This window comes from Mastigoproctus giganteus, chromosome 7 (assembly GCF_048544385.1).
Source record: "Mastigoproctus giganteus isolate SK-2022 chromosome 7, ASM4854438v1, whole genome shotgun sequence".
NCBI lineage: Eukaryota > Metazoa > Arthropoda > Arachnida > Uropygi > Thelyphonidae > Mastigoproctus > Mastigoproctus giganteus.
Genome location: NC_143581.1, coordinates 31,914,029 through 31,964,877, shown reverse-complemented (window position 1 = coordinate 31,964,877; position 50,849 = coordinate 31,914,029). Strand labels below are relative to the sequence as shown.

General features: G+C 37.2%; 1 protein-coding gene across 1 annotated transcript; it reads right to left on the bottom strand.

Moving 5' to 3' along the window:
- Positions 1-16,735: 16,735 nt before the first annotated feature.
- LOC150082794 (uncharacterized) lies at positions 16,736-46,518 on the bottom strand. Its single transcript, XM_090377603.1, has 5 exons — positions 45,640-46,518; positions 34,465-34,657; positions 20,662-20,790; positions 20,412-20,497; positions 16,736-16,990 (listed from the first exon to the last, which is right to left on the bottom strand). The coding sequence occupies exons 1-4, from the start codon at positions 46,371-46,373 to the stop codon at positions 20,462-20,464; spliced, it is 1,092 nt and encodes a 363-aa protein (XP_090233729.1). The 5' UTR covers positions 46,374-46,518; the 3' UTR covers positions 16,736-16,990; positions 20,412-20,461.
- Positions 46,519-50,849: the final 4,331 nt, after the last annotated feature.

Here is a 50,849-nt window from a genome sequence, read left to right as displayed (position 1 = left end):
GTCTGTAAACTGCGTGTGTACTGTGGTCGATTTTGTGTTTGATGGATGAAAACCATGCTATCCTCGCCTGAGACCGGCTAACTCAGCCACGTTGTGAAAAACGCCCATACAAATTCCTCATCGAACTCAGGTCTTTTCCACCCGGTGTGGGGAGGACGGTGATCCTACCAACTGTGCTATCCGCGAAGGCATGGAGTCAGAAAAAATGTTGAAAAGTGACAAGCAATATTGGGGCATTCAGAAACGTTTCCAATTCCTGCAGTAATGTGGGCAAAGGATCGTGCTTAAGAACTCCCCTTTCTAGTTCTTCCCACAAATGCTCAATTTGAATTAAAATCTGTGGATTATGCTATCAAGGCATAAACTTCAAATCGCTTTTGTGCAACCCCCCTTCCCACATTTGAAATTGTGGATTTCACGCATTGTCATCTTGAAAGTACCTCTGTAATAAGCAACACTTTCTGGTGAACCTAATCCGCAACAATGTTCAGATACGTTCTGGCATTCATGGACTCGCCAATGTGGCCACAGGTATTCCATCAAAACATGCACCATAGCATGATATCTTCTCCAGTAACCTGTACTGTGTGCACAAAACAGAATACTTCCAGTGATTCGTGTGTTTACCTCCATACGTATCCTCTTCCATTGGTGATGAAAAGCGCAAATTGCCACTCATCTGACCACATTACTTGCTTCCAATCATCCTTTACATCTCTGGCACGAATACTCTATACTCAGGTTGGTGCCCGAGATCAGTGTCTTCCGTGAGGGTCTCCTACTCCCATAGTGCATTCTTTGTGTGGTTCTTCCCCAGGCACCATGAAGGTATGGATGCCTTGTGATGTTCCCTCATTAAATACAAAGGTTAATTCTTCGATCGTTTGGCAACGATTACACTTGATAATTCGCTCTACACGTCGAGCACTGATTCCATCACATTACATTTTCGACTGCAGAGTGACATTAATCTTTGGAAACTTGACAAGTGCAGCCTTACTTTCTGCCGTATCATCTGTTAATGCTCACCATCAATCACTCCTCTTTGGAAGTCCGTCGTATCCTGCCCGTTCATCAATGCGTAAAGGGCATCAGTTGGGTCACAGCTTTGTAGTGCTTTCTTCACACATTACGTACTCTTTTATTTACATATTTTTGCAAACGTTGTGTCACATACAACCGAGATCTCCATGGTCGTCACTAAAATGAACAAGAAATGTACACTGAGTGGACAGAAATCATGGGATACTTACCTAGTAACGGGTAGGCCCACCTTTTGCCCGGATAAGACAGTCACAAGGAGAGACACTGAGTCCACTAGTTCACGAAAGCGTTCCACAAGTATTTCCATCGATGCTTGCTGCACCGCTGTTCATAATTCCGTCGCATTCCTCGGTGAAGGATTCAAAGCTCGAACACACCTTTCCACAGCATCCCAAAGATGCTCCACAGGGTTTATGTCCGGTGAAAGGAGAGGCCATTCCATGGTGGTAAAATCTGCGGAATGCTCTTCGAACCATATTCTTGTCACCACGTCTCTGTGGGGATGCACATTGTCCTGCTGTAAGGGTCCTTTGCCCTGTGGGTGCACGATGACGATGAAGGGATGCAGATGGTCTGCAAGGATGGACACTCAACCTGCACTGTTCAGAGATGCGTCTAGACGTACCAGAGGTCACAATGTGTGCCAGTTGAACACGGCCCAGACCATTATTCACCATCCACTTGCCTGAACAGTTCCTTGTTGACATTACAGGTGCATAATTTCTTGCGGTTTCAGTCAGATGCGCACCCTCCAGTCCGCTCGAAATAACTGGAAACGGGACCCATCGGACCAGGAGATCCGTCTCCAATTATCCAAGGTCAAGTGCTGATGTTCTTACGCCCAGTTGAGGTGTAATCGTGTGTCGTGGTGTTAGCAATGGGACTCTGGTGGGTCGGCGGCTCCCATAACCTATTGTGGCTAATGATCGCCTGTGGTCTTGGTGGAGACATTTCTGGCACCTCTCTCGCTGAAGTCGGTGGTGATTTGTGCCACTTTCACTTTCCGGTTAATTGAAACAATGCGAGACAGACGTCGACGGTCACATTCATCCACCACCTTTCTCCGCCTACAGCGCTGTCCACGATGAGATGTTATTCTGGAAATGACGTATTCGCGATACACTCTTGATACTGTCCAACGGGGATAGTGCAATTTCTGTACCAACCGCGCGATAGAGTGACCCGGGCACCCACTATCATCCCTCTTTCAAAGTCGGTTAACTCATAACGTTTATTTATACTAACATCGAATTACCGTGTACGTGAATGCACTGTACCTGTGTACCTGCCAACGCTAGGGACGGTTTCGTCCACTAGCGAGAGGGATGAGAGCGTCGCGTTGCCCAGGAACCAGGTTTCCCACGAATTCTGTCCTTGCAGTGTACATTAGAAATGTCTAAGTGATGGAATGAAAATTTATTTCAAAATTCTACAACAGCAGTGTTTACAGTTCTTCGTCCTTGATCATTTCAGTGGCCTAGAAATTAGAGGTCATCATATTCTTGCTAGAAAGTTGTTTTTTATCATTTTTCTTTATCAGTCTTACTGATAAAGATCGTACCATGCTGTTTAGTCTAACAAAGTGGCGTAATAAAGAAAAGTGTCGATAGTTTTAATGGGCCCTTCATCCACTTCCTTTCTGACCACAGCTGTGTCGGAGTATACTTCCTTTCCTCCTCCCCTCAAGTGAAGGTAATTTTATTGTCCTGTTTTTAGTATGCAACCAAAACAGGGAATGGCATTTTCTCTAAATGCACGTGTTGATGGCTACTTTACCTAATTTTTTTTTTTCAGTATTTAAGGTGGAAAAATTCAATGTGTGTGTGTGTATGTGCGCGCGCGCGCGCTAAGTGCCAAGGCCATGCATGAGCGTATCGTGTCTGTAATTGGTGTGTCTGTTTGACAGTTTGCTGGATGAAAAACCCAATTACCAGGGGAATAAGAAAATCAGTCAAACCAATCCACTCCCGAAACCGACTAACTCGATCAAAAGGTAAAGAAAGATAGTAAAAATTCATTCCATCTCGAGAGAAAATTTTATGGGCTTTTTATCACGACTGCAGTAAACTCGAAGGGCATCGTGGAGTGAAAAGATAATTATATTGAAGGATCGTTTTAGGAGACGCTTCAATAGGCGCAGGAAAGATATCTTCTTTCCGAACTGATAATAAAATGATAAGCTTCTATATGGGCGTAAAGGCCACATAAACCCTAAATGGTGAATAATAAAAAAAAAAAAATAATACATTAATAATAATTAATGTATTAATTATTATTGAATAACACTTCTTTTCGAATGACAACATTATACGTTACTGAATTACGCGTATAAAAGTGAGACTGTTTTTACAAATTTGTACTCCAGTGCAGTACCCAAATAAACTACTGTGACATATTTCTGAATTATGCTATGAAATTCCTTCCTCGGGAGAGAAGGAGATACTCATTAATCGAAGAACACCCTCCCTACAACCCCATTACGTTTCTATACTTGAAACGCATAAACTTATATAGCCATCTCTGAAACCATAATATAAAAGGTTCAGTCATTAAATCATGAACAGGTACGATATGGACCAGGAGGCCCTTGTGTCAAAAACCCTCAAATCACAACAACAACAACGACAACCCCACTAGACAGGAGCTTTACATATACAAAAAGGTTGTTTTGCATATGGCGTGATACAAAGGGTATTATTAATTTTGGATTGCTGTGATCAAATCAGATTGTCTTGGCGGAATGATACTATCAACAGCTAGATTGCTAAATTATACTTTATCTGAAAAGTGACCCGTGTATTGAGTAATCCAAAGGTACAATGTTCCCGCAGGATATCGCCCAACCATTTCTCGCAAAAATAGCTTAGGAAACAGTATGATCTGCTCTAACCAGTAGTGGATTTAGCAATTTCTAGAATATTTTTGGAGATCTATTTGGTTAAAATATACAGGATTACACTGTGTACACATCATGCTCAAGAGAAATTTAAATTGTTCGCTAAGTTACACATTTATTGCGTTTAACTGGGCGCCATTTCACCTTCTTTAAAATAGGAGACAAACTAATAGATCGTGGCCAAGAGTGTTAGTTCTTTGATACACCGAACAAAATACAAGTGAGCAATTTCAATTTCTATTCGTTTTTCATGTAGTAACCCTCGTTCAGTTCCGCGTGATGAGTGATAACAATATTTAGTAAGGAACTAGATAAACTGATTTCGATCATGTAATACACAAAAAAATGGACTCTTGAACCCCGAAGGTCGAACAGCATCAAACCAAGACGCAACAAAAGAAGTAAATAATATGGTATCTGAGCATCCATCAGCTGTCTACTATCTCAGATGTTTAAAATTGCATACTATGATCTCTCTCTCTCTCTCTCTCAAGTGCCAATAAGACAAGAGAATTTTTCTAGGGGCTCTCTAAAAGCTTTTAACACAAACAGTCTCGATCTCTCAAACACCAAAACCAAGACCTTTTCACATTGTTTATACAGTATTTCCCCAAGAATTTCACTCTTGGAGCTCTTGGGCCAATACGGTTCTCTTCCACCTTAGTAATTCCTTCCTACTTCTAATCTGCCATTAAAGGACCGTGCGTGTGTTAACGCATAAAGTCGACACTGCTTAACTTACAATCCCCTCGTAGTGTACGAAAACACAATACATCATGACACTTACTGACAGCTGAATAAACATAAATGAACGAAATCTCGCCTGAATAGCTGTCTTGGATTATCCTTAAACATTCGTGAACCAATTTATAGCGTGTGGGCGTGAGTGGTGTGAGATAACACCTGCACTTTGCGCATTCTCTGCAATTCAGTTTCTTAAAATGAAACAGCGCACTGCGCAATTTTTTAACCATTGTACAAACTGTTACTTGCAGTCAACGGGTCACAAGTTCTGTAAGTATTTTCAGCCTTATTTATTTATTTATTATTTTTTTTTTTTCATTTTTACAATGGATTTACGCGCGTGCGTGTATATATATATATATATATATATATATATATACGTGGTATATTTTTTTAGGACATGGAGGGTTGTCTATTTATGAACAAGGTTCATGATCCTTAAACAAATCATAATTATATACAATGCAAGTATACTGATATGTTAGTGTTGCTCTGATTTTTGATGACTGAATATTAAATTGGAATTTGCGAATTATTTCTGCTGCTACTAATATCACTGTTTTACGATTACTCTTCTGTAGTTGGATTAGTTGGACCAGGGTGTACTCAAAGTCCTTCAGGTTCCCGAAATTCTCCTGCAGAATTTCGTGAAATCTGATGTTCCTTGTTTTCTCTTGTATGGGCTTCTTCTTTCGCGCCTTGAAATTCTTAACCTTTTTCCATTTTGGTTTCACTTCTGTGAAACCAAAATGGAAAAGGATTAGGAACCCTCCCACAATATTACCGTAGAATAACTTGTTATAGATCTATTTTCTATGCAAGTTCCACTTCAGTGAGTTAGTAGTTTAGAATTTTTCCAAAGAAACTAAAGTCATGAAGAATCAGCACATTGTGCATGTAAATATATAGTGTACTGACGAGTAGTGGTATAATTGTATGGGGTATAGTGCACATTGGGGCTTCCTAAATCCAAATGAAGCAATGTTTGGATGCCACAGGTTATTGGGAAATGTTTCTGGCGCATCCCTTCAAGGCTGCCGTGTATCCATCTGGAAAGGGTACTTCCACAAATGGTAATGCACCATGTCAAAAGGTCAGTATTGTAGAGAACTGGTTATGGGGAGTTAGGTTAGGTGTTAGGTTTAGGCGTCAAAACGACTAAGGCTACGAGGTCAGTATTGCGTGTATCCTTCGGTCAGTTTGCTGATTGTTGGAAGAAAAAGTCCAGGTTCTGGGGACAAATAATAATGCAACCCGCTCACGACTAACTCAGCCATGTTGTGAAAAATGCCATAAAATTTCTGGCGTCATCGACGGGATTTAAACTCATGTGTTTTCCACCAGGTAGGGGAAGACGCTGATTATACTCACTGTGCTACCCTCCAGGGCCTGGTTCCAGGAATATGAAATTTCCAATGCTGTGGGAAGCAGTTCAGTTGTGGGAGGTCAGCGTATACCAATATCCTTATGGCTCGATTTGAGTCCATTCCATAACGCATTTAGATTGTTTTTAGGACCAAATGGAGGTGGTCTACTCGTTGTTAGTTACGTGCACCTAATAAAATGGTCATTCAGTGTATTTTTTATCATTTAGATTCCTTTGCTAGCAGCTTATTATTCATGCAATGTCAGGTAGCCAATGTTCCAGTTTTTCCTCCTTTGATTAGCATAGAGCTGTTCGAGAGATTCAAATACAAACGTGCCAGCAGTTCTGAGTTGTAATACCTATTTTATGCAGTTATTTCCCACCCCTTTTCCGAAGGAATAAACATTACAGAATCAGTTTTGTAATGTTTATTCCTTCCCAATGTTTATGAGAAAAATACGTCATTTCTTTAAACTTATAAAAACATGTTTTTGGCATAACGATCAATGTCAGATATGGAAATATATTTTATCATGTGATTACGTAATGTTTATAGCTTTTCTTCGGGATGTATTTTGAATGAACTGAAATATAAACATATAAGCCAATATTGCAAATATCAGTATCGCGTAATCCTAAAAATTACAATGAAAAAATAAATTCTTATTTATTCCCTAATCCTTCAAGGTGCGGCTAAAAAGAAACTAGAAATATTTTTTAAATCATATTTTGGTTTAAATACAACAGTTTCAATGTTTATCCCCTTCAAAGTACTCTTCATCTGCGCCTATGCAGCGCTGTGTTCTTCTGAATGTCTGATAATTCCTTAAATCGTTTTCCATTGAGGTGCTTTTCAATATTAGGGAGCAGAAAAAAATGTCGCACGGCGCCAGATCTGGCGAATAACAACATTGGAGCATCTGCTCCAATGTTGTGATCATATCATTCGTCAAAATATGTCTTTCACTGCGATAGAAGAATGACACGGCGCATTGTAATGATGCAAAAACCATTTGTCCGGCCATAAATTGGGCCGTGTCTTTCGAATTTTTTCACGGTTTTTCCTAAAATCTCAATGTAGAGTGTCTGATTACCAGTTTGATTTGACGAGACAAATTCGTGATAAACAACAACACGATAATCGAAGAAAACAACAAGCATGGTCTTGATCTGCGATCGAGACATGCTTGCTTTCTTTAAACGTAGAGAAGAGGGAGTTTGCCACTGCATGTTTTGACGCTTGGTTTATGGATCATACTGAAAGACCCAAGATTCATCTCCCGTTATCACTGATCCGAAAAAGTCTTGAGTTTCACGAATTTTTTTTCCTAATTTGCACTGCGAACTTCCATACGTTTCTGCTTCTGAATCTGAACCATTTGCGCGCACACCTATCTCATGCTCAACAGCTATGTCAAAATTCTCGTCTGTCGTTGAGGTTGATGGTCTTCTTGTCGCTGTGGACATCTTCCCGTCTCTCTCTCTGAACCGTTTGTGCCATTCGTACACACGTGGCTGTCTCATAGTTTCATATGGCATATGAATATGACCCCAGAAAGCAAGCTTATATAGCATCAGCCAAAATAAAAAAAACATCCCATTTCACCCATCCATTCGCTTCAAAAGTTTGTCCAGTTCTTCCTTGAATTTATTTAAACTATCAACTACTTCCACAACGACAGATGGAAGTTTATTCCAGCAGTCAACTACCTACTGGCTAACGGCAAATTTCCGCACATCTATTCTACAAATGTCGTTCCTTAATTATTTGAATTTATGCCCCCTCATGTTCGTAATCTGAGCAAGAGGAAAAATCTCATCAGCATTGAGCCTACTCAAACCATACACCTCAATCAGATTACCTCGCAGGTGCCTCGTCTCCAGACGCTGCAATTTATAGAACTGATGCCTTTCTAGGTAAGAGCATCCTGTTGCTTCCTTCACAAATCTGGTTGCTCTTCTCTGCACCCGTTGAAGCAGATCTCCAACCTTCCGAATGTGAGGCCTCCAGCCCTGTATACAGTACTCAAGATGCAGCCTAACAATGGCCTTATACAAAGGGATAATCACCTCCTCATCCATGAAAGTTTCTGCATATCATTGACACACGGACGAGAACCAGTGTATTCAGCCTAGTATGATAGTTGGCTATATCATTGACGAAACACCATGAGCTGTTCTGGCAGCATGTTCACGCTCTTCAGAAAATTTCATGTCTGACTGCACAATTACCACCAGATCTTTTTAATTCTCCACCATCCTGAGTGTAGTACCACACTTGGTACATTTCTCTGGGGTTACTTCTATCCATATGCAATACTTTGCATTTGTCAATGCTAAACTTCAGTTGCCACTTCTCAGGCCATTTGCCCAATTTTTCAAAATGGAAAGAGATGCCATTCCCTTTCAGGCATTACGCTGAATATTGATCAAACTAGCCGTGCTGTGTCTACATTATAGCTAGTTTTGTCAAGAGAAGAAAGTTTCTTCAATGACAAGGACTTGGACCCTCGTATACAGCTGCAGATTTCATCCTTAGAGTTCGATTCACCAGAAAAAAGTTTTTGTTGTGTTCTTTTAGGGATGGATTTGAAATTTCTCTCTAGAATGTTTCTGGAGGTGTTTCTACTTTCTGTGGTTCGACTTGCATTACTCTAGAAATATAAACATATAATCACAAGGCCAAACATAGTCTAAACATGGACTATGTTTGGCCTGCCAAACATAGTCTAAACATGGACTATGTTTGGCCTGCCAAACATAGTCCATGCTTGGTAGGTCAAACGATCTTTTCATCGAAGTTTAGATATGAATTATAGCGGTTCTAGGAAATAATCTCTGCTTCAAAATAATTTCTTTCGTTTTTCAGAGAGAAGGTGCCTTGCCGGTAGCACAGATATTATCATCGTATTCCCAACATCGAGTAGAAAAAAAGGCCTAGTTCGAATCCCGTCAATCCCGACACGAGGAACTTTTATGTTTTTTTTTTTTTTCTCACGCCCTAGCTGAGATAGTTTGGTCTCAGGCAAAGACAGCAAGGTTTTTTCTCCCGTAAACTCTGGTTTTAATTCCAGAAAACTAAGAAAACCGACCAGACAACGTACACAAATTTATGTACTTCTCTGGTTTTAGGTTGTTCTCAGGCAACCGTAATATGACATTTTCTTTTTTTTTATTTTTGTGAGAGAGAAGAAGAGGGGGAGGGTATTAATGAACGCAGATTCCGCCGCAGTTCCACAATAAACATAAACAAGTTGTCTGAAAGGCATTTTACACAAAAGAAAACTTGTTTCTTTAATTTTGCTTACGTTTATATTTTTTATTCAATAAGAAACTAAAAATTCCAAAACGTGGTCCAAAGATATGGCGTAAGCGTAAATAATCCACTAAAAGTGGAACCACTAAATTGCTACTTTGCAAAATATTTGTTTATTATTACGAACTATTACGTAAAGAGAAAAAACAAACGTTTTAAAACTTGCTTACAGAAGCCATCATCAGTGCAACGTTGTACTTAAGATAAGCATAGTAGTAAATATGAAATATATTTTTGCAACACAATTTTAATGTTCCACATAGTAGAGAAAGTGATTTAGCCTAACTCACCGCAACAAGCTTCCACGAGCTAGTTACCATCCCAGGCACGAGGAGTAGGGCCAGGGATTTAATATCTAGTAAAGGTGACATCGTGCCCATCTACCCAGCATACAAATCAGAAAACATTATATGCAGGGTAAAATGAAAAAAAGAAGAAGAGAAAGTACCAGTATAAAGCGAGACAGGAAAGAAAACATAGTAAAGAGAAGAAGAAAAAGAAACGGAAAACAAAGTTCCATTCCATTTCACCCGGACGCAACTTAAGCATCTGCGCTCCTTCTCCTGTTCCTGAGAGCCTGCAGCATCTTCCCGGCGTCCCTGCACTCTTCTTGGACAGACGCTGAACGTGTTTAAAGTAATATGTCGGACCTAATCTATCTTAACTACTGTAATTAATTATTGACTTGATCTCTGTATATTTTATTTTACCCAATATTGATATTGTATTCACTTTTATAATTCTGTTACCCTCCTAGCATTTGATTGCTGTCAAGGGCTAGATGTAACTTTTCTTTACCTGATTAAATAATAATAATTAATCCAATTTTCAGAAGAGATTATCACAATCTGTCTTGCCCATAACAAACTGCAGAGCTTTCAGAAATTACGCTACCATTAAACCCGGAATCCCCTCAAAACAGCAGCTCCTCTGAGGGATACGACATGCGTATTTTCAAATTTCAATAAAATGAGACCAATAGAAATCTGTCACTTAGCGTTTCTTTCCACGTCTGTTCACGTGTAAAATTACTCAACTTTCAGTGGATCGATTTTCATGAAATTTGATATCTGGCTTTTTTTACAGCGATATTTTGAGCCTTTCCAAATTTTACAAAAAGTGGACCAAGAGAAATCCGCAATTATTATTATTTTTTTCTTCATACATATCACATAGGCTATCAATATTTTATATTCGTATTGCCGGGTGCTGATTATAGGAATGAATTCACAATATGGCGGATGCGCAGAAACGAAGTGTTCTCGGTTCAAGCATAAAAGTCGTTGCTTTTTGCTTTCTTTTTTTGTTAAAAATCATAAATTATTGCTATTTGAACTAGTTCCCGTGTTCTAGTTTCACCTGCCGACGTGAATTTATCGATCCCATTAATTCTGTTTGGTCCTTTAAGGGCCTTAAACACTTTTGTCCGGCCACCTCTGAGGTGTTTAGTCTCCATCCAGGCTGTTCAGTCTACATCTTCCAATACCTTCCATTGGATCCTCTCGAGTTCTCTGTCCCTTTTAGGTGAGGCTTCCAGACCGAATACAATATTCCAATGAAGTCTCACCGTTTTATAAAAATTGAAATAACAATATCCTTCTCCCTGCTGGTAAAGTTCCTATTGATCATTAAAAATACGCACTGAGCCTTCTTGGCTGCCTGCTGAAGTATGTGTAATGCCTAAGGTTAAATTTTTTTTTAATTACGCATTTTGTTTTAAATTATTTCAAAGGAACCTCTAGTAAAATGACATCGAGATCACTTAGAGTGTTTTTGTTGATCATTTGCATTTAATGTTTCTTTGGAAATTAAGTGGATCTATCACGATGCTTGCTGATATGCAAACAAAACACAAGACTTCATTAAGATGAACCACGACTGTCCATGAAAATTATTTCGGCAGTCCATAATTTGTTATTTTGGCTATTTATGAATGAATAGAAAGATGCATACTGTTATGTACTCAACGTCATGCGCACAATCCAATTCTCATTCAGTTGCTAATGTAGTGGTTTAAAATTTCGGTATTTAGTTCGATGCAGACAAAAAAAGTCTTTATTGGTTACTTGGTGTATCGATTATTCTGCATCACTGACATTCCAGAAGACTCTAACAAAGATTTGGATAACAGATAATTGGTATTCCCTAATTCGCTAAAACAAATCTGGCCACTTTAAGTCACACGTTAAGACACTACAGCGATGACATTGGGTAGCAATAAGATAACCGTTTTCATGTAAATATCGTGCATCTTTATGCACCATATAACCTTATCATGATATCAACGGTCAATATATTTCTCTCTCTCTCTCTCTCTCTCTCTCTCTGTAAGTTCAGCTTCTTGTTTTGAGCTGACGTTGGAGAGATTAACTCATCCAACTATGTATGTGATGACAGATTTATCGCACGGAACGCATTCGATAAAGCGCACGTATAAAAACAAACGTATCATTGCAAATTCAGCAACTCATGATCGTATACCTTTGTCTCATACCCATAAAATACGAAACACGTGCGAATGAAGGACCAGTTCATTCAAGGAGGATATCTTGAGAATTATACTGCATCTTCAAAGCTTAGTTTTGATTTATTTCAACCGTTTTCTTCCAGTCATAAGGTAAGAAATATTTACATTAACTGTTCTAACCTGTTCGTTGTGTAAAAAATTGTGAATATTTCAAGTTCGATTAAATTGTTGTGAATAATGTATCTTTTAAAAGTTTCATGAAATGAAACTTTTAAAAGTGGCTTGAACATTGAGATTACTTTGCATTAGCAACACCTACCCAATACCTCGTGGGCCATCTTTTGCCGGTAATACAGCTCTGGTACACGTCTTGGGATGAACTCCACAAGGCGTTGCAGGGCGTCCTGTGATGGTGCTGCCCATGGGTTGCACGTGTCCAGTAATGCCTGCATATTGCCGGGTGGATGGTCATAGCATCGAATTTCCTTTACCGGTAGGTGCACAATTTTTATTTTATTTTCTTATTTTTTTTATTTTTAATAATAAAAAGATACGCAGCAGGTAACCATTAACAGCGTATCTGAGAGCAGAACAATGAACAGAGTCGATAACAATAATAAGAAACCCAACAGGAAGATAAACCATTGACGTAGATTCAAACATTAAAATCTTATGTACAAAAGAAGTATGTAATAAATTATTACCGGTAAAACAAATTATAAATAAATTAATTAGAGAATAGAAAAATAATAATAAACTACAATAATTAGATGAGAGCTAGTCACTTTGCAGTTCAACAGAAGAGGCAAACTTGTGGATGGAGTTCATCAGTGATTGGGAGTTGTCAAAAAAAGTCAATCAGAGTGTCATTTGCTGATTCTGCTCAGTGAACTGAACTTCATAAAGTCAGTGGTAGCAGAGTCAAGGCGAAGCAGTGCAGGATTCCTGACTCGTCTACAAGGAGCATTGAAGTTGATTTTACTAAGGATATCAGATGCTTCATAAGTTCCAGTGATTACTTTAGCTAGAAGGGAGATGCCAGCAAGAACTCTTCTATTGCACAGAGGCCTCAGAAAAGTAATCACACAGAGATTCATATTACACTGAGTGATAAAATAGAGGATTACGGTACGTAAGCTAACGGATAAAATTTTTTTGGACTGCTTCAATTTTATTAATTAAAGTCTTTGTGTGAGAATTCCAGATGGGTGAACTGAATTCAAGGATTGGCAGAACAACAGATTTATTAAGGATAACAACATATCTGTTTTTGAACTTGAAGGCGTTCTGTTTGATAAATCCTAGTGTTTTGAATGCTTCTATGGTGATTTTAAGGATGGGCATCAAATTTAGTATGTCATCGGTACCTTTAGTATAGTCATTTTTCATGCTTTTTAATTTTGATTTTAAATCTTCATGTGTGACATCTTTAACAGGTGTGAAGTCAGGAAATTAGGCAGGTCTCAATATATCATTTGTTTGGATTCTGGAAAAATGTTTGGCAAACTCTTGAGTAATACTGAATTCGTCTGGGGAATCCATCTAGGGAGGTCTGGGGAATTCATCTACTGAGGTCTGGAGAACCCATCTAGCAGACGTTGTTGATGGATGATGTTCTCGTATATTCAGTTTCTAGTTCTGTAAAGGCACTCTTGAAATGAAATACTTCTTCTATTTAAAATTCCGTACAGTATATGCTGTTCTATAGACTGATTTATAATATTTAAAAATTTTTAAACGTGCGTGACTTAAATCTCTTTGGCAGACGTTGGTATATTTATTAATTCTATCAAATTTAAACTGAAAGAAATATCTTTAATGAATGAATGGATATATAATTGTTAACGAAAATAAATTGTTGGAAAGTTATTTTTATCAATTTACTTCAGATATCTTTTCATTGTGTTTGGACAGTGAACGTGGCAACATAAACCAGGTGGATAGAACTTAATGTGATAGGCAATAGGTGGCAGCAACCTGCAGAGAGAGAGAGTCACAACAGCTCATTCAAAACAGCGCTACAGTTGCAAGAGTGGTCCTTCGTGGAGTTTCAATCGATGATTCGCTTTTTGTTAATCGAAATTTATTGGGAAGTTGCCGTGTACGGCGCAAATGTCATGGCATTTCAGGAATCGCACATCGGGAGGACCGCCAGCAAGAAATGCGGAGACGAATGCACAGTATGCTAATGCGGTTATTCGTGTTGATCGTCTGGTAAATGTAAATCTGTGAAAACTCTCGATGGAGCTGGTAATCTCATACAGCGTAATCTAGTGTGGATAATTATAACAGCCATGACGTGCTTCTATAATGGAAGGTGTCAGTACGGTGACTGCCAAAGTGCTTGACGGAGGAGAACAAACTAGATAGACAGACTTTAAAAATCGGAATAAAATAAATTTATTGAAATTTATAGATTTAATAAATTTATTAAATTTATTTAATAAATTTATTTCTGTTCAATAAATTTATTAAAATAAATTTATTGAACAGTGAGTTCCCGAAACATAGCCATAAACTTTTTAAGTCTTTGGCATTGAGGTGATTCAGTCCTTTAAATTGTATCATTGCGTGGTAGATTAAGTAATGATAAATTACTTAATCTACCACGTGATATAATAGTGTAGTATTTATGAATTTATTAACATAAAAGAAACATGGTTAAGACGAGAAAGACCTAGTCACGTGCTTGGCCTCCACTGGTTGCTCATGGCAATAGTCGCTACATGTGTAATGTTGGAGGGACTAAAATCTCGAAATGGAATGCTGTGTGCTATGTTAATTCTGGATAGTTGACTGTAGTGACCTTGAGTTGAGTGCTGTTGTCCAGGCAATCTTTATGAAACAATTTTTAAGTATGCTCCAACTGAACAAATAGGTGCTAAAATGAAATAAATCTAGCTATTACAAAAGCTCTTAAGAATCATTATCCAAACCGAAGGTTAATAGTGGTTGTTTAAGTTGCACTTCTTTCTGCCCCACACATACAGAATCAAAGACTTTATAGTTTCATTTTGAATGTCCTGGATTTGCTTCAAGATCTGCGGAGAAGGCCTATATTTTTACTTGCCTACAATAATAGGCAAGTAAAAATATTGTTAACGTTCTCTACGACATGAAACTAATGCCGCTAGTGTTTTCATGTTTTTGTCACACATCGGAGCGGATTTATGGTCAGATTCATGAGGCCCTGGGTACCCCGTCAAAAAGAGCCACCAGGAAATGGTTCGGAGGGCCCTCCCGCAAGATGCTAAAGGATACTCGATTTGTCAGGCAAGCTAATCCCCTCATCGCCAATTACCATAAACATCAAGATTGGCGATATGGGGACAGCAATGGTTACATGTTATATCAACCGACAGCGGATACATCCCATTATTCTGTAGGAAATCAGGTCAGAGTACCCAGCTCTGAGGTATGATTTCATGTGCCTCCACTGTCACTGGCCCTCTGTCATCCACTAAACTTTTAATGTTTCTCTCCCCCTTTACACGTTTCAATCTTTCGTGACTAACGATTGGTTTGTGTTATCTTGTTTTCTATTCCATGTATTGTATAGACAACGAAAGAGCTTAAGACTGTTTCAGATAGGGAGAGTTATCTACTATCTTGACACCAACAATCATCCTTCTTTCACTGTAAAACACGACGTTTTCTACGCGTAGTATAATCACAAGCTCACAATTATAATTACCAACGGAGTCTTTAATTATGCTGAGAACGGTTCATCCTCCACCACTGTGAGGTGAGGATAGCTTTCGTATTTCACCCTGAGTGTACGTTTATAGCCTATAAAAGAGCTGGTAATGTTTCATCTTGCTCAATTTTTTCTTTACATCACATTCAAAATTCAATGGAGCAATTGCTCCAGGGCCTCGGGGTCGTTGGCGAACTCCGCAACAGTACAATTACTGTTGGTATAGGGCGTCTCGTGGCCTCATTTTTTGGGCTTCTAAAGATATGTGTACCAGGACCCCAAACTACTTGCTAAGGCAAATCATTGACTAAATATGACTGTTAAATTATTATTATAAGTACTTAAATCGCAACTTTGGGTTTGTACTACTTTTCTCTTAGTGCAATATTTATTCTAAGTAAACAATAAAAATTAAAAAGGCACCAAATATACATTGACTCTTACCCTATTTCATTGAGTTACTTATGTAACGTCTGTTACACCAATAAACGGATATTTTAATACCCATAAGAAGATGATTGATTGCAAGACACAGTTCGGCATCCAGACCATTCTTTGAACTCAGCTCGGGTCCACTTTCCAAAAGCACTAAATTATATTTTTAAACTTGATGTCAAGTGAGTTACCAGCCGACATTTCAGTAATGTTCTGCTTTAAGCAATTTTTGAGTTAATGTTTCGTTTTTATGAAACATTAAACCAGGAAAACGACCATTCATTCGGTTTCTCTTCACATAAAGTAAGATCAAAGATTGCCGTGAATCTTATTTGTTTTTACTCGTATTCCTCTGTGCTATGAGACTCATTCTTGTAATGGATTACTTTGTTGACACGTGTAAAAGGCTAATAAGATGGTAATAACTATTACCATCTTATTTCATGATTACATTTTTGCTTTTCGGTCTGAGGGTCATCGTAAAAGTCTCCTTTGTAAGCTTAATTGCGTAAGACGGTGATCAAAAGATTTTGTCACTGTCTTACAGAACTGAGTTTTAAAAATCAAAGGATTGGATCAGTCGTACATAAACTGAGTTTTGAAAATTAAATCAAAGGATTTGATCACTCACTGTCGTACATAATTGAGTTTTGAAAATCAAAGGATTATTTTTTATTTGAATTCCGTTATTGCGAGTATTTAAATGTGGTGAAAGTATTCTAAGACACATCAAACTTTAATAAATCATTTTCAAAAATGACCTCACAACAAATTTTAGCACAAAGGCCTTTAATGACAGCAACAGATGTTATGATTACAATTTTTTCAAGGAAAGAAAAAAAAACACAAACTAATTTTCACACATCACACTTGGGCAGTGTAACATCGAATATATTGTGACCTGTGAGTGGCAGAGTAGATACGGCAGTGACGTTAACATTTGGTGCTGCTGCAGTTTCTTTACTTGCGAGCCGACGTGGAGAAAAGCCAACTCAGGGTGAGGATATATCGCAGATGTTATCAACCTAAAATAAAACCGCAACAGGAGATGATGTTAGTCGTGCTATCTTTATCTTTAGCTAACCGGAAGCCACAAAATTTCCGCTTTTACAATATAAACAAAGTATGTTAGATTACTGCACGAAAAGTAACTTTTCAAGGAACAGATTAATAGCAAATGGCTTTTAGTTTCAGTATAAATACTTCTTGCACAAAAATAGCATTAGCTTTTTCGGAATATATACAACACTCATCTCACGCAGTTTAGAAGTTGGACTTTATTTAGCGTTAAAATACTAATGTGGACAACCGAAACAGGAAATTAATAGCAATACACTGCTTGACAAAATTAACAGAATACGTAGAAAACGTGGTGTAACTTGTGATGAAGAGGGCCAACATTTGGTATGGTGGTGTACCATAGAATAACAATGAAATGAGGGGACAGCAAGGAACTTCGGACAGGTATAAGGGACATTTATAGGGGTTGTATAAGAATTGCCAAAAAGGTCACATTACAGAAGTCGATACAAGATGCTCGAAAATATGATCACATGACATCAGTACTGCGTATGATCTCCTCCAACGGCTAAACAGGCCTGACATCTGTGAACCATGCTCAATAAAAGGGTATCTATGATATTCTGTGGTAAAAAATCCCATTCTTCCACCAGCGCAGACCTTAGCTGGCTAAGTGACCGAGGAGTTGGTTGTCGGCGTGCAATGAGACGCCCAAAGGCGTCCCACTCATGTTCGATCGGATTTAAGTGTGGTGATCGTGCTGGCCACAGCAGTCGCTGGATATCTTCAGTTTCTAGATATTCCTCCACCACTTGAGCTCTATGTGCAGTGGCGTTGTCGTGCATGAAAAGAAAAGCTGGACAACCGCACCCCTAAAAAGTCGCACATAGGGTTCGAGGATCTGTTCTCGGCACCTTGAGCAGCACGGTATCCCTGTCAAAAACATGAAGTGGAGGGGATGTGGTCGTTGATCATTAGATCACCCAAGAACACTGCCTCCACCTAAATGTCCCTTTTCTGATGTTGGAGGGATAGTACCGCATTCCTCGTTGTTCCCAGATGAAATAACGTCTAGAATATAAAACTGGAGGTTAAAAAGGATTCATCGGAAAACAGAACTACACCACGTTTTCTACGTGTTCTGTTAATTTTGTCGAAAAGTGTTGTTTATAGCTTCTAATGCAATTTTTGTGTAATAAGTAACTTTTCATGTTAATTTATTTAAAAGTAACTTTTTTTTATTTAGAATTTTCGGTCAAGGTGAACACTAACAATCAAAAATGAAAACAATTTAAAACATGTCTAAAGTAATTTTATGAAAATTAACATTTGATATGTGCAAAGTTATCTCGATACTAATAACTTTGCACATTTAAACAACGGAAAGCAGGCGTTTAATATAACTTCAGAGAGAAGCGTGTTTTATTACACGAGGATTGTTGTTTCAGTCACATGGACGCATTATATCCATCCATCCATGTTTTTAACACGGATGAATTTAATTCAATAGCTTAACGAAGTTACGTATACGTCTTCCCTTCTTTATGCTTCGTAATTTTAACATTTTAATATTTTTAAATTTAATTTTAAGTTGTTTTTTTTTTTTTTTTTGTATTGGAAAGCTTTCTTTCTCATGAAAAGTCTAGAATCACGGTGTACCATGAACGAAGAGCTAGTTCCGTTTCACTTTTTAGTTCTATCAAATTTCATAAAGTTGAAGGGATTAAATTGAAACCAAAACTAGGTCGGCGTATTCAATTCAAAATCAACGATGAATATCGAAAATCTATTTAGCAGTTTAAACCAAACGCTTTCCACTAAATCTTTATCAGCTACCTTATGGCCATCCATAAATCACCCGCTCCACGTTCAATCGTTATTGACAAACCAGAGAAAATTCCTAGGCGTGTCGAATTTTCTAGGCAATGACGGAATTTCTGATTCTGCACATGTAGATAAATACATATCAACATCTTCAATGTTTCAATACATTGTACAAAAGATAAATTTTACTTAGGAGAATTTTACTGCAGTCAGTACGTGCAATGTACTGACTGCAGCTGGTATGCTGTTGGATCTACACTTCCGCATTATTCTAGAATATTTTAGAAAGTGGGAGTATTGTTTCAATATTACAGAAGATGATTGTATATTGTAGATGATTCTAGAGTGTTTTTCAATACGGAGTACAAACTACCATTGGACGATTCAAGAAGACTGGCAGTTTAACGGACAAACCACGTACACGACGATTGCGAGTAACAAAAGAAGCACAAGACCCTAACAGTGATTTATAAACGCAATCAACGACTTGCTGCACCTGAAATCAGAGCTGAGTTCAACTGGAACAGAAAAGCTCTCGTGTCTACATCCACTGTAAAACTTCGTCTTAAACAAACAGGACTTCGTGGTTGTGTAGTGGTCCGAAAATCCTTATTGAAACCGTAAAAATCGAAAAAAAAAACCGGTCGGCTTGGGCTAAGAGCAATCAACATTAGATATCTGAAGAGTGGAAAAAAGTACTGTGGACCGAAATCCACATTGGATCCAAGAGTAGAGTTTATGTGAGACGATCAGCTGAAGGAAAAATGGTGCCCCTCTGTTCAGTGCCTAAGGACAAGCACGGTGGTAGTTCCATCATGATCTGAGATTGCTTCTGTTTTTCTAGAACGGTTAAAGGAATTTTAAGAAAAGAAGGCTATAAAAACATTCTTGACATAATGCAATATCCTGTGCACTTCGATTTTGTAGAAGAAATTTTATATTACAACAAGACAATGACCGAAAGCGCAGCTCTAAGCTGTCCATGACCTTTCTAGCAACCAAACAACAGGAGGGGATATTGCAAATTACAGTGTGGCCATTCCGATCGCCTGACTTAAAAACCAATAGAGCTGTTATGGGATCACCTAGAGTCCTAGACTGTCAAGTCCGCCCATCTTCACAAAAAATATATGGGAAACCTTGAAGATCGCTTGGAATGATGTTAGACAAGACACTATCATAAAATTAATCGCCAGAATGACACGTCTGTGTAAGGCAGTAATAAATTCTCGCGGAGGATATTTTTATGAAAAATCAGTATAGTTGTTATTATTAATTATTTCAATATTTTTGCTGTAAATTTTCCAATGCTTAATTAAAAAATCTTAAAATACATTGTAGTGTGTTTTTTATATGTATTAAACCTTGCATTGTTATAGCTAATTTCGAAAAAAAAAAATTAACGAAAACTGTTGTCGTATGCTGTGGTTCCAAATTTTTAGGCGGAAGTGTTAATTATAGGCATATCATTTTCTTTTTGATGGATTAGTCACTAGAAAAATCCTGTAGAAAAGAAAAACAATCAAAAATATAACGCTTTTTCCAGTTAGAGAATTATTCTCCCGTAAATAAAATATTATCAATTGCTCATTTGCTACTTACCTAAATGATATTTTGTGAAATTTGGAAGCTCTGATATTTCGGTAGCGGATTTAGAGCATCCTAATAGGTGTTCTTGCTCGCATAGTCTATATCAGAAACAAAAAGAAAAGAAAATTTTGATTTATTCGTTATAAATTCTTTATGTAATAACAATTACATTATCATTTTTTATACCCAATCGTAATGCTATGATTCCGAATATCTTAACTTACTTCTGAGACGTATTAAAAGAACAAAAGATCTTGCTCACCTGCTCAAATCCGCTCTGCACGTCACTCAACTCGGTCTTCAAATTCTTATACCGGCGGCGCGACGTGTCAAGCTGCCCCGAGGCGTCGAATAAATTCCGTTGTACCTCCTCATACTGGGACCGTAGATCCTATAAGGAAAAGAACAAAGTAATGAAATACAGTACAGTACTTCCATTTTAGATAACAAAGCAAGCATAACCATTCTCTCCTCTACAGACCATTTTAAGACAATATCCATGTACTGAATGAGGTTTGTTTTAATTATTTTAGAATTATGAGTGCATTGTGCTGTATGCAAGATTATGGACCTGATTTTTATACGGAGATTTTCAAATATTGATATAAATTTTTAGAATGCTTCAAATAAGAATTGAGAATTTATTTTCTCATTAGATTATTAAGAGATAGGAAGAAGCTGGGGTGACAGCGTCAGGTGTACAGTTAACCATCAGCTTTATCTGATGTAAGGACGACAAGGATTTATCTGTAAGGACAAGACTAGTGTAAACCATAAAGTTACCGCTAAATGAAAATGTGAAACAGGACGAGATTTATAAAGGCTTAAACCGCCTTATGACGATGAATGATGCAAAGCTTTCAATGAAAAAAAAACCTTCATCTGAGATCGATTAACTGCAGCCGTGATCGAAAATACTTTTAAGAATTCCTCCAGTCACCTACTGATGGGATTTGAACCCATACCTCTGCAAACAAGTGAGAAGTGGTGAAACTAGTATAACCAGGGGATTTCCTAGGGTATGTGGCACCCGGGTGCCAATTGAAATTTGGCGCTCCCCTTTAAAATTTTCTTCATATGTGTATGTAAGTTTCCGGTTTTCAGGCACCCCTTGAATGTTGGCGGCCGGGTGCAGTGCACTCCTTTCACCCCCGAGACGGGTGGCCCTGACTATAATATCACGAAGGAACTACTTGATATCAATTACTAAGCTTAGTGTTAGTACTGGGTTGGAGTATATAATTTACGCTAAAGAAACTAAATACTATGAATAGATACGAAGGGAGGCGAACCGTGCGCATTCTGATAGTGAGAGGTCGAATGAATAATTGTACATATTTGTATATTTGTATGTAGCGTTTCTCTATTCTCTGTTACATGACACTATGCCCTCGTGAGTAGCACAGTTAGTAGAATCGTCGTCCACACGCTGAGTGGAAAACACCTGAGTTTGAGTCCCGTCGATGAAGTGAGGAATTTTCATTTTTTTACGACATGGCTGAGTTAGTCAGGCGAGGGTAACATGGATTTTCGACCAGCAAACAGAAAACTGACCACAGAACACACGCAATTTGCAGACGGTATATACGGAGCAATATGGCCTTAGTCGCTGATGCTCTTAAAACCCTATTTGATGACATGGCACCATATATATTTGTTAACATAAGGTCACTAAACCAAAATGCCGCTCCTATTTGAAGTGTGGATATACACATAAGCACGCGCAGTTATGAGATTTTTGAATGTCAAAAAGACTAAGACAACAAATATTTATCAGTACGGTCGGTGCGACAGTCACGTCTCAGAAACTAGTATCTCTTTGGTGCGATCAGTTTCAAAATAAGGCAGAACACCCTACACTCCTGTCTGTACAGTCTTAGCGTTATAGATGGGATGTGCTTGTCCTATACTACACGGTCTCAACCTGGTCCCTTCTGATTTTCAGTTGTTCAAGCCTCTGAAAACCATCTGGTAAAAAAACTGAAAACTGATTCGGTGATGACGACGGTGAAGTTAAAACGGGACGTTGAAACTTTATTGAATGGGAATGCCTCTAAATTTTACGAAATAGATAATGGCATGGCCGATCCGTGGGGACAAGAGATGCAGCGGGTGCAATGCATCCGAAGCCCGGACTGAGAGGGCCTACTGAACCCGTGGCAAGGAGAACTTGTCTTGGGTTGACTGTGATGGGTGACTAGCGAAAAGCAATAAAGGAATGTGTATTAATTTGCTTATCGTTTTGATATAAACCTTTTTATATAAACATATGTTACCTTACTTATTTACCTACAAACTTCAAATTCGGCTCGATGTCTAATGCAGCCACTCTGCAAATACTTGTTCAAATTAACACATTTAAGATATGGTGCGTGATATTTAAATAAATGACTTAATGTAAATAAGTCCATTTTAGAATAGGCTGTACGCAAATCGAATTTTATGGTAAAAACGAAAAAGCATTTTCGCTATAGTATTGGTAATTAGATATATGGTTCTTTATTTGCGAAACTATCTCAACGAGTTGCCTCTGTTACACTGCAAATAAATGGTACTTCTCCAAGAGAAGTGCCTATAGTGATATTTATATATAATGAGGCGTACTACCTTAGACGGCTATTTTTAGTGGTTTCTGCTATCTCATTGGCGGAATAGTGCACCTTTCATTAGTATCATATGTGACAGCCCGGTGACAATTCAAATCACAAGATGACAGAAGTCAAATGTTTCAAACTGCAATTCTTAAAAACCTTAACTGTAAAACAGGCGGTTTACCTCTCAGTACCTATTCGAATTCTAGTGGTATTGTTTATGAAAATAGGCACTCGCGTTGTGGATATGGTCGCTGTTTTTTCTCGTACATACCATGCAAAAGGCGTGGGTTTAATTTTTAATTGCCAACCGACCTTCAGAAATTACTTCTTGTTGGGTATGGAGGAACTTTTTGATGGTTTTTTTTTTTTTTTTTTTTTTGCGTTGCGTTGTCTTGGGTGAAGGCTGAATGAATTTTTCTCCTGAAACTCGGGATTTTCATCCCGTAGAGTAGGAAAAATCGATGTTTAATAGAATCCATGCAATTTACAGAAAAATATATAGTGACACCTGATGGACTTAGTTGCCTCGGAGTAAATTTTAAAAGATAACATAATTTCTCAAAGCAGACTGAGAAATTCAGTAAAAGACAAATTCTTTAAAGAAATTTAGTAAAAAACAACATATTACTGTTCTTTGGGAGTTGCCACTGTTTCAGTGGAATGCTTAACACAATTGGCTAGCCACTTAAAAATAATATTAATCATTCTTATATCGAATTTTATTTAGCTTATATGCGTTCTCGAAGGAAGGAGGAAGGAAGGAAGCTAATATAACAGAAACTATTCAGATCAAAATGATTTAAGTTTATTCTGATAAGAAAATGTACATCTCACTGTAGACATTATATACTAGTGTGCAAAATTTAAAGACCAATCAGGTTTTCGCCTGTAGCTTCTCATAGGAGTGGCCTGGATATGGGAGAAGCATACCAAAGGAACCTCGTGAGGTACAGGAATGATGAAGGATACAACAACGGAAACAAAACGGTACAGAGAGACTTTATTCAAAAATGGCAACATAGCACTGGCTGCCATGGTACAGATGCATCACTGATAAAGAGGGAACAAAGGAAAGAGGTGATCCTCAGGAGGAGATATGGCACCCCTAATGTCGATGCAGGCTTTGCACCGCCTGTCCATACTCAGAACAATGTTGTTGATAAGTTCTTGCGGTAACATCGTCCATTCCTTTGTCAGCGCCATGTTCAACTGGTGAACATTTTCTGGTGGGTGTGGACGTGCCGCTAGGTGTCACTCCAAAGCGTCCCATATGTGTTCGATGGGATTTAGACCGAAGGAAACGGGCAGGCCAATCCATACGAACAATGACCTCACTTTCCAAAAGCATATCACAGCTGCAGTGCGATGGGGTGTGGCGTTATCGTCCATAAACACGAACTCGGGGACAATGGCACCTCGGAACAGACGCACATGGGGAAGGATTACCTCAGTACAGTAGCGTGCACCGGTTACAGTACCGCCTTCCAGTATCTGGAGTTGTGTACGTCCATTCAAGGTAACGCCTCCCCAGACGAGAACACTTCGACCGCCATATCGATCCCTTTCAGTGAAGTTTGCGGGATGATACCGTGTGCCAACATCTTGCCAGATTAGCTAACGTTCAGAATCGCTGCTGAGACTGAATCTACTCTCATCAGTAAAGAGTACCTTAAGTATTGCACACCAGTGTACTTACCTTTATGGATCATTTAATGTTTTGCCACACAGAAGGTTACTTATACATGTTTTTGTAATTTACTGCATAAATATATATTTTATATATTTAATATATATTGACTGAATAAATATATATTTTAGTTTTTACCAAAGGATTAATGTCATATTTAATAATACACGCTTTAATTATTTTATATTGCAGATTTTTTTCTTAACATAATCATTTTAATTCTGTGCTGGTAAAATGAATTAAACCTGTATTATTTAATATATATTAAGGAATCATGGCTATAATTTAATAAACTGTGTTTTATGTATTCTTCTTACTCATTTATAACTATTACTAGGTGTGTTGTAATGGTATCTTTGTATCCTTTAATAGTCGCTGAATAATTTAAAATAAATAAAAAACGAACAGCTTTCTCTATTTGAGAAGTATGGCTGCTATTTATTTTTAACGATATGCCGCCACCCAGATGGAAGTTTCTATTAGTACTGCCATGTCATCAGTGAGTGTCCACGCACCTAAGTGTCCAAGTTCAGCGCAATGGCCAGCAATCTATTTCCTCTCATCGGAAACAGATTACTGATTTCTGATCAGGGGATCAGATAACGCAGGCCCTGTTGCAAAAGTGCATGACGGGAACTCCCTTGTGTTTGAATACGTGTTTGTGTGTGCGTGTCACATGTAAATGTGAGGGTTAAAAAAACAAGTCAGTTTTAACTTATAATAAATCATTAAGATAAAAAAAATAAAATAACATTATTTTTATTATATTAAATTTGTAGAATTTTTTGGCGATTATTAAAAATGAATTTAATTATTTAAAAATGTAATATGCAGGTCTCGGGTGCTGTAAATCCTCTAATCCTCCTCCTTTTTTGGGTCTGTTTCTAATCTTTAAAACCTTACATTCTACTTATTGACATTATTATGCATCTACCTCCAAATACAAGTTGGAGATACGTAAATGTTATTCGTAATTAGAAGTGAACTATTATGTATGCTAATACAGTGACGTAGTTTATATTATTCCTTACTGCCAAGGCGCCTTCGTGCATAGCACAGCTGATATAATCACCATTCTCCCACACATTGGGTGAAAAAGACCTGAGTTCGAATCCCGTCAATGACGCGAGGAATTTTATGGGCCCTTTTCACAACGTGGCTGAGTTAGTCAGTTTCAGGCAAGGGTAGCACGGTTTCTTCTCCCGGAAACTTGGGGGTTTTCGTGCAGCAAACAGCAAATCGACTACAGAACACACAACTTATATATAACATATACGGTGCAATATGGTCTAAGTTGCTGATGTACCTTAAACCCTACAACTTCGAACTAACCAACTGCCAAGACTACAATTCCATTTATGTGGTTTGACACCTTGTATGCACTCTCAGTATTAAGCTTCCATTCGAAAAATAAATGAAGAGTCTCAGACTTAGTTCTCATTCAACTCAGTTAAAATATTCCATTTTCCATAAAACTACAAAGACATTATAAAACCATCTCATTAAAATAACTGACCTTGCCACAATTACTAAAGAAGCATAACACAATCGATCAGTAATACATTTTATTGTGGCTTTAAGCATTTCCTTCAGTTTTTTTTAGTATAATTGATTATTACATTAATCAGTATAAAGGATTTACGTTTTTATAGTGCTCATGTTCAACTACCATGATCCAAGGATTTATGGTTATTATGTGTTCGTCCCAAAGTATAAACAGACCATTTATTTTTTATTTATTAAGACAGATTTACAAAGAATTTTCATAGTCTCGTTTCTCATATTTTTAAAATTTTTGTGTTCTAAAACGTTTGCTGAATCTCGTGTTCTCATTTTATTTTATTTCAAGACCGAATGAGACCACTGTCAATGTTCCCTCTGACCTTATGTGATCATCCTGGAGTATATATATATATATATATACAGGCCTTTGTTTTTTATTTATTAAGAGAGATTGACATATGCTTAATACATATACGTGACACCACAAAATTATCATGCGGTGTGAAATGTGGAATTTTCCATTACAAATGAATTAGGGTCAGCCAAAAATTTCCTTCATATACCTATAAAAGTACTGTCTGTAAATTGCGTGTGTTCTCTGGTCGATTTACCTGTTTTGCTGGACGAAAAAAAATTGCTATCTATGTCTGAGACCGACTAACTCAGCAAAGGAGTGAAACAAGCCCATCAAAGTTCCTCGCGTCATCGACGGGATTCGAACCCAGCCTTTTTCCACCCGGTGTGAGGAGGACGGTGATGATGCCACTGTACACGCACAGACTATGACTGCAGAACAAAAAAACCAAATCTTGATACTGGGGTCACCCGTAAATGATTACATCTACTCATATATTTATTTTGTCTGTAAATTGTGTGTGTTCTGTGATCGATTTGCATGTTTTTCTGGAAGAAAAAACCCCCAGTTTCTGGGGAAAACACTGCAATTTCACTGTAACCGTGAAATTGCAGTGTGTGTTGTTAAACGCCAAGAAAGCTAGGACCATGAGGCATCACTGTATTGTGTCTGTATTTGTGTATAGCCTTCGGTCCGTTTGTCTATTTGCTGAATGAGAAACCTGAGTTTCCGGAAGATAAACCCATGCAGCTCTCGCCAAAACCGCGGTGTGAAAAACTAGTAATGAAAATTCAGATTATTAGCCTATGAAGGCAGAATGCAGTTTATATTTTACAACTAAAAAGTATGCTGGCTACAATGGCTACAAGGTATACATATGAAAAGATATGACCAGTCACGATACAAAGAGAACTCCTTGCTCTGCTATCTCATTCACACAGAAATAATATTTGTAAAACCAAGTTGTAAACCGAGGAAGAAGCGTAATCACTTCAAGATCACTACAATCTGTTTTGTCGTAGGTTTTGCAATTTATTTCATCGAGAAGAAATTCTAAACTTTTTTTTCTACGGATAAGCTATTTAAAGGGAACTGAAGGATAACACAGGCCCTGTTGTGCAAGAAGAACTTCATATTCAGTTTTAGCAAGTCGATGAAAAGATACCACACTTGATGTTATGCTTGTGACCCAGAGCCATTATCAAACTATTAATGTCACTGCAAAAGAAAGGTCTCCTGCTATACAGAAAAGGTAAGATTAATCTTTCTGCTGACTGTAATAAACAAATATGATTAAGAACGCTTTTATGAAAGCGTTCCATCCTTGTAATCTGGACCCTAATAGTTCCCCTTGACTCTTCGACAATTTCGAATCCCGAAAGGTCATTCATTACAGCTAGCATTATCAATTAATCTGTTTTTCTTGAGCAGTGTGGGTATGTATAAACTCCAAGTTATACATATTTGTATGTATATGTATAAACTTCAAGTTTCGGAGGAGTTAGGAACTGAAAGCATGTCGGAGGACAGATTGGGATATTGAATTTCTTTTTATGTTTACAGGAATAACCAGTAAGTTAATCAAAAATAAGAATCTTCGAAATGACGCACTGATAAGATCACTGGAATTGCAAACAGAACAGAATTTAACCATTTTCTAAGAATCACTACACAACGCATTAGTAAATACTTGGTGCCCGAGATTTATCTTGATCTGCTATTTTTACAGCCAAAAGTCGACATTTTTTCGACTTTGGTCGAAACATCGCCAATATTTTTAATCATAGGAGTTAGGTATGTTTTTTTTTTTTTTTTGTGTTGAATCAAACGTAACAGAAATTGTTGGAATTGTTCGCAGAGTGCCAAAATATTAAACATTTAAAATTCATTTCAGTTTCATTATGTACTTTCTGTATTATCCCATTTCATCCCGATTTCACCAAGTATCCTAATTTCACTTTCACTAGGTATCCAATACTACTGATATTGGATAAAAATAGAAATTAAAAAGACCTAAAACACTGCGGCCCGCCATTCCAGCATGAGCAACCAGCACAGTTGCATTGATTTTGCATCGTGCATGCGTGAGGATTTACTAGAAGTTGTATTAGGGGCAGGAGGAGGAGGAGTAGCAGACATGTAGGATAGCGTAGCGCAAAAATTGAGTCATTTCGCATGGGTTAAAATATACGGGTGTTTTCATCTCTTTTTTTCAAGGTGGAATTTAGAAATGTAATATAAATTTGTTTCCACAAAGCACTCTGCCAATACAAAGAATCAAAATTTCTCAAATGTAATGTGACAGAAATATTTTCGGGTAATTTTCGTGTTCAATATTCAAAAACTCATAACAAATAAGTGGAGTTTTTCGGGGCTTTACGTTGAACAAAACAAGCAACCTGATCATAGAATCAAGAAATTTACAGCCCCAATACAGTGAAACTTTAATTATTTTGGCAGAAAAACAAACTACAAGTGATCTCTGAAACAATTCTATAATTCTACAGAATTTAGTATTTGCCTTAACATGGCTTCCGAACAGCTTGGCAAACAGAAGCAGTCGAGACACGATAAACAACTGACATACTTCAGATGCTTCCAACAGAGACGAATCTGGATTAAAATAGATCTATTTTAATCCAAAGCAAAGTCACCACTCATAGATATAATGAACAATTGGTTTATTACACCTATGATGCTGAGAAACCTTCAGAATATTCAATATACTAAATTAATTACTTATTTTCAGATGTCATTTCTGAATCCAGTTTGATATTCTGTTATCAAGTCAAAAACAAAAAGGTGATGAAAGGAAAATCAATAGTTAGACAAGGGGTGTTAGGAAACTGATGAACGTTGAAAAAGAAATAAAGGTAGTCGGGAGAGAGGAAAATTAGCAGTGCCATCGAGTTCTTCTACTTGTCTAAACAAAAAGGCACCTTCACACTGCAACAGTTGCTTTTGCCTTATGTCAATTTTACTGGAACTTCAGGTTAAATGCAGCTAAGATAGCTCACGACGTTGTGGGAGATGGTGGAAATTTGTTTCTTTCTGAAAATTCTGGAATTTTTTTTTTATGAATACGCTTTCCCAAACAGAACAGGTGCACGGTCGGGCCTGTAGAGATCCTTGTTGCATGTCTTACTGCACCGTCTAAAAATAACAAATTGAGAAAATCACAAGAATGTAAGAGCAGGAAGTTGAGAAAGAAATTAGCACAGCTTTTTCTTTGTAATTTTTTTTTTTAGTTTTATTTTTGTTACCGAGTGAGTTACGTAACTCTCTAGATATTTGACGACTGACGTAACTACTCTTGTATTAACATTTGACCGTCCTTCTTCCCCCTCTAATATTTAGTGTGATTTTTCACTATAGCAGTATGCAAACTGGCATCAGAAAAAGATGAAATAGCAAACTGCTACTGCTTATGCAAGAAGCGAAAAACAGTCTATAATAATAAAATAGTGTGAAAGCTGTTTGGTTTTATTAGTATGTAAAACGGCTTGAATAAAATGCTGCTTCAGATACAAAATTTGAGTAAAGCAGAAATTGCTATTATCATAATAAATGTGTCTATTATGTTAGACAACACTGACAACCACCTGAACAAGACAGTTTTTTTCTTTGTTCAATGCCACATTCTCCGTCAGCGGTTACGTTCTCAGGCATAACTGCCAAATATAAGCTAAAAAAAAAAAAAGCATCACTATGGTCTGGGAACAATAATCCCGTGAATGTGTGCCAACTCTTCTCCGTGAGTTCGAATATCGTCTTGGTATACTGCGAGGGAGGAAGGACGCGCGTGTGGGGAAGGGATGTCTGGAGGGGGATTGAAACTAAGAACTGCTCGCTAATAACTAACCTTCACCCCGACATTCATTTCTTTTATTTATTTTATTTTTTGTCCCTAAAGGGGCGATCACTTCTGGCGCATCTCGTTTAAGCGCAAAAAAAAAAAAAAAAAAAAGAAAGAAATATCGGCGTGTAGGTCTTTATTATATTCATCCTTCTATAGCTTGCAACTATATTAAATGGTTGGGTAATAATAGAAAGTGGCAAAAATGGTACATTTTAATTGCATTTGCATTGTTTTTCATTTGCAATGTTGTACATTAAATGTACATTTTTATACATTCAATACTTTTATGTTATTCCTTATACACAAACAGAAAGCTTACTTTTCTCATAAATGTAAATTAAAGATTAAGTTGTAAGAGGCGCAGTATGGACTATTTGCCGGGGGTCGAAATCATTAAGCACGCCCTTGGAGAATTTTAGTAAGTCGCAGAACCACTGTGTTAGTAAGTCGCAGAACCACATCTCCCTTTACTAGTGAAATCACTAGTAAAGGGAGATCAAACAAGAAGGAAGGAGAGTTTAGGAGTTTACATAACAGATTAAGCTGCACGTTAAATTCAACTAGCTGCGATGGGTACTCGAATATACTCAATAATCCTACACGTATCTGAAATAGAGCCTCAGCAGCAATAAACTTTACGCAGCCCCTTGTTGGCTATAAAAGGTAAATTACAAATGCTGTCTCCGCTTTACTCCACCCTAGACAACGGCAACTGAGACAGCAATAGTTTTACACTACAATAAGCTGCCCATCCTAGCAAAGAAACAGAACAGTCTTCACTCTCAAATTAGTTGTAGGCATAACCTTCAATCCCAATATATGGGACATCTGTTCCTGAAGAATGCAACCAGCAAGAATCACATCAGGACTTCGGTTCGGACTTCATATTGGTTTTCCACCCTCCCGACCAGAATAGCTATATCTGACGATTTTTAAATCGTCTTTAAATCTTAATACGATCTTAATACGTTCTTTAAACCTTACGATTTAATTAAAATATCTCACTTCGAATTGCATCGGTGACGCGGATTGATTTTACGCAATGTTGCCTTTTAATTTTTGCTTCCATCACGAAAATAAAAAAGAAGTCTTCAGCCGCGATCATGTGATTTCTTCTTGTAGATGCAGGTTTCCCAGTCGATAAACGCTAATTACAGACCCTTGATACACTGTGCACTAATACTTGTGTCACCTGAACTGGTTCCCTCGGGAGATACGTATACCACACATGAACCAACGCATCAAACTTCAAAACAACAAATTTTACAATTTGCTTGCAATGTTTTGACAAACGTACAAATTGCCTTCTCACGACTTTGTAACTACAACAGGCACAGGTATTCCCTATAACTGAAACTTTACTGATTTCAATTTTAACGTACTCGGCCATGTAACATTTAATATACGTTTACGCTCCTTTATTCACTAAATCATTTTCTGTTTGAATATACATTACCTTGCCAAAAGTCCACTCCTCTGATAGCAGGAAATTTATGTGTGATTACTGCAAGAATAATGTAATTGAGGTCACACCTCAATTACATTAAGATCATGATGGACATAAGCATATACATAAATGAAGAACTTGTCCTATAATTAATAATCCACAAACAAAGTGACAGTGACCGCCTTGCATGCCACGTAGGCCAGATGGGCTTACACGAACATTATAAGATAACAGTAAATTTTAATCATTTTACATAAATCATTAGTGAGCAAACAAACTTTGAATACTTAAAAATGTAAACACGTTCACATGTTTAACAGAATGTAAAGATTCCACCAAAATATTAGAATTAATTTCGAAACTGTATGCCGAACGGAAAGCACTAAGAGAGTTTAAGAGGGTAATGACATTTGGATGTCAAGAAAGTTACTGCATAGGAATTAAACATTCCTTAGTCTTCAATTCTCAACGTGCTGAAGAAATAAAAGAAGTGAGAATGAACACAAGAAACAACCAGGTCTAAAGTACTGAGACTGATAGTAACACACGTCTTCAGGCGGCTGGTCGCCTCATCTCGCCATCAGACCCTAGAGATTCTGCGTTTGAAGCCGCGAGCAGCCACTGTCAAAACTGTAAGCATTTGCATTTCCATGATACATGTAGAGCAGCATGCCATAAGCCTTTCGTAACAAAATCAAATGCATGCCGCCGATCGGCATGATGGCACACCGAATCTGGAATGTGGATCAATGGAAATCGGTCATTTGCATCGGCCACCTGAAGGGATATGGAGAATGCGTGAGAGAACGCTTCTACCTGACTGTGTTGTTCCAACTCTGAAGTTGGGAGTAGGAGGTGTCCCTGTCACAAAACATGGTACGTACTTTGAATGCTTGGTCTGGTGGTCTGAAGAGAATAACATCAAACCATGTCAGTGGTCTGCACACAAAACCGACCTAAACCCAAATGAGCATATTTGGATCGAAGTGGTACAGAAAATTAGAGAAAGGCGAAGATAACTTCTTAGTGGAGCTCACAGACAGACACAGTCAAAGGACAAGTAGTTGAGGGCAATGCCATCAGCTTTCTATTAGAAATAAGCAGACAGTCTTCTATCTCACTGAAACAGTTATTACGGCAGGTGGGTAAACGCGCTATTGATTTCTTTGAATAAATACAAGTTTAAAAACTACAAATCTCTTATGGCTTTGGTAGAATAGTGTACTTAATATAGTTAAATAAATTATTAATAATAACTACTTACTAATTCAGAACAGAATATCCTCGATCATGGTTCTCCCGAAAACTAGCAATATCAGTTTACAGCGTTTTTAATGGCTACTATTAGTTTAAATAGAACATCCTAAACGATGTGCACATTCTTTTTAGTCTTATTTAATATTTTCATCTTTTTTTTCCCAACCAGTTCCACCAATACGGCATTAAAGGATACTGAAGGAATTGAGGATTTTCGGTTGTTAATTAGCTTGAATGTTCACTACACGACCCTCAAATTAATCCTTAATAATTAATTATCAAAATAATATATGTGATTGTTGTGGGTATGTGCTAAGCGGCAAAGCAACTAAGGCTATGAGGCTTTTGGTTTGGTTTGGTTTTGGGTTTACTGGCGCAACAGCAACCTAGGCTATAATGCGCCAACCACGGGCTATTAGGCGTTAGTATATTGTGTCTGTAATTGTGTGCATTATGCACAATAAAATAAAATAAAAATTCAGTCAGTTTGCTGGACGAAAAATGCGATTTTCTGGGAGGAAAAAACATCCATCCTGCCTGACACCGACTAACTCAACCACATTGTCAAAAAATCCCGTAAAAACTCTTCGCATCGTTGATAGGATTCGAACCGAGATCTTTTCTTAACTGTTATGGGAATTATATCCACTAAGCTACATGCGAAGACAATGTAAGTGATAACATATACAGATACTTTGAAAAGCTATGAGATGCGATGATAACTATCAGTAATCATTTCACAGATGAAGATTAAGAAATGCACTGAGCAAAATAGTAATAACAATATCAATAATAATAAAATGAAGCAAATATATCGTGTATTTAAATTATCTTAGAATTCGTGATAATCAAATGATGGTTTGTTCCTGCGCTATTTTTCACTGTATACCTTTCATTACAGTTGCTTTTTCTCTACAAACTAGTTTATATCATTCGAGAAGCTTAAATTTTATAAAACCAATTCCGAACAGATAGAGAGATAGGGATAGCTAAATTGTAAAACAGTAGTCATGTATGTAAATATTTTATCTACTAAATATTTTTCTATGAGCTTCTACAGTAGAAACAGAAGAAAGTTAAATGATAAATTAAAAGCGCGTTCTACATATAGAGCAAGATCTGATTAAGAGCATATACTGGTAGCACATGGTAAACACCAAATTTTAATTCGAAGCATTACTGAGCCAGGGACAGGTGGAGGAGCCAAGGAACTGCTTACAGAACAAGATTAAATCTAAAGGGAGAAAATAGAGTGATTGGGTTAATAATGAAACTAAGTAATGGGTTTATGTTAACCGGAACGACATCAAAAGGCAAAGCTAGGACTCCTATAATTTAAGGGCTAACTTCGGCTTAAACTCACCGCAATTTGTTTAGCCTGCCTCCTGATGACCTTCTGCAGCTCTTCGTTGTACTTAGTGGTGTCATCCACCAGCAGGCTTAACCCGCTCAGCTCCGTCTGCATCCTGTTCTTGGCATCGGACTCGGTCTTGATCTTAAGTTCAGACTCCTCCACCTGCCTGTTCAGTGTGTCCATCTTGGATTGTATGCTGCGGCTGAAACAGAATATATGAGTGCCGTTAAGCTAGTTAATCCTACAGTGGTGTTCATTCGGTATGAAACTTCCATAAAACTGGGTGGTGTAGATGGTAAGGAAATAATTACAATTCTGTAGACCGCAGTTAAAAGTACAGTAGTACATTATTTAGTAGAATCTTCCGAAAGCAGCCCGTTAATGGTATGGTGAGTGGAAGCCAAATCACAATGTCCATAAATAAATGTATTAACGTATTTCTAATCCACCCTCCATTTATAATTCCACCCTCAAGCATCCTGAGAATTTATTTCTTCGGCAAAATCATTTCATTAAGCAAGCTCTGGTACCTTGTCTAAATCAAGTATTGAATTTTGCTGAAAGCTGACAGCGCAATATACATCTTTACAATAGAAGAGTAGATGCAAGAAATGATTCATTCAACATTTCCAAGTAAACCAAACAAATAAAAATAAAATAAATAAATAAACATATTATAAAGATTACGAATTTTTTTGAAACCCTTCATTTATTAAGGGGCAATCGCAAACATTATAGCTTGTTGTTGATTGATTGTTGTTGTTGACACGTTGACACATTTTTACCGTGTTTTCATTAAGAAATTTGATATTAAAAGATTAAAAATTCAAATTATTATTTTTAACTACAACGAAGCCTCATATCCATGTAGTTTATTTATTTTGTTTGTAGAATTGTGTTTACGGATCAATTTCCATGTTGTGCGATAGGGTTCCTCCTGAACTCAACGGTGAACCCTTCTCACTCTGCCTGGGATTGGATAACTACAGCCCGGATTGAAGAGAACTTCAGGAATTCCTCCAGTAGTCGACGGGAATCGAACTCAGACCTTTCCAAACGACAGTCAGACAACGCTGTATAATTCCAATTGAGCTGTCACGAAAGACGTTAAATATTCAGCTCAATTGGCAATTCAAGCTGTGTTCTTGTTAATTCTGGACTATTATCGGAAAGAAAACAGTCAGTGACACATGCCATCTATCAAGGAGATCGCTTTTTTTTTCAATAAAAACAGACTACAGGACTTAATTATTTTGGCCCAAAACAACTAAGTTCTATACTCTTACGGAAAAGAAGGTATAGGTCCGAAACCATCCATCTTTAGGATTCGAACTTATGTTTTTTTTTTTACCCCCGAATGGTGTTCAAAGACAGCAATTGTGATCGCCGCGCTAACCGCAATGGTAAATTACGACTCTATATCCTTTTACAGTAAAAATTCAATAATTCAGACTAGTAGCAAGTAATGGAAGGTAGTGCGCATTAAAGAAAAATCCAAATTGTAGAATATAATTATATACTGTATAAATGTTTTCAAGTCAGTAGTTCAAGTTAGTTCGGATAGAATTAGGAAAAAAATTGAAGAAACAGAAAATTTTTGAGAAAATACTTCCATTCAAATCAGAATTTATATGAAGAATTCAGGTGAAATAGAACACAAACAATACGATTTTGTAAAACAAACTTTAATTGATGTGTTAAATCTTAATAACTATGAATGTAATCAGATGTGGATGATCCGCTCCCACCAATCGTATTGTGTTTTCTGAAGAAATTTTCTGTTGCGGAAAGGACCTATTGTACTGCTATTTCATAACGTGTTTCTTTGTCTCTCTTAGAGCGTAAAAATAATTTGAGGATTCCTCGCAAGAATTAGCAAATTTAATAAGATTATGGAGGCAGCTTTTTTTTATTCACTTCTCACTTCACCATTTTATGGGTCTTTTTCACAACGTGGTTGAGTTAGTCGGCCTCAGGCGAGGATAGCATGGTTTTTTCTCCCTGAAACTCGGGTTTTTCGACCAGTAAACTGAAAATCGACCTCGGAACACACGCAATTAACAGACAATATACACGGAGCAATATGGCCTTAGTCGCTAATGCTCCTAAAATCCTACTACAACAACAACAACTCACTTCGCCTACAGAATCTTTTCCCTGAACTGCTTTTGCTATTTTATCGTCACCATACATACAGTGCTGTATATAATTGTGGCAGTGAGAAAATATAATTATTTCTATTAAAATGCGTCCAGGAAAATCTTTGAAAATAAATTAATGTGAAGAAGAAACAGAAGAAAATATTCAGCCTGGAAGTTAAGTTTGAGATATTCCAGAATCTTGAAAGAGGTCAAGATTTGTCATTCATTGGACGTGTTTATGGAAACAACGATAAATTGTACACCCTGTAAGAGCAAAGTTGCGATAAAAGGATCCGTCAGGCCAGCTGCGATACGCGCTAAGTACACCAAAAATGCACTTAAAATAAAAATGGGAACATTGCTAATGTACTGTAGTGACGCATGCTGGAGTGGATGTTAATACAGTACTATCAAAGCAAATGTAAAGATCATCTGTGATCGATTGAAGCAAGAGAAAGAAGGTGAAACTGGAAACGCAGACTTCATAGCAAACAAGCAAGAACTGATTTCAACGGGTCCGACTTAAAGATCACAAGTGAGACTCGTAATGCAAATCTTGCTACATTTCCATAGGTACAAGGTGCGGCAAAGAGAAGAATGAAAATGTTTTTTAAATCATTTATTATTTTAAATATAATTCAATGTTTATCCCCTTCCAAGTACTCTCCAGCCGCGCCTATGCAGCGCTCCATTCGCGATTTCCAGGATATAAATCAGTGAAAGTCCTAGGAAAATGATACCACCTTTAATTGCTGCATTGTATTCTTCTGAATGTCTGCTAAGTCCTCATCCAATGTTGTGATTTATAAAAAAACTCTCTCACTGCAACAGTGAAATGACACGGCGCATGAAATCCCCGAGGGGGAACCTGGCTATCTACGCCTGAGACCGACTAACTCAGCCACGATATAAAAACCCATAAAAGCTCCTCGCATCATTGACGGGATTCGAAATGGGACATTTTCCACCCGTTTTGCACGTAATGTAAAAAAATGGAAACTCAGTAATGTACCGAGTGGAAAAAAGCCCCGGTGATTATAATCACTGTGCTACTCGCACAGACAGGCATGAGTTACATACCACAACAATTTTTCCAACGTTGTAAAGGTTGGTTTATAGCGAACGCGTATGCAAATATATTTCTAAGAAAGCCATCTGCAGTGCTGCATAGGAAATTTATGGCATTAAATATATGGTTATAAATACTACAAAAATTCATACTATTGCAATATTTTTGCGATAAAACAATAGCTTTATTTTATCTTTATTTGGTCTTAAGCCGCTGTATTTTTTTCGGATTTTTATTTATTAACAAATATCAGGTGTTTATTTTGCATTTTTACATAATAAAGACATGAAGTTACTTTATAAATTGGTTAGAAACGAAGGCCCGGCTAGTTAGTTTGCCTATTTGTTAACAAGAAAACCAGAGTTCCAGGGAGACAAAAATCATGCAACATTTACCAGAGACTGACTAACTCGGCTACGGAGTGAAAAAGCTCAAACGTGTTCCTCTCATACAGAAAGGACGTATTTCTTAACTTTGCTCCAAAATGGGAATCACACTGATCTGCTACCAGAGAGCAGTGATGCTATCTACTGTACTACCATAAGTAAAAGGCAGGCTGCTCCCGAATACACCTAAGAACAATTTACGTGATATGTAATCGCGTGGGGTCTTCTAAGAAGGTACAATCCGGGTCCTACTTCAAGGTTTAACTTGCGGATCAGGCACTCACGCTAATCTCCGAAACTTCTCATGGTAATCTAGATTAAAAAAGTATCTCGACTCATTACTGATGGAGGAAAAGCGATGACGTGAAACAAGTTAGCTTCTTGACTTTCTGCGAACGTTGTAGAAATTTAAATTTCTTGTTTAATTATTAAACATTCATATTTTTTCTTGCGTTATTCACCAAAATATTTATATGGCTCGAAGTTTATATATAGATTTGATTATGATGTTTCGAAAAACACAGTGAACTTCGTTTTATCAGGGGAAGTTAAATACCTTTGATTTGAATCAAAGTTGAACAAATTTGATCCGAAATACGAATATGTTTCAAGAGTGAAATGGTTAAGCGGACAACATTTGAGAATTTTAGTTAGTTGGTTTTGCTCATAATATGCTACGATTATTGGAGAAAAGAAAGAGAAAAACATCTTTTTAGTCATTATTCTTTCAAATTTCAAAATTCTTCCACCATTGAGATATCAGACACCGAAATAGCCGACCGAGAAGTAGTACAGCATTACAAATGACTAGTATTATGCAGTACAGTTAATGACCTAGAGCCCAACACGGCACGCCCTTCCGTGGAAGAGGCCTAAGCTCAATTTCCATCTCTGGACGGGAAGAACTTTTGAGCTTTTATCACACTGTCTTCGAATTAGTCAGTCTAGTATGATAGTTGCATTGGTTTTTTATCTCCAGAAACAGATTTTTCATCCCTCAAAACATGAAAACTGATCAAAGAATATTCACATTTCATAGACACGAAATTGCCTTGGCACTTGATTCTAAACAACCATTGTTTGTACTATCTGTGTCCATCCGCAGTTCGCCATGTTGAACGTTTTTTGACGTTTTGTGATATAAGTTAAGAAATCGTGGGATTTTATTTTTTATAACTTTTAATTTTCTCAAATAATCATAAACTATGAATTTGTGACTTTTCTAATCCAATCTGACACACAAAAACATGCGCCTAGAGAATTAGCAATTGCGCTGGTAAGGAACGATAAATGAGTCCGCTAAATATTCTTCGCGTTATTTATAGAACTGCGGCAAGACTGCTATTTGTTCTTAGTTTCCGTGTACAGAATTAGTGATTCGTGACACACAACCTTCTCTTTGACATTGCCAATTGCCTGATTTAAATCCCAGCGAAAATTTTTAGGAGGAACTAGATAAAGCCAAGGAAGGTAGAGTAAAAATAAATAAATATTTATTTTTACTCTAGTTCGACCAGAAACTCCATTTAAATAAATCCAAATCTCCACGAAAAATTAGTTCCTCGGTATTATACAGTGTTACATATTAGTTCAAGTAAAAACGATGTAATTTTGTCTGAGAGAAAATCATGCATTAAGGTATTAAACCTAATTAGTTATGAAATCATTGTTAATTTTAATGTTAATACATATATAAAAATTTTTACGTAATTTATACTTTCTTTTGAATAAAAAATAACTATTATCAGAATTTTCAACTAAAGTCTTAAGTCCATGACTAAAATCGGATTTTCTGAAAGATTCTCCAAGATGACTTCATCAACCGGTGAAATACCACCACTTTGCTTATTGGAGGCTTGAAGTGGTGAAACCCATGTTTAGTCTCTAGAGCAAAGTTCCCGGCATCCCCCTCTCCTCTACTTCTCCTTCAACACATGCACGGTACTAAGTACTATAGGTTGATACCTTTCGTGTTTGGAGTTTTCATAAAAAAAAAAAAAAAAAATCGGGATTTGGAAAAGTTAATAATCAATCAGTCGGAGCCTAGTGGTTAAAGCGAAGGATTCAAGATCCACTGAGGTTTTCCCCGCAGGTTTGAATCCAGCCAGCTGCAGCTGAAGTTGGTTTTATCTCTTCTATAATCAACCGAAATTCCCAGTGTGATACCCTGTGTCTCAAGCTAAATAAATCAATAAAAATCTGTTTTGTTTTATTTGTTTTTGGTGCATCAGCAACTAGAGCAGGTATAACGAAATATTCCAGACTTTTTCTCGCATTTCTTGTTATTAAACATGAAAGGTCAGATTTGAAAAAAAAAAAAAAGTTGTGTAACTACTTTGTTACATTTTGGCTTAGGTTTTAAGCCCAATTACTCTGACTACAACAAAATTACAATCTTTATTTTTTTTATTGACAGAAGCCGCAGTATATAAAACAAACCGACTGTACCAATTTTTCATCAACACGTTTTTGTGTTAAATAATATGAAAGTGTATTGAGCAATTGGCTTATGTAGCACTTGCAGATATTTCTAATGTCAGTTGATGTAATAAAACGAAGGCAGTAAACACATGAAGTCATATGTTTGATAAGTTAAATATCTAATCATAATTCTGCAACTGACTTGGCCTGACGATCAATCCCGAGAAGAACAAGATAATGATGTTCTCTCTAAAGATTGCTTTCTGTGATTGCTCCCACTTTTGGTAACCCAAATCCCTGTTGTTACTTCATATTCTGACTTAGGTGTAACGTTCGACCAGAAACTCCATTTTAATACGCAGCTGGATAAACTCGCCTCACGGGCTTCGAGTCTTCGTTGGGCAGCAAAACAAAATCTGTTGCACGTTAAAGATCCCAAAATAATCAGGAAATACATCAGAACGATTATCTACCCACCATTACTGTACGCATTAGAAGTCTGGGCCTCAGCTACCCAAACGACTAAAACACCTCTCATTGCATCTGAATATTGGCTACTGAAATGGGCCAATTGGAAATCCAACCTGCCGCCACAAGCTAGAACAACAGCATTAGCAAATGAAATGGGGGTTTCCTGTCTCTCCGAGCTTATTGATTCCGGAGGTTGGTCGTCACAGTGAAAACGGTTGCGGGACTAATTTCCGAGTCATCCATATGGGATACATGCTGCTGGAGAATCCCTATCTCTGCCTTGCGGACACTCCTAGACTGGCCGCCAGGAATTCGAAACTTTTTCTGACGGATCGATTCCTCTCTTTCTAGATGCTCTTCCAGGTCTACAAACTTGATCCTGATTTTAACAAATTCGCATGTGATAAAAGATATAGAAAGAAGGTGCTTTCCATGCAATGACATCAGTTGGACCGGTTTTTAGTTTACTTCACTTTGTATGTCTTGGCATCTCTCTCTCTCTCTCTCTCAATAAATTAGCTGCTTAATTTCCCAGATCTAATTTAACCAAGACAAACTAAGAGTGGCCTAGGGGAGAACTAAATGAACTATTCAAGAAAAGGTGTAAATAAACAAACAGGCAACGCTTTCATACATTATTCCTCAATAATTCAAGCAAAAGCTTATCAGACCATGAACCTCGTCCACTGAACTTGAAATTGCTCATTGGTCTGAAAATATTTTATGAAGTAAATGAAATGCGACTGTGGGACGGATATGTAGAAAATTAAAGTTTTCTACATATCCGTCTACATACGGACGGATATGTAGAAAATTAAAATTTCGGTTCGGGCATTGCGCATCTCTAGAATGCCGGTAGTGTCGACTTTAGGGGTGAGCTCTTTTAGAATTTTTTATTAAAATCAAAGAATATATTGCTTCTTGTTGTCGATATTTTAAGCAGAGGTTTTCGCAGATAAGGAGTGTTTTGAGACTCGTTATTTCTGTTTGACTCTTCTACAGGAGACTTTCTTCTAAAATACAGAATAGTGCAATGCAGTTCACCCTTGTTGTGAACTACACGAAACTGTTCAATATAAAACAAAAAGGTATTACCGTAATCTTACAATTTATGAAGTTTAGATCTAACTAACCTTAATTTCTTGCTAATCGAGTACAGAACACATTTTCCATGATATTTATCGTACAGTGTTTCTTTATTACAACTGAGATATTTCAATAGAAAAAAAAAAGAAATTTAAAATAAATAAATACCCTGAAACTCTAACTTCATCAGTTTCATGTACGAATTTCGGAATTATCGAGAGTTGTTTCTCCTATCAACAAATGCACATTATTCTTCATTTTTTTCTTGATATGCATTCTCCCATTATGTCATTTTATATGGAAAAATCGCTTCGAATTTACAACCACATGTTGTTTAAGTCGGAGATTTCTCCATGCGTCTTCTGTTTAAATGCAAGTAAGTTTGATATTTATTCAATTTTTATTCTCAACTGTTAAATAATCTCTCAATAAGCATGACACGAATTCATCCAGAAAAATAATAGTCTAGAACTGTAATTACATTTCCAGATTTGGCAAGTAGCAGCTTCCGCTGTTGCAACAGATGACATCACCAAGTCAATAAAGTAAGACAGTCGCATCACAAGGGGGGGGGGGGGCTTAAGCGAAGAGCTAGCAACTGACGTGCACACTAACCAAAGAACGCTTCACTTTTATTTAAGAAACTTTCGCAACTTGCAAGACTCTGCAAGATTCCTTCTTCTGGTCAGGTGTTCTAATAACCAACAGAAACAACCAAATCGTAATATCAGAAAGCTCTGCTACCTTTTCAAAGCTGTTAGGTTTAAGCAATGTGGTACTTCACGCGTTCACACAAGCATGAAGCTGATACGCCAACCAACTGATAAAATTAAAGAGATCCTTCGCTCCTCTTTAATGGTAGGTTGGGAGATTAAGTACTGGTGGATCCGTTTCAGTGCTGAATGTGTAAACACAGACTTAGCCTGCTATCTATTGGTAACAATCGCGAATTATTCACTTTGCATTTCTTGATTTCATAGATATTATTTCAAACAAACTTTAATTCGTAATATTTTAACGAAGTTGTTCTGATTGGATAACTTCCTAACAATGTTCCATGAAATTTTGCCACCTGGTCATCATTTTAATAACAATCAACATAAAAGATTGCGACCAATTTTTTCTAGTAATATTTTTCGCGGGAATGCAGGTGATTTTGAACATTAAAAATTATCTTCTTCTGAAATGAAAATGTAAATATAAATTGCAATCCGCCACGTTAGCCTGTGCTGAAAAAAAAATTGAGATCGAAGAAAATTATTTCCTTATATTGCATTTAAAATTCTATTTGCGTTGTTAAATTAAAGCAGTGTTATGCAATACATTGATATAACTTTAATGTACAGAATGGTCCAAAAAACTTAACTGCAACAACTGAATAGTGTGAATTCTTCCTCTTACATGTATTGCAACTATTTCCTCGAAAAGTGCGGATATTTTATTTATATTTTCTGTTTGTTGTCATTTCTCACATTTGGTATTGTCAACCTGCTTGTTCGAACCTGCTGAAATTTCTAAAAATCTGAATTTCAACCTTCTACACGAAAAAACAACGTTTGCATCGAAACGTTGTTGGATGTTAATGGAATCCGATATACCATAATTTATGACTTCTCAGTCATGCTGCTGGTCACCTGCTCTCTAACACGTCATATGACTAATGGACCCTAAGGTTTACCATACTGATGAATATATGGTGTAAAATTATCACTTTATAGAGCGTAGCGCTGCAAACGTGTTACTACTGAACCTACCGTATAAAAATGAAGAACCTACAGAAACCAAGCCCATTTAATTATATGTACGAAATCGTCTATGCATATAAGTAATTAATTATAAATGTACGTATAAAGAAAAAGTTAAGAAAGGAATGAATGCATACGCCATTTTCTCATGTACTTTATTTCAAGGTATTCCGATGTCCTCAGAACATTGAGTATATCGTTGACGCTCTGGTTCAGAAACCGTTCAGAGGATGAGGAGGGTTTGTAATCGGATCAGCATCGGATTACGAAACATTAAGACAAAGTACTGCTGGGCAAAAATAACGGAGTTTATATCCTGCACTGTATATACAAAAAATAGTTTCAAAATAAGTATTTCATTCCTGTGTTTTTGAAACACTGGCTTGAAACTATTGTATACTGTACGCATCATATACTTTATATATTCATATAATTTAAGCATATAATTTAAAGTATAATTATCGTATGAATGCGAAGATGTTAAATTTTCTCTGAATTTTTAAAATCCAGAATTATTATAACTTTTAGTTGCGATAATCCTGGATTTTAAAAACGTCTGAGGAATGTATACCCTCCAACTCTACGCAATTCTCAATAACAAGAACATTAAAGATACATATATTAAATAATTCATAATAGTAATTAACGTATAATAATAGTATAATAATGTTAATAATGTAAACATATAGTAATATGCAATAGTAAATTTACAGTTGTAAACTGTTTTTTATATCGGCATTTGTGTGAAGATGTCTACAAAATATGGGCCACAATTGTCGTTTAGATTCGGAGTCAAAATGATGAATTCATGCTTTGGCTGTGGGAGTCAACTGAGATAAAGAAAAAGTCAGCAAGATTTTTTTTTTTTTAAATATCCAAGCATGCCGCTGTTTGTTACAGTCTAATTTCTTTTTTGTTCATTTGTCAACATTCGCAGCCCAATCTTGTTACACCTTCAAAAAAATGCTTATGTAATTGGCATAATTAGTACAAAATCCTAAACCGCACGTAAAATTATCTTATAGATAGATCTTAAGTATATATTTATCATTGCTATTAAGAAAAGCAAGGGTGAAACAAACTGCTTCTCATTTCGATGAGTTACAAGTAGGTCAGATTCCTACATTTAAATGCTATTATCTCCGCTATGAGTCGCTAATGTACGAGACATGCCAGGATAAAAAGTAAATCGGTTTATTTAGACTCGGTGTACAACTTTATCCCATCCTCGTAACCATAGCGGGCCAGAAGATGAGAATCTCGGGAGTCATGAGATCACACAGCAGGAACGCTGGCACCTTGACAAACTGCGCGACCATGAGCGCTTGCCAGGAGCTACCACCTGCAAATAATCAGATTCCTTCTCTCTTCCCTAGACCTTGCTCCATCGAAACTCGAAGACTTCTGAGTTCTGGAGAGTTTCTCTTTAGCTACCCAAATGGCACGGAGAACGTAGTAACAGTTTTATTTCTGGCATTGACTTGAAAAAGGGGGTTTTACTTTTTCATCCTTCCGGAAGCGGGAAAACCGTCACGAAACCATTAAAGGTCACGGAGAATGTGTGAAGGGAAAAGTGTTCGTTGGAAATGTAATATAAAACCAAAATTGGTTATATTTAACCGCATATTTTGATATATTCGTTAATCCGTACCAAATTTCAATACTGAATTCTTTAGTAGAGACCACAGAAATCACAAATAAGTTGGATCTGTTTTAAAATTTCTAAAAAATGTAGTCAAAGGGATCCACTCCATAATATCATGCACCATGCACATACAAAATTAATTTAATATACTTCCCAAATACTTCTAAAAATTACATGGCGATTATTTCCCTAATTAAAGCATACCAAAATGCATTCCTACCATTTATCCATCCAATGGTCGACTTCCTTGGTGTACGAGGGGTACGTCTGGAGATCGAGAGCATCGATGTCACTTGACAACTTCTTGTATTTCCAGTCGTATAGATAATCGTAGTCGTCCAACTTGTCGAGCTTACTAAGGGAGCTGTAATATTGGGGAGAATAAATGTAACTGGAGAGAGGTAGGTCGTGCTTCCTAAGGGAGCTTAAGTCGCTGAAAGAATGAGAACGTTTAAGTTCTGGCAGTGGGGGATAATCTGTAGGGGTATACAAAAGAGAAGTGTCCATCGGAGATTTGTAGTATAAATAAGTAGAATAGGGGTAATAGTAATAAGGATAGTAATAAGCGGAGGAGTAGGGGTAGTAATAAGACGAGTAATAATGAGGATAGCTATAGAAATAAACTCTGCGGGGAAGTTTCGACTTATAAGGTTTCCTAACTAAAAAGGGGCTTAGAGGGGCATAGAGATCGTAATCTGGACGTTTGGTAGTAGACATATAGGAAGGAGTGTAGTTATAGGCGCTGGGAGAACGACCTACCAGACGTGAATCCCTAAAGCTGCTAAAACCTAGATCAGCTCGATCAGCGCCCAGGTAAACGCTGGATATTGCATCCTTGTATCTCTTCTCCAGGTGATCGAGGGTACCAGAATAAAGGCCCGTTCCGTACTTGTAATTGTCATGGTACATACTCGAATAAGTAACAGGACGCCTGTAATAAGACAGGGTACTCATTTTTCGAGTATATGGTGAGGGAAGGCTGAAAGACCAAGTCGACCGGAGCTCACAGAGAACCACCGAAAAACAGAGACACTACAAGGTGATGTGTGCACTAATGCGCCGTCTGGTTTAGGCTGCCACCTCAAATCGGTTGTTTTGTTCCGGGATGTTGGCATGTATGACGCTGTAACCCACCTTCCGAAATATATTTTAAGAAGTGCGCGTCCTTGAAGCACATGCACAACATGAACCTTAAGCTTCTATTTCTTGCCATTAAGGTTATCTAAAAGGCGATTTGATGGAAGGGAAAGATTTTTTTTCCTTCACACCATCCGGAATTTTGCTTTAGTTTTAAGCAAGTTTCGATCATGTGGTTGATGAAATACATTACCGAAAAAGATCCAGGATTTCGTTCAGCGAAGTACTATATGCGGTAAACAAATTTGGAAGACTCATCATTTTGTCCGACTTTATCGTATACAGGAATTGAAGAAAACATTCTCAACAGTTTTAAGAGAGGAAACGTTTTATAAAATCTTATGTAAAGCGATGGTATTCATTTAGAAAAATGATTACCATCGCTTCGGTAATCATTTAGCAAAAAAAAAAAAAAAATTTAAATGTTCTATCTTTTAAATGTGTCGGCACATTTAAAAGATAGAACTTAGTTTTTTTACCGGAAAATATAGAGTTTTGATACAAGAAATTTGTAAATTTACACAAGATCAAGACTTGCGTAAATTTTTTGTGCCGATAGGCAGCATAGTTCATTATACAGTAAATTCTGTAAAGCCAGAATATTTTAAAATCTGGCACATTTTACAAATCTTGGCATTTGTCTTTAAGAATGTATTAGTATTAGTAACGGCCGCATGGTGCAAGAAAGCCTGTGGCTTATGCTGCACCAGCCAAAAACAAAAAACCGAACAAAACAATGATAAAAACAAAAAAAATAAATAAAATAAAATAAATAACTAAATAATAATAATTAATAAAAAAAATTTAAAAAAAGGAAATTAAACCTATCATCCTATGCGCTTCCCTTACCCGAAAGTACTATCCAGATGACCTTTGAATTTCCCCAAACTGTCGGCCTCTACCACCCATGAAGGCAACTTATTCCAGTAATTTATAACTCGCTGGCTAAAATAAAACTTCCTGCAGTCCAATCTAAACATTTCCCCCCGTAACTTGAATTCATGTCCCCTAGTTCTAGCATCATTTATAATCTTGAAAATTTTGTCCTCATTCATTTTACTGATGCCTCTCAGAGCCTTAAACACTTCAATCAAATCTCCTCTAAGGTTCTAGTTTCAAAACTCTGCAACCCACATATTCGAAGTCTTTCTTCATAAGGACGCCCTTTTGCCGATCTCACCAGGCGAGTTACCCTTCTTTGCACCCTTTCAAGAAGCTCGATGTCTTTCTTTAGGTGCAGTCTCCATACTTGAATACAGTATTCCAAGTGTGGCCTTATATAATGGGATTATCACGTCCCTATCTCTACTTGCAAAAGTTCGATAGATCATCGATAGGACACCATGGGCCTTCCTTGCAACCTGTTTACAATGCTCAATGTAAGCAAATAAGAGGTGACATTTCTTTCTTTATAAGATTCTTAAAGATTATCTTGTCTCTTAATCTGGGTTTTTAGGGTAGCAAGATTTAAAATTCATTAGATAATGCAATGGCCTTAATTCTCGCAGCAGAACAAACCTGCCTTTGTAACATTTGCCTTTTCCCTAGTATTGCACTACTTTCTGATAGCTCGTCTATATGTTAATTGGCCATTTGTTTAAAATATGAGGCTGCTATGAGAGCCTGTTTCACGACTAACTAGTCTCTAACAGATAGCAGACTGCCTCTAGAAACAATATACACAAATAACATATACACATACAAACATACTCGCAAAACATTTGTAAAGAAATTGTTCGATGTCAGCTTCATAGGTATACGGAATAACAGTTTTCAAAGCTATAATTAAAACCGCCTGTTGAAAGTAGTGCAAAACCAGGGAAACTCGTTAAAGTTTTTTCCTCTGTGAGAATTAAGACCATTGCATTATCCAGATAATTTAAATCCAGCAAAAATAGTTGAAATGAGAAGACAGTATTTATAAATGATTACAGTTGTAATTAAGTTCAGTTGTTTGTACTTAATATCTATTGAAAGAGGCTCCTCTAAAACCGCTCAACTAAGTATCCCGCTTTAAAATCCGGCACCTCTCAGTCTAAGAGAGTTTACTACAATTTGTTTCCATTAAGTTTTCTTTTCGCTTGAAATAAATACTCCCCTTACTGTCTATTCGCGCCTCACGATACTCCTATATCAGCATATCCAATTCAGAAATTCTGCCGGCAAACATAAATCTCGAATTCAAAGGATTCCTATACGGCTGCCAGGTGCAGAATGACTAAGGGTTTTTCCTAAGCTTCCAGTTTTATTCCAAGGACTACTCAAACTTCACAAATCAGCAGACAACTGCTAATATGTGTCAGTGGAAAGGGACACTTACACCTTCCTTACTGTCTGTGAAAGCAAAGTACTTGTGAACAATCATTTTCTTGCACCATGGCGACACAGTCATTAATTGTTCAATAAACAGAGATAAAATTCCATTTATTGTCGTACTTCATTGTAATTAAACTTAAAATTTGTTATCAGCACAATGGAAGTTACTGATAACTTTGAAATTTATTTTATAGCTATGAATTAACGCCACACTTTGCAATGGATCTACTTGATTTTCTATTTGACTCATAACAACTGCAATTAAATACACCAACCGTCTGTGACTGAAACTTTATTAAATAAAAATAATAAGATAAAATAAGACAGGATAAAATTTTGTTGTAAAAAATAAAAAATAAAATACACTTAACAAATACAGTTAAAAGCGATAAAATGACAAGGTAAAGGTAACAAGGTGTTTTAATTGCGGTCTTCGGGGTTTCTCCTATATGCCGCTGTAGCATCTGAAAAGGTCAAGGCCGGCAAATGTATGTGTGGTGTTATGTTGAGTATTGAGTGCTGGCACCTGGCAAATTCGTAGTCAGGGGTCGCCGGTCCCCTGTCTCCCAACCTTAGCCATTAGGAGGCGCACCAAGGACTACTTTCTAGCTGAGGCTTTTACTGGGGCTATCAGGCAAGCCTGGAAGTCCCAAAGTACTGAAGGAAAGGAAAAGGAATTCATAGGGAGAAGTATGGGAGTAGGAAGGAAAGTAGACAGAAAGCAGGGGGTTGAAAAAAGGCAAACCCCTGAAACAGAAAAATACGACTTAGATAGAGTAAAGTTAAGGAGTATACTATTAGACAGAAAACTATTTATCCTGAATGTACATAGGATAACTGATCCTAAGAATATCCCAGTCAACTTAACTGGGATACAACCCAATTAAACAACAAAAGCCCAGACTATGGCTGGGACAAGACCAATCTGATCGAAATAATAATTTTCTATTTACGAATTAAATAGACAGAATAAATATAAAGGGTGTCTCAAAAATACACGGCATAACTTCAGGAATGAGTTCCTCATATATAGACAATAAAAATATTTTATATCAAAATAGTTCCGAAATGCTTGGTTCCCGAGTTATTAACCGGAATGTCTTATCTCCCGCAGGTGATTTCCTTCATCACAAGGTACTGTGTGTGTGTGTGTGTATACTGTGTCAGGGTGGTTCCCAGGCAAAAGCCCATCTCCACCTAAATAGTTTTACAACAGAAAATCTGTAAATTGGACCTGATAAATAAAATGATAGCTAAGAAATAAGAAGAGTAAAACCTAATTTTGAAAAGAAAAGGGAGGGAGAAAATTACATTAAGTTCATATACTAAATCTAGTGCATAATAAATAGATTTTCGTATAGGAAAGAATGAAAGTATATATACGAGAGATATGTTTGTGAGTGTAGTATGTTGTTTATGTCAGGTCACTTTGCCATCAGAAAGCAGCTGGACTTTTCAACTACAATCTGATGCCCGTCCCCGAGAATCTGGTGGTTTTCCATTCCGACCATGTACTCAAATCAGGAGCAAGCGGATATGCACTTTATGTACGGTTTCGCGGACGGCACTACTCTGGAGGCTCGTCGTTTGTACCACGAAAGGTTCCCAGAACGAAGATGTCCAGACAGGAAAACGTTTAAAGGTATCCATCGCCGCCTTTGTGAACATGGGACCTTTACCCCTCGTGCTGCCGACAGAGGACGACCAAGATCTACGACTCCTGAAGTAGAGGAGGAGATTTTGGATGTTGTGCATGCCACTCCTGGAATCAGCACACGCAGAATAGCAATTGCAACTGGCTGTTCAACGTTCGACTATTTGGAGAGTGTTGCGAGAACACCAACTGTATCTTTACCATCTGCAACGGATACAGGCCTTGTCACCAGCAGATTACCCTGTGCGAGTAATGTTCTGCCAGTGGTTCTTGCAGCAGTGTGGTACAACTCCTCACTTTCCTGCCTTAGTGATATTCACAGA

Excerpts from the sequence above, each read along its gene's own strand:
- LOC150082794 (XM_090377603.1), bottom strand. The coding sequence starts at position 46,373 with ATGAGTACCCTGTCTTATTACAGGCGTCCTGTTACTTATTCGAGTATG. Across the intron at positions 34,658-45,639 it reads GACCATTGGATGGATAAATG|CCGCAGCATACAATCCAAGA; the intron begins GTAGGAATGCAT and ends ATTCTGTTTCAG. Across the intron at positions 20,498-20,661 it reads TGCAGAGCGGATTTGAGCAG|ACTATGCGAGCAAGAACACC; the intron begins GTGAGCAAGATC and ends TTTCTGATATAG.